Consider the following 72,089-nt stretch of genomic DNA (forward strand, 5'->3'; position numbering starts at 1 on the left):
CCCAGATCCACTGTTGCCTTGGAGGTGAGGCAGGAAAGAGCTGAGGAAGGGGCAGAGAGAGCCGGGAGACTGGAATGTTCCTGACTCTGCAGTCAGTGTGTGGCTTCAGTGTGAAGGCCCAGGCACACAGAGGCCAGAGAACAGAAATATTTTGGGAACAAATACGTGAATAGAAGTGACTGACTCCACCTCACTGAGCCTATGCTTAACCTTCTGAAATGGGGAAAGCAATCATGTCTAGCTCATTGAGTCATTTGAGAATTAAATCAGAGGGTGCTTATAAGGAGCTCAGCCCCTCCTGACAGGAGACAGGTGTCACTCTAATTGAGCCTTAGAGATCCCTGCACCAGGATCCCCTGGTGTGGAGGGATGGCTGCTATAAATGCAGGTGCCCAGGCCCATGCCAGACCTGCTGAAGGAAAGTGCTTGCCTAAGAAAACCTACCCTCCCTGCCACTTGCTGCTTTGTTCACTCTCTATATATATTTTATTTTCAAATATCATGCAGAGTTTGTTTTCTAAAAAAACATTAAATGTCACAGCTCATTTACCAATATGCTATAAAATGCAGTTATAACCATGCAGAGGCAAGAGTTGCAGAAAAAAAATGCAATTGTAAATCATTAACATGAAACAATAATAGAATGAATAAAAATGTAAATTTTGTAATATTTCCTTTCATCCCTCACAGGTTCACAAAATATTCAGTTTCAGCAACTTTTAAAAAATTAATAGGCTTTATTTTTAAAGCAATTTTAAGTTTATGGAAAAATTAAGCACAAACTACAGAGAGTTCTCATACGGCCCACACCAACCCAACTTCCCTATTATCAGCGTCGTGTTTTGGGGTGGTACATTTCTTATAATCGACTAACCAACATTGAGACGTTAGTATTGACTCAAGTCCACCTTTCTCAGTATTTTTCTTCCACTTATCAGAATCTGAGCTCTCTGTATTTGTTTCTTTCGAATTAGTCTCACTGTACTGCAACAAAGGTCCCTAAAGCAGTGGCCTATCCATCTCGTCTACCTGCATCCCCATCCCCTGGGAGGAGCAGGGCACACAAGGAAACATGAATAGGTGCCCAGAGGTGCAAAGGGTCGTTTAGAAAAAGCGCAGATTCATGGAGGTGTGAATGACCAAGAAATACAGATGATGGCCACAAGCCAAGAGACCAAGGAAGATTGCGACCCTTGTCCAGAAAATGAGGTGTCAGGTGTGGGAGAAAGGGCTGGCCTCCCAAACACAGGTGGTAGGAGACTTGCTTGCCTGAACCAGAACAGGCATAGGGACCAGAATGACCAGCGGATTAATTAGAGAAATGTCTTTGAGCCATACTATGTTCCTCGTCCTAGACTAAATTACTTTTAGTCCTAGACTAAATTACTCTGACTCACTTTTCCTCTTAATTATATCAACAACCTTTGAAGTGGGCATAATTAATACCCTGATTTTACAGGTAGGAAAACTGAGGCACAGAGAGGTGAAGTGACTTGCCCAAGAATGCACCGCTGATCACTGGAAGAACCAGAAAATGGGAACCCAACCAGCTCACAGGTGGAGAGGAGGGCCCCCTTGGACTGACCTTTAAAAATATATAGTCATTACATGTTCTGAGAAACAGCCCCAGGCAATGTCCTGGAATCTGATTGCTAAGAGACTCCAAGTGGCCTGGATTGTACCCAACCCAGGGCCTTTGCACCTGCTGTTCCCTTCCCCAGACATTTCACTTCTCATCATTCAGGTCTCAGCTCCAATATCCTTATCTCATTTCCAGAGCATCCTGTCTAAAAGATCACGTTCTTTTATTTTAAATTCTTCACAGAGCAAATTCCTCTCTGAAATCATGTCTTTGTTAATTAATGTATTGTCTCTTTCTTCCCTGAGTTCAGGTGCTTGTTTGTATTTGGTCAGGCTCTGCCTTTATGCCTAACCTTAGACCTGTCTCCCAACCTCGTTCTGCACCCCTGAATGTTTGTGACTTCTTCATCTTCTCACTGTACTGCCCTGCAGAAGAGACAAATAACACTTACTTGTCACATGAAATAATGAAAAGAACAAAAGTGAAATCTGAGAATAGACTTTAAAAAAAAATGACAACCAAAAGATTAGAGTCATGGAGATTCTCTTCTCCTGAGAAAATAAATACTGCTTTTGCTCAAATCCTTACCCTTCTCTGGTTCCTGGAGAAATTGTCTGTACAATATCAGGTTAGTGAGAGAAGGTTTCCTGGAGCCCCTAAAATAAGGCAGTGTGCAACAGCCAGACTCCAAGATGGTCCCCTCTGACCCTAGCCAACAGGTATTCCTTCCTTTGTGGTTCCCTCCCACATTGAAGGGGGCTGTGCAACCAGTAAGATATGGCAGACATGGCTGTGTGACTCCTGAGGCTGGGTTCTATGAGATCTTGTGGCTTCTGCCTTGCTTTCTCTTGGGTCACCTCCTCTAAGGGAAGCCGGCTACCATGATGTGAGGATGTTCAAGCAGTCTTATGGAGAAACCAAGGCCTCCTGCCAACAGCCAGAGCTGATTCATCAGCCTTGTATGTGGGCCATCCTGGTAGTGGATTCTTTAGCCCTAGCCCAGCTTTTAAATGGCTGTAGCCCTGGTCCACATCCTAACCACAATGTTATAAGAGACCCTGAGAGAGAACCACCCAGCTAACTCACTTCCAAATTCCTGATCCACAGAAACTGAGATGATAAATGTCTGTTGTTGTTTTGAGCCACTAAGTTTTGAGGTGGTTTGTTACACAGCAGTGGGTAACTAATACATCAAGCTGTCAGTAACCACCAACATTGTTCTTCCAAGCCCACATAGTTATCAGAGTCAGAAAAAAATCCTCTCAATGGCCTATGACATGACCTCATGAGAGCTGGCTCCTGCTACGTCTCTCCTTTGCTTCATACTTTTTCCCGCAGAGTGGCTGTTGATTTCAGCCACTATGACTCTCCAGCACATTTGCTCAGGCCTGCTCCCTCTGGGGGATTTGGTTTTGTTGTGCTCTCATCCTGGAGTCCTTCCTGCAGTGAGCCTCATTTCCAGTTCTCTCACTCCTTCAGCGCTTCCTGTTCAAATGCTCTCTCCCCAGAGACTTTCCTGACCTCCCTTCCTAAAATAGCTGCCTCCCTCCACCTTCTCTACCATCTCACCCTGCCTTGTTCTTCTTCCTAATACCTGACACAGCATACATTTATTTTTGTTTATTACCTGTCTTCTCTTATTAGATTGTAAGCTCCGAAAGGACTTGGCAATCACCTATTGGGTTTCCTGCTGATGCACAACCACCTGAGCAGTGTGGGGCACCCTCAAAAATGATTGGTTGACACTATGGAAAACAGTATAGAGATTCCCTAAAGAACTAAAAGCAGGACTTCCATTCTGTCCAGCAATCCCACTACTGGGTATCTACACAAAGGAAAAGAAGTCATTACATGAAAAAGACACTTGCACATATATGTTTATAGCAGCACAATTCACAATTGCAAAGACAGGGAACCAACCTAAGTACCCATTGACCAAAGAGTGGATAAGGAAAATGTGGTATAGACACACCATGGAATACTACTCAGCCATAAAAAGAAACAAAATGATGTCTTTTGCAACAACTTGTATGGAGCTGGAAGCCATTATTCTAAATGTAGTAATTGAAGAATGGAAAACTAAATATCGTATGTTCTCACTTGTAAGTGGGAGCTAAGCTATGAGGATTGAAAGGCATAAGAATGATATCATGGACTTTGGGGACGCAGAGAAAGGTCGGGAAGGAGGTGAGGGATAAAAGACTACATGTTGGGTACAGTGCAGTCAATGTGCCACACTGTACATTTTGATGGGTGCACCAAAATCTCAGCAATCACCACCAAAGAACTTATCCATGTAGCCAAAATCCACCTGTACTCCAAAAACTATTGAAATGTAAAAACAAAACAAAAACAAAAACAAAAAAAGCACAATACTTAATGATTGGTTAAGTGTGGCATGGTGGCTCATGCCTGTAATCCCAACTACTCAGGATGTTGAGGCAGGAGGATCACTTGAGCCCAGGAGTGTGAGGCTGCAGTGAGCCATTATCACATCACTGCACTCCACCCTGGGTGACAGAACGAGACCTTTTCTCAAAAAATTAAAAAAATATATTGGTGGCCGGGCGCGATGGGTCAGGCCTGTAATCCCAGCACTTTGGGAGGCCAAGGCAGGCGGATCATGAGGTCAGGAGATCAAGACCATCCTGGCTAACGCGGTGAAACCCCGTCTCTACTAAAAATACAAAAAAAGAGAAAAATTAGCCGGGCGTGGTGGCGGGTGCCTGAAGTCCCAGCTACTCAGGAGGCTGAGGCAGGAGAATGGCATGAACCCGGGAGGCAGAGCTTGCAGTGAGCCGAGATCGCACCACTGCACTCTAGCCTGGGTGACAGAGCAAGACTCCACCTCAAAAAAAAAAAAAAAAAAAAAAAAAAAAAAAAATATATATATATATATATATATATATATATATATATATATATATATGTAATGTTGAAGATTAAAAATGGCCAAAAATCACTTGATGCTCCAGAAGGGTAGAAGGGTGTCTGTCTCCCATGTTTCCTGGCTCTGGCCTGGCTCTGCAACTTTTTTTTTTTGCAACGGAACGTGGTAGAAACGATAGCATGTGCCTGCCGCCGTGAGGCCCATGAAGCCTTGCAGCTTTCCTTTCCACACTCTTGGAATGCTGAGACCACAGTGCTGTGAGGAAGCCTCGCCTCGTTCACTGGCCCAGGAAGAGGGGAGTCCACATGGAGGGGAACCCAGACCCTGGTGGAGAGTCCACACAATTGCTAAATATATAAGGGAAGGCATCTCATGTTCCTCCCACCCCACCCCATCCTCCAGCTGAATGAGGCCACACACGTGGGCCCAGGCAAAGACAGCATGGAACCACCAGACAACCCATGTAAAAAGGAAGCACACTGATTTTCTGTATGCTCTCAACACTCCTGACACCAAATATGTGGGAGATTCTCTCACACCATCCAATGCTCCACTTGTCAGCAGACATGGACTGGGTGTCCCACAAGTTAGCTCAATTATGACACTGAGTGCCCAAAATTAGTGCAGACTCCAGTGATTAAGGGCTCAATTCCACAAGACTGTCCCCACCCAGCTTCAAATACCCATCATAACTCCCCGGTTGTGACCTGTGCTTCTGACAAAGCAGCTGTAAGCTGGGAGTTCCAATAAGAACACATGGACACAGGGAGGGGAACAACGGACACCAGAGCCTATCTGGGGGTAGCAGGCAAGGCGGGGGAGAGCATCAGGACGAATACCTAATGCATGTGGGGCTTAAAACCTAGATGACGGGTTGATAGGTGCAGCAAACCACCATGGCACATGTATCCCTGAACTTAAAGCAAAATAAAACATAAAAAATTACAACTACCTCCACCAAAAAAAAACTGGGGGTTTCCACGGCCCCCTCCTCAGGTTTGATAATTTGCTAGAACGGCTCACAGAACTCAGGGAAACACTTTCCTTACTATTAATGGTCCATAATAAAGGCTGCAACTCAGGAACAGCCCAATGGAAGATGCTGAAGGAAAGGTGTGCAGAGAGGGTGCGGCGTTTCCCTGCCTCATCAGGTGTACCACCCGTGTTCACCTACCTGAAAACTCCCCAGATCCTGTTTAGGTTTTTATGGAGATTCCATTATGTAGGCATGGTTGATTAAATCATTGCCCATTGGTGATCAATTCAACCTCCAGCCCTTTTGCCCTCCCTGGAGGTCAGGAGTTGGGGCTACAAATTCCAATCCTCTAATCAGATGGTTGGTTCCCCTGGCAACCAGCCCCCATCCTTTGGTGTTTTTCAAAAGCTACTTCATTAACATAAACTTAGATATAAGTGAAATAGGATTTGTTATGAATAATAGAAAGACACTCCTCTCACCTCTATCACTCCCAGGAAATTACAAGGGTTTTGAAGAAACGTGGGATGAAGACATTTCTTATCATACCATGATAGCATACCATGGAAGGTGAGAAACAATGAGTTGTTTTATATGTCACTGCATTTTGGGGGCTGCTTGTTACACAGCAATAGATAACTGATACATTCCACGAGTAAGTAGCTGTCTGACAGACCTTCCTTCATCTACCCTCAGCCCCTCCAATCCATCTCCACACTGAAGCCAGGACAATGTTGGAAAATACCCATGCTGGTGTCACTGCCCAGCTCACTGGGAACAATGCAAAGGCACCTATTGCTTTGGGGATAAAGAGCAAGAGCCATAGATGATGAACCCTTTCCTATTCCAGCATCTCCTACTGTGCTGAGCCTCATCATCCTCCCCTCTACCTTCCAGAACTTCTGGGATGTGGCCAGTTCCCTAAGACCTTCGTATGTCCTGCCACTGTGGGGTACTTGAACACGCTATTTGATATGGTTTGGTTCTGTGTCCCTACCCAAGTCTCATCTCAAATTGTAGTCTCCATGTGTCAAGGCCAAAACCAGGTGGTGAGAATCGGAACATAAGGGTGGTTTCCTCCATGCTGTTCTCGTGATAGTGAGTGAGTTTCATGAGATCTGATGGTTTTATAAGCACCTGGCATTTCCCCTGCTTGTACTCACTCCATCCTGCTGCCCTGTGAAGCGGTGCCTGCTTCTTCTTTGCCTGCCACCATGATTGTAAGTTTCCTGAGGCCTCCCCAGCACTGTGGAACTGTGAGTCAATTAAACCTCTTTCCTTTATAAATTACCCAATCTCAGGCAGTTCTTTACAGCAGTGTGAGAACGGACTAATAGAGTATTCCTCTGCCTGGAATGCTCTCTCCCCACTCCCACAGCTAGGCAATGCCAACACAACCTTGAGACACCAGTTTCAGTATCACCTCCACAGGAAAGCACTTCTGTAATGCTGACATCTTATGTAACAATGGTCCACACACAAATATATTTTTAATTTCACGCACATACACATGCACACATGTACACACATAGTGAGACTCCAAAACAAACAAAACTCTCTTCATTCTAACACATCCACGAGTGGAACTTCTCAGTGAGCATTTATTGAGCAACAACCAGCTTCAAGACACCACGAAGAGTCCTTAGGTCCTTATTACTTCTTCTGAAAATAATGTTATAAAGTGATCAGTTCTGAAATGGTAGAGGAAAATCTAGTTAAAAACAGAATGTAGTCGTAGATTTGTCAAACAGATGGTTAGTGTTAAATATTTTTTGGACAGGGTTGCCTCCAACATGTTGTCTGTGCTGTGCTGTATCCAAGAAATCCTTCCCTTCCTCAATTACAGGGATGCGTGTCCTGCTTGGAATCCAGCCTGGCCTTTGGCTCAATAGAAACTCCACAGACAGCAGGAGAGCTGAGGCTCCACTGTGGCCATGCAGCCTTGTGTGAAAATTCTAACGGCTTCTCCTCCCTTGGAAATGTTTCCACCATCTGTTTCCCCATACCCAGGGGCCAGGATGGGTGAGGTGCTCAGATCAGGGCCAAAATCTAAGGAGGCAGGGTGCAAACATCAAGTAATCGAGGTAATTCATATTTTAATGTAATGTTTATTTAACATTTCTGAATTAATGCAAAAAAATAGACAATGCAGAAAATACCAACATTTTAACTAAAGATGGGATCTGATGCAGTTGGCATTAGGAAAAGGGAGGGATGTAAGTCTCGCAAAATACTGCCTTAAAATACTATTTATAGGCCAGGCGTGGTGGCTCACGCCTGTAATCCCAGCACTTTGGGAGGCTGAGGCAGGTGGATCACCTGAGGTCAGGAGTTCGAGACCAGCCTGGCCAACATGGTGAACCCTGTCTTTATTAAAAATACAAAAATTAGCCAGGCATGGTGGCGGGCACCTGTAATCCCAGCTACTCAGGAGGCTGGGGCAGGAGAATTACTTGAACCCAGGAGACTGAGGTTGCAGTGAGCCATGATTCAGACACTGCACTCTAGCCTGGGTGACAGAGAGAGACTCTGTCTCAGAAAGAATATATATATATATATATATATATATACACACACACACACACACACACACATACATATATATACACACATATATATACACATACATATATATACACACATATATACATATATACACACATACATATATATATACACATACATATATATATATATATATATATATATATATATATATATATATATATATATACACACACACTATCTGGAATATTGAGGTTTTCCACTGCCCTTTAAATTTTGCACCTGAGGCCAATGCCTCACTTGCCTGCCCCTGGCCATGCCGACACCATGTGAATTGCTCTTGGGTCTCCTCTCCCTCTCCACGGCCACCACCCTAGTGTTTTCTATTGTATCTGGCTTGAACAACCACAGCCAGCTCCTAACCATCCCCTCCACGCCCCAGTCTTGTCCAACTCATGAAATGTCACTACCACTTAACAAGCCACTCAAGACCAAATTGAGGATTCATTCTTGCTTCACTCCTTTCCTCTGAAGCCTGAGTCCCACCCACCTGCAAGTCCTATCAATTCCACCTTCATCTCCTACTGTCTAGAAATCGCTAGACATCACCCCCTCTTCCCCGTCCCACGCCATCACCTGCGGCTCAGATTATCGCAACTGACTGCATGGATTTTCTCAGCTCCTTTCCGTCCTCTGCCCAGACTGTCCCGGAATATGGACAGATTGCACTGTGGGAATGCCATATCAGATGCTTCGGTGCTAAAGATAACTGAGTCTCACCATGATAATGTTATTCGCTTGCCAAGTCTTTCTAGTTCATTCAAAGAGACGTTCCTCGTAGGTGCTGGTGTGCCTTCAACATTTCCGTCACACTTGCTAATTACTTTTTAAACAAAGGAGAGCTTTGCTCAGATCATTGGCAGGCGATGGCATCTAACCCAGGGTTTCCAGTCTCAGCACTGTGGACATTTTGGGCTGAATAATTGTTTGGTGGGTGGGCAGGAGGGCTGTCTTCTGCACTGTAAGCTGATAAGCAGCACCCCTGGTCTCTACCCCCTGGATGGCAGGAGCAAGGCCCTCTTCCCCACGTGTGACAACTAAAGACATCTCCAGACACTTCCAGATGTCCCCAAGTAGACAAAGCCACCCCTGTTTGAGAACCACTGGTTTAGGCACACTTGTGCATGTTGTTGTTGTTGCTGTTGCTGTTTTTTATCATTGTTCTTTCTTTTACTCTGTCTTCCACTTAAGGGAGGTGACGCTGGCTTTCCATGCATATTCATGATATCAAAACTTTAAAATGATTCTCACTCGGGTGTTTAAAGTTAATGTTATAGGCCAAGTGCAGTGGCTCATGCCTGTAATCCCAGCACTTCGGGAGGCCGAGGCAGGCGGATCATTTGAGGTCAAGACCAGCCTGGCCAACATGGTGAAACCCTGTCTCTACCAAAAATACAAAAATTAGGTGGGCCTGGTGGCACACACTTGTAGTTCCAGCTACTCAGGAGACTGAGGCAGGAGAATCACCTGAACCCGAGAGGCGGAGGTTGCAGTGAGCTGAGATCACACCACTGCACTCCAACCTGGGCAATAGACTAAGACTTTGTCTCAAATAAATAAACAAATAAATAAAAATAAAAGTTTATGTTATAGAACAACGGTAAATAGCACCTCATGGCCTAGTTCTTAACACAGATGGGGCAAAATTTCTGAAAAGTGAACAGACAGGTAACATCTATCCCACTGATCACTTCTCCCATTAAATGTCAAGTAAACTTTCTAAATTGCAAATCTGACCATGTCACTCTGCTATTCTAAACCCTGCTGCCCTCTGGAAAAAGTTTTTTTTTAAGCATACTTAATTCTTATTCTGAAGCACATTTAAAAGAAAGAGAGAATTGAAAATGAAAAATTTTGCTTAATTCTCAGTATACTCAGAGCTGCAAAAATCTACTGGTTTCTTGGGAAGAGCATAAAATATTCATAAAGCCTATAATTATGTCTTTGGTCCCTTTATCTAAGAGCTTCCTTCCGTGGTAAGCAAAGCTTACAGGCATTTTCCCACCTAGAATCGTTTTATTGTAAGCACCCATCTTTGAATTACGAGTGATAAATATGACATCTCAGAAATCACCAGTAATATATTTGAGGTCAACCACCTAAAGGAGCCTTCACCTAGAAATTCCCAAACTAACAGCTCTTTATGACGTATAGAGCCTATCTATAATTTCCCATTCAAGCTTGTGTTCGGATTGGGCCAAATATCTGCACCACTTGTAGCTAGATGTGGCCATGCAACCAAGGTCTGGCCAATAGGATGAAAGCACATGTATGGAGTGTGGACTAAGAGAAGCCTTAAAGGGAATATTGGGGGTGGAATCTTTCTTTGCCTCACCTCTCTTCCTCTTAGCTAGAAGGCAGAAATGCTGCCTGAATTCAGCCAGCTCTCTAGACAGTGAGGTAGAAGCCACCTGGTGAAGAATTCAGAATAACAAGACAGAAGGAGCCTAGGTCCTGTGTTCATTAGCTCCAGCTGCCATAACAAAATCACACAGACTGAGTGGCTTAAACAACAAAAATGTATTTTCTTACAGTTCTGGAGGCTGCAAGTCCAAAATCATGGTGCTGGCAAATTCTGTTCCTGGTGAGGACTCTCTTCCTGGCTTGCAGATGGCCACCTTCTTGCTGTGTCCTCACATGGCAGAGGTGGTGGGGTAGGGGAAGAGACCTGAACTGGTGTCCCTTTTCTTATGAAGATACCGGTTATATTGACTTAAAAGCCCACCCTTATGAAGCTTATATAATCTTAATTACCTCTCTAAAAGCACTGTCTCCAAATACAGTCACATTGGGGGTTAGAGCTTCAATGTAAATTTTGGTCAAGGAGCACCATTGAGGTCATAGCAGCCTCTAACAGCATAGAACCCTGAATTAGACTAAGATTTCTGCTACACAAGAGCAAGGGATGATTAAATCCCATTCAGTAATTAGGATCACCTCTCACCGACTCACATTCACACACACTCTAAGACACACAACTCCCAGCCACATGCCGAGCATGGTAACCCCATTTCCTACTTTAACCTTTGGGGGAGCCTGGGAGGTGGGAATCATTCTTATCCCCTGTCCAAAGTGGAGAAATGGAGGTCCTGAAAGAGCAACTCTCTTGGCAGGGTTGGAGAGTGAGTCTGTGCTGTCAAATGCCTCATGTGTGCATTTCTGACAAGATACAGAGTAATCTGAGGGTGGAGGAGGCGTGAAGGTGAATGGCAACCTAGACAAAGAACTGGGAAGAGATCGACGGAAATCTGTTCCTAAAAGCCCCATGCGTATGTTTATTGCAGCACTATTCACAACAGCAAAGACATGGAATCCATGTAAATGCCCATCAATGGTAGACTAGATAAAGAAAATGTGGTACCTATATAACATGGAATACTACACAGCCACAAAAAAGAAGGAAAACATGTCCTTTGCTGTAACATGAAGGGAGCTGGAGGCCATTATCCTTAGCAAATTAATGTAGGAACAGAAAGTCAAATACTGCAGGTTCTCACTTATTAGGGGGAGCTAAACAACAAGAACCCATAGATCCCAGGAGGGGCAGACCTGAGGGTGGAGGGTGGGAGGAGGGAGAGGATCAGAAAAGATACCTATCAGGTACTAGGCTTACTACCCGGGTGACAAAGTTATCTGTACACCGAACCCCTGAGACACGCACTTTACCTATATAACAAACCTCCGCATGTATCCCTGAACCTAAAATAAATTAAAAAAAAAAAAAAAGAAAGAAAGAAAAGAAAAAGACCCACAAGCCATTCTTGCTGCTGGAGTCTTCTGGAGTTTGGGTTGTTGTTGTTGTTGTTGTTGTCGTATTTTGTTAAAACATTCCTGTTCTTCTGAAAGGATACCTGGAGGCTTTATCTGGATTCCTAGGGTCCTCTATCCACAAAAAGTCAGTAAAGCCACGTCTCTAATTTTGGGAAAATGTGGGTGTGTGTCCTAAGACCCTCATGGTGGGTGGAATAATTTGCTATAGGGCAAGTTGGAGAGTGACCAAGGATGCCTCAAATAATGTCTCCCTTTTCATTACGGGGGAGTGCCTTTCAGAATTACACAGCAAGGGTGAATTATACGTTGACTCGTCATCTGTGACAAATTTCATGCAGCTCAAGGCTATCAACAGCAGCTCCCTTGCCAACAGCTTGCAGCAGCTGCCGCTGATCAAGGCAGTCAGCTCGATCCCCGTAGCCTTCCGTGAAGGACCACGGGCTGGTCAGAAGCAGTCTGACAGGTCACAGAGCCAGCCCAGCTGTTGGGGGGATTAGCTGTAAGGAAAGCTGATCCTATGACACATGCTTTAGGTATGTCCGCCCCTGGGAAACGTGACCTTCAAGGTTTGCGTTATAGAACTTTATTCGCTTCAAAAGATGGAGAACACTTTTGTTTTCTGAGTCCCTGGAGAATCATGATGCAGACAGCTTTGGAGGTACCCAAAGAAATGGAACACAGAATCCCAATTACATATAGGCCGCACACATGATAAACAACTGCTGGTTTGGGAATTGCTGGGCGAAGCTTCCTTTCGGCAGTTTGCTCAGAATATATTGCTGATGATTTCTGAGATGCTCAATTCATCATTCACAATTGCTTTGCAGTAAAATGCTTGCAGAAGGGAAAATAGCTGTGAACGCTGCTCCCCAAGGAGGAAAGCCTATAACTGCTGGAGCCAAAGATGTCATCGCAGGTTTTATCAGTATTTCATTTTCTTCCCATGAAACCGATAAGCATTCGAAGCCCTGAGTGTGGTGAGAATTAAGCAAGATTTGCCTCTTTCTGATTCTTTCCACAAGGTAGTGGGAATTTGAAATGGGAGAATGATGTTGTCCTATCTGTTGTGTGGAAAGATTACCTTGGCTTTGCTTGTGAGAAGGGATGGACGGGGGGGCAGTATCATGGAAAAAGTTTGAGAATATACAAAGGTAGGCAAAATAGCATAAGAAATCCCTTCTACTCATTGTCTGCAGTCATCAGCTCATGGCCCAACCTGTTGTGTCTATACCCCCATCACATCACTGGCATTGTTTGTAAAGCAAATCCCAGACATGATACCATGTCCTCCATAAACATTTCCATATCTGTGTTTTGTAAAGACTCTTGCAGAAAGCTGACTTCTGAACCAAAGCCCCATGCATATGTGCCCTTGGAAGGTCACTACCTGATACTGTCTATTGCTGGAAAAAGAGCAGCTTGCATAAGCATTTTTACCCACAAAACTGAAGCTATAGAATACACTAGGGAAATGCAGCTCATTGCTTGGGAGTTATGCATTAGATATGCTATGATCTGGTTCTACAGGCATTTATTGATTATTGACTCTTTGCTAGGAACTGTTTTGGGCATTAGGACATGGTCCTTGCCCCTGAGATACTCACCATCTAATGGAAGACACAGACCAAAAAACAAGTAATATAGTCAATGTCATGTGTGGTATGTAATAGCAAAATGTATCCCGTACTGAATGCTCCAGACTGGTGGAAAAATCATAATAAAATAAGAAGCAAGAACGGCAGCAGAATAGCTGGGGTTTACTGAGAACTTACTGTTTCGAGCACCCAAGATACAAAGCAACACGTTAGAGAAGATGGTCATTGTTTGGAAATTAGAGAAAAGCTGCTGGAAAAGAGGATTTAGAGATATAGTTTGGAGGACCACAACCAGCTTGCACATGTTTTTATGGTTTAGAAATGGCAACTCCAGAATTTTTTTTTTTTTTTTTGACAGAGTCTAGCTCTGTCGCCCAGGTTGGAGTGCAGTGGCGTGATCTTGGCTCACTGCAACTTCTGCCTCCCAAGTTCGAGCGATTCTCCTACCTCAGTCTCCCGAGTAGCTGGGACTACAGGCACATGCCGCCATACCTGGCTAAATTTCTTTCTATTTTTAGTAGAGATGGGATTTCACCATGTTGGTCAGGCTGGTCTCAAACTCCTGACCTCAGGTGATCCACCCACCTCGGCCTCCCAAAGTGCTGGGATTACAGGCGTGTGTCACCGTATCCAGCCCAGAATTCTGACCGCGTGGTTCTCAGTCCAAAAACATTGTCCCCCTTCCTGAGTCAGATGGCAACACAAAAATGCCTTGGGAACCAGCTGGGCCATTTCATGCAGCAGTAATTCTCTGGATCAGTCTCCTCGTGTGACTGATCCTGGTTTTAAGAAACTTGCTTCTATTTCCTGGTCAGAAAAGTCTCTCCCTCCTGCCTCATCTTTTCTACCCCTGTTTAGACACCACTCCTAGTTCAAAGCACCATTGCCTCCTGCCTGGATGGTTGTAGTGGTCACTCACCTGGTTTCCTTTCTTCTACTATTGCTCTACCATCATCAGCTCTCCTTAGAAATCAGAGGATCAGTGGGGTGTGGTGGCTCATGCCTGTAATCTCAGCACTTTGGGAGGCCAAGACAGGAGGATCGCTTGAGCCCAAGAGTAGTTCAAGACCAGCCTGGGCAACATAGTAAGACCCTATATCTTAACAAAAATATATATTTTGTATGTATATCTTTTTATATATATATTTGTATATATATTTATAGATGCATCTTTATATATATTTATAGATGCATCTTTATATATATTTATAGATGTCTTTATATATATTTATAGATGCATCTTTATATATATTTATAGATGCCTTTATATATATTTATAGATGCGTCTTTATATATATTTATAGATGTCTTTATATATATTTATAGATGTGTCTTTATATATATTTATAGATGTCTTTATATATATTTATAGATGTCTTTATATATTTATAGATGCATCTTTATATATTTATAGATGTCTATATATTTATAGATGCATCTTTATATATTTATAGATGTCTTTATATATTTATAGATGCATCTTTATATATATTTATAGATGTTTTTATATATATTTATAGATGTCTTTATGTATATTTATAGATGTCTTTATATATATTTATAGATGTCTTTATATATATTTATAGATGCATCTTTATATATATTTATAGATGTCTTTATATATATTTATAGATGTCTTTATATATATTTACAGATGTCTTTATATATATTTACAGATGTCTTTATATATATTTATAGATGTCTTTATATATATTTATAGATGTCTTTATATATTTATAGATGCATCTTTATATATTTATAGATGTCTTTATATATTTATAGATGCATCTTTATATATATTTATAGATTTTTTATATATATTTATAGATGTCTTTATGTATATTTATAGATGTCTTTATATATATTTATAGATGTCTTTATATATATTTATAGATGCATCTTTATATATATTTATAGATGTCTTTATATATATTTATAGATGTCTTTATATATATTTACTGATGTCTTTATATATATTTACAGATGTCTTTATATATATTTATAGATGTCTTTATATATATTTATAGATGCATCTTTATATATATTTATAGGTGTGTCTAAAATATATATATGTTTTATACATGTATAAAAGAAACCAGAGGATCCAAAAAAATAGAGCCTGAGGGTGGAAAAAAGAAATCAGAGAAGCCATGAAGAAGAAAATAAGCCAGACAGAATGGCGTGCACCTGTGGTCCCAGCTACCCAGGAGGATCCCTTGAGCCTAGGAGTTTGAGTCCAGCCTGGGCAACATAGCAAGTGTCCGTCTCTAAAACAATTATATAAATAAATAAAATTTAAAAAATAAATTTTAAAAAGAAAATATAATTTCATCCGTCTTTCTTACACACACACAACTTTTAAAAAAACTTTCATGGCTTCAGATCATGCACACAGTAACACTTGGGCTTCTTACCAGAGTCTGCAAGAACTGTGATATTCCAGCCCCAAAAACCCCTCTGCTCCCGCCGCCCAGCCTCCATCCAGGTCCCTGAGGAAGCCAGTATCCCCCATGGCTCCTCACCTCGGCACACGGCATTCCCACCTCTTTCCCTCGTGCCACTGGCCCCACCACCCTCCCCTGCTCCAGTCTGGTTCCTATTCTCCTTCTTTCTGTTGCCACATCAGGTGTCACTACCTTCGTAGAGCCCTCAATTCACCCACAGGACAGCTCCCTCTTACCTGCTTCTCTCACACCCCTCCTGTAGATTTTAACGCTGGGCACACTTTACTTTACCCTCTTTTGTCCACTCTAAGATCCACCTCCTCCTGTCCCCACTCTCTCACATCTCTGAAATCAGGCTGTGTCCTACATGGGTGGCAGTCATGCTTAAGTTGTGGGCATTTTTCTGTTTCCTGTGGGTATATAAAGTAACAGTACATCTTACAATCCATACCACCATCTTGGAGTCTACAGAAAGCACCATGTGTTTGCACAAAGTCTGTTTTCCTTGCACAGAGCTGGAGGATGAGTCCCATGGCTAGTCCCGGGGCCAAGCACAGCTCCTGGTACAAAGTGAGGCTCTGCCCAGAACAGGGCCAGACACACCCTTGATGCATCAGGTCAGATTCAAGAACCAGGTGGTTCCAAACAGCAGAGATCGTTTTGAAGGGTAAAGAGATAATGCATTTGTGTTACAAGTTAATAAATGATATTACAGTCATTCGTGGGCAAAGCAAGGCAAAGGGGCCAGAGGACTTAGTTATCATGGTCCACAGAGACCTTGGAAGAGAAAACATTTGAATTGAAGCCTGAATGGGAGAAGGAAGGAGCCATGCAGAGAGCTCTCTGGCAGAGGAGACGTCTCAATAGAGGGTTTCCAGATGGAGGGATTCTCAGCCTTGGCACTCTTCACATCTGGGGCCATGACAGCTACGTGAGTGCATGCGGTGGTCCCAGCTACCTGTCCCACTGCACTCCAGCCAGGATGAAAGCACACCCTCCCTGACCACCCTCAAGTGATCTGGCACCTGATAAGCTCTGACGTGGCCTCCTGTCCCATCCTTCCTTTCTCTCTCTCTCTCTAATTTTTTTCTTTTTGAGATGGAGTCTTGAAAGAAGGAAGGAAGGAAGGAAAAGGGAAGAGAGAAAGAAAGAAAAAGAAAGAGAGAGTAAGAAAGAAAGAAAGAAAAAAGAGAGAGAAAGAGAGAGACAGAAAAGAAAGAGAAAGAGAGAGAGAGGGAGGGAGGGAAAGAAAGAAAGAGAGAGATGAAAGAAAGAAAGAAAAGAAAAGAAAGAGAGAAAGAAAGAAAAGAAAAGAAAGAAAGAGAGGAGGGAAGGAAGGTTCTTAGGATGCTATAGGTCAAGGTTTCAACCTCGGAACTATTGACATTTGGGGTTGGACCAGTCCTTGTGGGGCCGTCCCATGGCTTGCAGGGTGTTTAGCAACATTCCTGGCCTCCACCCACTAGACGTCAGTAGCACTCCCCTCTCCAGTGGCAGCAACCACAAATGTCTTCAAACATTTCTAAGTGTCCCTTGGGAAAGGCAAAATCACCCTGGTTGAGAACCACTGCTGTGGAAGACTTCAACCATGATGAACATTAAGCCCCATCACTCCGTTCAAACCAAAAAGTGATAAAGTCTAGAGTTTACTAGAGGTCAGTGGTATGCCAGGAACCATGCTTCGCTTGGGATGCACCCTTTAACCATCCAGCAACCCCACCAGGTAGAGCATGGCATCTCCCTGTGTTACACTGGAGAAAACTAGAGACTCTGAGGGTTTAGTCACCTTGCTGTAGGTCATGTGTAGCAGGGGCAGACCTTGCATCCCAACAGGAGGTTCTGCTGGCTCTGGGACCTGGGCTCTGCCCTGTACCGTCTCCCTGCTTACAGACTCAAAAGCAGTATCTCCTAACATCTCAGCCTCTGCACGTGCCATTCTCCAGGCTTACATACAGCTCTGCTAACTCCCCTTCTTTCTTTATTGAGTTCCAGGACACTCTAAAGAGGTCACTTCCTGCTGGGCACAGTGGCTCATGCCTGTAATCCCAGAGTCTTGGAAAGCTGAGACGAGAAGATAACTTGAGTCCATAAATTCAAGATCAGCCTGGGCAACATAGTGAGACAGACCCTGTCTCTACAAAAAATTTTAAATATTAGTTGGGCCATGGTGGCACACACCTGTAATGGCAGCTACTCAGGAGGCTGACGTGGGGGGATCACTTGAGCCCAAAAGTTTAAGGTTGCAGTGAACCCTGATTATGGCACTGCACTCCAGCCTGGGCAACAGAGAGACAGAGTGCCTCTATTTTTTTTAAAGAGGCCACTTGCTATCAGAAGAGTTTCCTGAGCATCCCCCGCAACCTCACCCTACTCCCATTTTTGCTATCTCCATGGGCCCTACTTCTCCTCTCTTAGCTCCAATTATGCTATAATGCAGCACATGCATTTTTGCTGATCTGCTGACTTGCCTCATTGGTGTGAAGCAACAGCTGGGACAGCAACTGCTCCACATTCCCCCGGATCCTCCTTCAACTTCTCCCACTCCTGGGCCAAAGGTGTGCATTTAGCTCCATAGCAAAGTGTCATGGCTTCTGCAGAACACTCTGGTCACCAAGGCGAGAGGCAACACAGGTGGACACGGGTTTCAGTCCATCTTTGTGGGGCTCCTGCTTGTCCTTGCTCTACCTGGCTCTACATCTATCTTCTCTTCTTGACTTCCTGTCCTGTGGACTTCAAGCACCAACATCAGAAACAAATAAATTTCCTTGCAGAATCTTCTTAACCAGCTGCACAACTGCTTAAGATCAAATTCTAGAGTTCCTGCCTCTCTGCTTGAGCACTGACATACTTTGGTATCAGACTATATAGTTATTGCCTGCTTGCTTTCCTGTCTTCTCCCAACCTACTCCTCCAAACCTAGGAATTGCTCCCCCGTTTCCTAGAACCTGCCACTCCCTCTCTGAAATTCTGAGCTCCGAAGGGCAGGAACCCCACCTTATTCAGTTAAAACTGCTTTCATCTGAAAAAAGGTCATCTAAGTTTTCTTCCCACTGATTCATCTTAGTAAGATGGTCAAATGTCTTAGCAGTGGAGTAAAGACTTTGGAATCTGAAGTAAAACAGACCTAGACTTAGTTCTTTGTTTCTTCCCTTTTCAAGCTATCTAACCAAGGGCTGAGCCTTAGTGCCGTCAAGAGTAAACTGGGAGAAGAAGATTACTACATGCAGTGGTGTTGTGGAGAAGAACTGAGAGAAGCCATGCAAACGCTTCAGCACAATATCTGGTATCAGTAGGTGCTAAATCTTGGCTCTCAGCTGTCATGATTTTGAGTTTGGCTGCAGAATTCAGCTCAGAGGGAGGCCCACACGATTTCGATTTGCCCCAGATTCAAATTCCAAATGCACAGAGCTCTACTGATCCAATGAGAAGAAAGTCATTCGGTGCAGTGATTCCCAAATTCTTCCTTGATGTTCAGCTATTCCTTCCTTCAGCACTCGGTGACCATCTTCTGTGTGCCAGAGGTCTGTAATTTTTGTCTTTGTTGTTGTTTTGTTTTGTTTTCAAGATGGAGTCTCGCTCTGTTGCCCAGGCTGGAGTGCAGTGGCGCAATCTCGGCTCACTGCAAGCTCTGCCTCCCAGGTTCAAGCGATTCTCGTGCCTCAGCCTCCCGAGTAGCTGGGATTACAGGCATGCGCCACCACACCTGGCTAATTTTTGTGTTTTTAGTAGAGACGAGGTTTCATCACATTGTCCAGGCTGGTCTTGAACTCCTGACCTCAGGAGATCTGCTGGCATCTGCCTCCCAAAGTGCTAGGATTACAGGCATGAGGAGCCACTGTGCCCAGCCTGAGGTCTATAATTTTGAATCCACACGTCATGTGGCTGCCACGTCTGGAAAATCCCATCTCCAGGGCTCTCCTTGACTCCATACTCAGTCCCATCCTTTCCATTCACCAGCCTGAGCCTGCCCCTGTTCCCCAGGCAAATGGGAGCTCTCCTGGAGGCAGGTCAGTGATTCCGAAATGACTTCAATGGGAGAGATGGAGGACAGTGCAAGGGGTGCAACCACAGGCTTTTGCATATTCATCATGTTGGGTTGCTACAGGAGCATGCACATTTGGCTGTGTAAACCTCGATAGACCTTATTAGAAATTACAATGTTCCTGCAAACCCTAGTGATATAAAAAAACTCTTCCCCCAAGTCAACTTTTTTTTTTTTTTTTTTGAGACGGAGTCTCTCTCTGTCACCCAGGCTGAAGTGCAGTGGCGTGATCTCGGCTCACTGCAAGCTTTGCCTCCCAGGTTCACGCCATTCTCCTGCCTCAGCCTCCCCAGTATCTGGGATTACAGGCGCCTGCCACCATGCCCGGCTAATTGTTTTTTTTGTATGTTTAGTAGAGACGGGGTTTCACTATGGTCTCGATCTCCTGACCTCATGATCCGCCCGCCTCGGCCTCCCAAAGTGCTGGGATTACATGCATGAGCCACTGCGCCTGACTGAGTCAACTTTTATTTTAAAAATACTAACCCACTCTCTCCTCCAGTCACATAAGATGCAAAAAAAAAAAAAAAAAAATGCCAAGGAGAAGAAGGTGGCCCCAGTCCCTGCTGTCATGAAGAAGCAGGAGACCATGAAACTGGTGAATCCTCTGTTTGAGAAAAGGCCTAAGATAAGAATCTTGGCACTGGACAGGACATCCAACCCAAAACGGACCTCACGCGCTTTGTCAAACAGTCTCACGTTGCAGTGGCAAAGAACCATTCTTTCCGTGAGTGGCTGAAAGTGCCTCCTGCAATCAGCCAGTTCACCCAGGCCTCAGACTCTCACGCAGCCACCCAACTGCTTAAGCTGGCCCAGTACACACCAGAGGTAAAGCAGAAGGAGAAGCAGAGACTGTTGTCCTGGGCTAAGAAGAAAGCTGTCAGCAAAGGGAACACCCCTACGAAGAGACCACCCATCCTTCAAGCAGGGTTAACACTGCCACCACCATGTTCACACACAGCAAGAAGGCTCAGCTGATGGTGACTGCGTGTGACATGGATCCCAGCAAGCTGTCTGTCTTCCTGCCTGCCCTGGATTGTAAGATGGGAGTTCCTGACTGCATTAATGAGGGGAAGGCAAGACTGGGGTACTGAGTCCACAGGAAGACCAGCACCACTGTTACCTTCACGCCAGTTAACTTGGGAGACAAAGGAGCTTTGGCTAAGCTGGTGGAAGCTACCAGGACCAATTAAATTAACAGATATGATGAGATCTGTAGTCACTGGGGAGGCAACATCCTGGGTCCAAAATCCCTGGCTTGCATTGCCAAAGCTGGAAAAGGCAAAGACTAAAGAACTTGCCACCAAACTGGGTTAAATCTACACTGCTGAGTTTTCTGTACATAAAAATAATTAAAAATTCTCCTTTAAAAATATCAAGTAGCTGCTTCTTTAGAGCTAGGCACCGGATTACCCACTGGGAATACAATTGCGAGCAATTCTCTTAAAAAAAAAATAGATATGGCCAGGTACAGTGGCTCACGCCTGTAATCCCAACAGTTTGGGAGGCTGAGGCAGGTGGATAACCTGAGGTCAGGAGTTCGAGACCAACCTGGCCAACATGGTGAAACCCCGTCTCTACTAAAAATACAAAAAATTAGCCAGGTGTGGTGGCACATGCCTGTAATCTCAGCTACTTGGGAGGCTGAGGCAGGAGAATCACTTCAACCCAGGAGGTGGAGGTTGCAGTGAGCCAAGATTGCACCATTGCACTCCAGCCTGGGCAACAAGAGTGAAACTCCGTCTCAAAAAAAAAAAAAGAATCAGCTCAAAAGAATCCTGATGTCAAAGAGACACATCTGGGGACAGCATATTCTGGTCCCCTACACAGGAAATGCACAGATCTTGAACACATCGGCAGAAGCAGGCTTCTCTTGTCTCCTGGTAGCATCATTACCCCCAACTGTCTTCACGCTCATTCACCAAAAATTATTTATTTCATCAATTCATCAATTTTTGCTTGTCAAAAATTGGATATGATATTGGCATGCATCTATGGGGTACTGATTAATAATAATAATAGAGTTTTTTTTTTAAAAAAAAGGAAGGCCAGGCAAGGTGGTTCACGCCTGTAATTGCAGCACTTTGGGAGGCCGGGGTAGGCAGATCACCTGAGGTCAGGAGTTCGAGACCAACCTGGCCAACATGGTGAAACCCCGTCTCTACTAAAAATACAAAAATTAGCCAGGTGTGGTGGCGCATGCCTGTAATCCCAGGTACTTGGGAGGCTGAGGCAGGAGAATCACTTCAACCCGGGAGGTGGAGGTTGCAGTGAGCACAGATTGCACCATTGCACACCAGCCTGGGCAACAAGAGCGAAACTCAGTCTCAAATAATAATGATAATAATAAATAAAAGATGGAATACTACACAGCTACAGAAAAGGAACACAGGAGTGCTTAAGTTCCAAAATGGCATGATCTCTAAAATATATTTTTGTGAAAAAACAAGATACAAAACAATGGATTTAATGTGCCAAATTTTATACCACAGGGGAGAAATGTATAAGCACACCTCCTGTGTGTCCACAGACACCTCTGTTTTCTTGCTTGTATCATTGGTTGCCTCCAGGGAAGGAAACCAGGTGCCCACAAAACTGAGAAGAGAGTCTTCACGAAATCTCTTTCTAAACCTTTTAAATGTATCACCTATTCAGAAAATGAATGGAATTGAATTTACAATAAAAATAGCACTAAAATATAAAATAAAGTGGAAGGATCTGTTGTCCAGAGAGATAGAGACAGGGAGAGGGAGTGAGGCCTGTGCCAGGCTGTAGATGCAGTTGTTGTGATTGAGTTTTCTGGCGCCAGGCTCGTGGGCTGAAGCCCCAGCTCCACAAGTTACTAGCTGTGTGCTCTCAGGCAAGTTACTTAACCTCTCTGGGCCCGGGCCACCTCTGTAAATTAAGCATCATAAAATTACCCCCTTCATGTGGTTGTTAGGCAAATTAATGAATATGGTAAAATGCTTGAATACAGGGTCTGGCCCAGAGTAGGTTGTGTAATCATTTCTACAGCTACTTTTCTCCATCCCGGGCTGCTAATGACATCTGTATGATTAGCAGTACTCTGCGCTGAGCCCTGAGGATGCTGGGGAGGTAGTGATGCCCAAGGAGGAACTCTCCACCCCATAGCATAGGAATGGCCATACATCCTAGTAGGGTGAGGACTCCAGGCTGGGCCACTGCAGAGAAAGGCGCCAGCCCCAGTTAGGAAGACGTCTACACGATGTGTTGCCTGAGAAGAGTACACCAGCCTCTCTATGCCGAAGCCTGGTTCTACTCCATCCTGGCTACTGGACCTCAGATAAGAAGTCATTGAACTGCCCTGTGCCTCGGTTTCCCCATCTGGAACAACAGTATATTGATAGTGTCAACCTCGGAGAGCTGTTGTAAAGATCAAGTGAGATGATCCTATGAAACTCTCAGCACAGGCAGCTATTATTATTATTGCTGCTGTTGTTGTTGTTAAGGAGCGAGGCTCTGAGGAGTGGGTAAGGATAAGGTGGGTACAGATAAGCATGGGATGGTGCACGCGAGAAGCAAAGTTTAGTGTTTTTGGAAAGCAGAAAAGGGCTCAGCGAGTCAGTGTATTAATTTTCTAGAGCTGCCATCACAAAGCGCCACACACCAGGTGGCTTCTACAACCGAAATCAAATTTCTCATGGTCCTGGCAGCTGGAAGTCTGAGATCCACGCGTCAGCAGGATTGGCTTCTCCTGAGGCCTCTCCCCTTGGCTTGCAGACGCCATCTTTACCCTGGATACTCACGTGGTCGTCCCTCTGTGCGTGTCTGTATCCTAATCTCTTCCTATAAAGACGTCAATCATATTGCATGAGGCCTACCACCCTAACAACCTCATTTTACCTGAATTACCTCTTCAAGGACCCTATTTCAAAATACAGTCATATTTTGAGGGCCTGGGGGCGAGGACTTCAATATATGCATCTTGGAGGACACAGCCTCGCCTGTAACAGCCCCAAGCCCAGGAGGTGGGCTGGGCAGTGGTAAGAGGAGGCTGGAGGGTTTGGTAAAGGCTGGATCTGGGGGTCTATTTTACACCACAGTCAGCAGCCTGGCTTCCACCCTGAGTGCGGTAGGAGCCCCCATGGGTCACAGGAGGGCAGGGTCACACTCTGTGTCCAGGCAGGACGGCAATGGCTCCCTGTGGGCCCAACTGGATGCTAGAGGAGGCTGTGTGGAAATCCAGGCAAAGGCTGGAGACACGGCTGGGTCAGTGGGGTAGACAGGTCTGGGTGGAAGAGAGTTTGCACCCATGCCATCAACGCATGAGCATCTTGGCTTCCACCTCCCCTACTAGCAACAAAGCTCGTAAATGAGCTCGCACCCCTGCCTCTCCCCTCCGCTCCCCTTCTCCATGGGAGGAAAAGGGACTGGGTCTAATGCCGTTTCTTTCTCAAGCTCTGCCTGTGATTTCTTTCCTGTTGTAGATTTTAGACTAACTCTGTGGCGCCCTCTACTGACCAGGTGCGTCTCGCCCAGAGCGCTGTCCAGCCCCTTGAGGTCCAGTCCCGCGGTCTGAGGCCACCGTGACTACAGACGCTTGAAGAGGAGCTAGGGGAATTGAGGTGGGCTCAAAGGAAAAGCACACGCCGGATCTCAGAGACTTTGTTACCAAAAAGCACTGGAAAATATCTCGTTAACAGTGTTGTGCAATGGCTGCATGTTGATTACATCATCGTATTTTGAATATATTGGGCTAAATAAGATACAGTCTTTTTTTTTTTTTAGTCGGAGTCTTGCTCTGTCCCCCCAGGCTGAACTGCAGTGGTGCGATCTCGGCTCACTGCAGCCTCCTCCTCCCTGGTTCCAGCGATTCTCCTGCCTCAGCCTCCCGAGGAGCTGGGATTACAGGTGCACGCCACCACGCGCAGCTAATTTTTGTATTTTTAGTAGAGACAGGATTTCACCATGTTGGCCAGGCTGGTCTCGAGCTCCTGACCTCAAGTTGATCCACCCGCCTCAGCCTCCCAAAGTGCTGGGATTACAGGCATGAGCCACCACGCCTGGCCAAGATACAGTCTTCAAATTATTTTTACCTGTTCTTTTTTACTTTATTAACATAGGTACCAGAAAACTTTAAATGATATTTGTGACTCATATAATATTTCTTTATTTCCCCCTGCTTTAGACTATTATAAATGTAATGTATACATACCAGGGATTCGCAAATTCGGCACTATTGGCATTTGGGGCTGGATAACTCTTGGTGATGGCTCTGTGCTGTGCATTTGTGGGATGTTGAGCAGCAACCCTGGCTTCTACCTATGAAACGTGAGTGTCCCTGCCTCTCACCCAATTGTGACAACCAAAAATGCCTCCAGGCATTGCCAAATGTCCCCTGGGGCACAAAATCACTCCCAATCTAGAATCATTGAAATATATATGTATATGAAAAAGAGACATTGATGAAATGAAAAACCATGAACTCTAAGGACTTTTGACTCTTACAGAGCACCATCCTGTGTGAGCTCCGTGTTGCATGCCCACCTGTGTTTCCCTCTCAGTCCTCATAATGACCCTACAGGGTGGACATTATCATTATGCCCTTTTTGCAGATGAGGAAACTGAGGCACTGGGTGGTTAAGTGACTGGCCCTGAGGTGCACTGCTAATGGGTGGCCCAGCCCAGACCCAAATCCAGGCCACGTCCCCGGTGTAAGAGAGGCGAGCGTGTGCCTGGCACCTGCAGACCCACGGTGAGAACCCAGATCTCCACTGAGTGCCCCATCCCTGACGTGGAACCTGAGTCCTCCCTTTGGGGAGGAAGGTGAAGAAGTGGGTAGGAGTCACGATTAACTTTACCTCCCTTGGTGGCCAAAAGAAACCAGAAAATAAGCTCCATTCCAACCCCTTCCTGTGGAATTATGATAGAGCAGGAAAGCATAGCAGAGCACGGTGGCTCACACCTGTCATCCCAGCACTTTGGGAGGCTGAGGAGGGTGGATCACTTGAGGTCAGGAGTTCGAGACCTGACCTGGCCAACACAGTGAAACCCCATCTCTACTAAAAATACAAAAATTAGCCAGGCGTGGTGGTGTGCACCTGTAATCCCAGCTACAAGCAGGAGAATACCTTGAACACGGGAGGCAGAGGCTGTAGTGAGCCGAGATTGAGACACTGCACTCCAGCCTGGGAGACAGAGCAAGACTCCATCTCAAAAAAAAAAAAAAAAAGAACAGGAAAGCAGGAATCCATTCATTCATTCATTGCAGTCAGGTCGTGTGTATGGAGGCCCTGCTGTATGCCAAAGTCTATTGAAGGCAGTGAGAGTGCAGCCATGAAGAAAACAACACAGCTCTGCTCAGGAAACTCACCGACACTGAACAAGGATGGGGAATCACAGAAAAAGGAATTTAAAATTAATTAATTAATTAAAAAAAGGATTTCAGGCCTAGACAAGTTATTTGGAGAAAATAAGACAGAGAAATGACTAGCATGAGGACAGACGTGAAAGACTCCAGAAACATTTTTCTAAGGTGTCTCCCGGGAGTCACATGTTTAATCCGCATTGCGGGTGATTCTGCAGTGAGGGAGGGGGCTTAGGGCATCCTTGGCAAACCCTGCCTTGGACCCAGCCTGGGTTAGCCCCCCTAGGCCCATGGGGGGTTCAGGGTGGAGGAGAAGCAGCCTCCACCCAGACCCTCTTCTGTGTACCCAACCCCCAAGTCTTTAGGGAGTCCCCGCGGTGAGGCCAGGCTGGGATCTGAACCCGCAGGCATGCACAGGCTAAGCCCTGAGCCTAGAAAATTCCAGGCCCCGCATCCCTCCAGCATTGGCACAGCCCCTCCTCTTCTCCGCGGTTTCCATGGCAACAGCTGTCGCCAGGTGAGATCTCTCAGGGGACTGAGCCTCCCAGGAGCCAGGTGGGGATGGGGAGGGCTGGGCGCATTCATAGTCCACTCTTGACTTTGATGCAGTTAAACGCATCCTCAGACAGGGGTCTTTGCAGAACAGGGCAGAAAAACAGGCCTGTGCGGGTCTCTGCAGCCTCTGGTAGAAATCCCAGATCGCCAGAAATGACTAGTGACAGAAATGATATCTGTCCGCCCTTTCACTCCTTCATTCATTAAACCACTTAATTTTTGCATAAAGATCAATTCGATCAGTATAGATGATTAATATGAGAGTTTTATGAATCTATTAATGCTGTATCTATTTCGAGCTGCTGGCATTGTTCTAGGGAGACAGTATTGATGAAGAAAATACCTGCAGTGCTTCCTTAACAGGGTTGGCTTAGATGGGGCTGCCGCACAAAACACCGCGGACCCCGATATGTAATATGATGGCAGGCTTTGAAAAGTTCTGTGGAGACGAGTAAAGCAGCCCGTGTTGTTTGGGATTTAATTTCCTTCATTGTGAAGTGGTGATACATTCGCAGAGTCAAAATGACATTTTAAGATGTGATTTTAACTCTGCGACTGGAATAATTTCTGGGGAAACATTGTGTAATGAAAATTAAACCTCATGCCCTCATCCCAAGGCACCCGACACCCCTCCCGGAAGCCACGTCTGTTCCACGTTCCACATTCCTTCTTGAATAATTCTGAGCACACCGTATTGTCAGCTGCCCTCCCCACCATTTTATTTATTTTTATTTTTTAATTTTTTTTTTTTTGAGAGTTTTGCTCTTGTCATCCAGGCTGGAGTGCAATGGTGCAATCTTGGCTCACTGCAACCTCTACCTCCCAGGTTCAAGCGATTCTCCTGCCTCAGCCTCCTGAGTAGCTGGGACTAGAGGCACCTGCCACCATGCCCAGAAAATTTTTGTATTTTTAGTAGAGACGGGGTTTCACTATGTTGGCCAGGCTGGTCTCAAACTCCTGACCTCAGGTGATCCGCCTGCCTGGGCCTCCCAAAATGCCGAGATTACAGGTATGAGCCACCACGCCCGACCAGTCTGTGTATTTGTTTGTTTGTTTGTTTATTGAGACAGAGTTTCACTCTTGTTGCCCAGGCTGGAGTGCAATGGCACGATCTTGGCTCACCGCTGCCTCCCAGGTACAAGCAATTCTCCTGCCTCAGCCTCCCAAGTAGATGGGACTAGAGGCACCTGCCACCACACCCAGAAAATTTTTGTATTTTTAGTAGAGACGGGGTTTCACCATGTTGGCCAGGATGGTCTCGAACTCCTGACCTCACATGATCCGCCTGCCTCGGCCTCCCAAAGTGCTGGGATTACAGGCATAAGCCACCGCGCCCGGCCGGCATACTCACTTTTCATATACAATTAGAGCATCCCATTGTGTCATTGTCCTATAACTCATTTAACCTATCTCCTCCTCATGGATGTTCAGATTGTGTTCAATCTTTCATCATAACAAATGCTAATGCTGCTGCAGTGGATTACCACAGAAGCATGTTCCTTCACACATGCGTAAGTAAATCCGTACAATATATTTCTAGAAGTGGAATTTCTCAGTAAGAAAGTACAGGCATCCACATTTTGCTAAAGTGCCCACCATAAAGGTTGTTCCACGTTGCACGTCCACCAATAACATATGAAAATTCAAGCGCCATTGAAACCCATAAAATATGGATTTTCCCTTGAAAAATTAGAAGAGCTAACAACACTGGGTTTGATTTCAGCTTGGGAACAATTGGGTGGTGTCTGGTGGTACTGCCCACTTCAGCAAAACACACTCTCTCCCTTTTTTCCACACTCCCCACCCCTCCCTATTACTTCCCAATGCCCCCACTCTGTATCAGTGTCTGATTAGGATCATGCTTGAGGTGACCATTGCCATTTCATAGGTGACGTTACTTTACAACCTTGAGAATATTGAGGCCAAAAGAGTCACTTATTTGAAGAAAATGCCAGACCCTTTCCAACCAAAATGGTTGTGCCATTTTATACTCCCACCAACACTGTGTGCTCCTTCCAGCCACCCCACATCCTCACCAACATTTGATGTTGCTAATCTCTTCATTTTTACCGTTCTGGTGAGTGTGTCGTGGCAGAATCACTTATTTTAAGAAAAATAAAGGGCCAGGTGAGGTGGCTCACGCCTGTAATCCCAGCACTTTGGGAGGCCAGGGCAGGTGGATCACTTGACGTCAGGAGTTCAAGACCAGCCTGGCCAACATGATGAAACCCCGTCTCTACTAAAAGTACAAAAATTAGCCGGGGGTGGTGGCAGGTGCCTGTAATCTACTCAGGAGTCTGAGGCAGGAGAATCACTTGAACTAGGGAGGCGGAGCCTGCAGTGAGCTGAGATCGTGCCACCGCACTCCAACCTGGGTGACAGAGCGAGACCCTGTGTCAAAAAAAAAAAAAAAACAACTTGCATTTGGCCCGGGCGCGGTGGCCCACGCCTGTAATCCCAGCACTTTGGGAGGCAGAGGCGGGCGGATCATGAGGTCAGGAGATCGAGACCATCCTGACTCACCCAGTGAAACCTCGTCTCTACTATAAATACAAAAAATTAGCCGGGCTTGGTGGCGAGCGCCTGTAGTCCCAGCTACTGGGGAGGCTGAGGCAGGAGAATTGCTTGAACCCAGGAGGCGGAGGTTGCAGTGAGCTGAGATCGCGCCACTGCACTCCAGCCTGGGCGACAGAACGAGACTTTGTCTCAAAAAAAAAAAAAGAAAGAAAGAAAGAAAAAGAAAAGAAAAAAAAGAAAAATGAGCCAAGGAGGGGAGGCTGTATCTTTATGGAAATGGAGACATTCCACATTGTTGAATACACACAAGCCCCGCCCACTCTCTCCCCCTGCAGGACCTCCCCAGCCTCTGGGGTGGAAGTCTTTGCCTTGGGCTTCAGAAATGTCTGAGAACACGGGAGTGAGCTCTTCATCCAGGTAAGTCATGTCCCCACGGGTTGCTCCTCCCACTTTACTGTTCCCTTCCCTTGATTCTGGGTCTAGACAGAGACATTCTCTTACTACCTGGGGAGGTTGGGGCAGAGGTGGGTCCTTTACCTTCCAGAGTCTGGAGAGTAACCAGGATTTGCTTTTTTTTTTTTTTTTTTTTGTCGGAGTCTTGCTCAGTCACCCAGGCTGGAGTGCCATAATAGCTCACTGCAGCCTTCAACTCCTGTGCTCCAGCAATCTTCCCACCTCAGCATCCCGAGTAGCTGGGACTACAGGCACGTGCCACTACACCCGGCAAATTTTTTTTTTTTTTTTTAGATGGAGTCTCACTCTGTCACCCAGGCTGGAATGCAGTGGCACAATCTCGGCTCACTGCAACCTCTCCCTCCTGGGTTCAAGCGATTCTCCTGCCTCAGTCTCCCAAGTAGCTGGGACTACAGGCATGTACAGCTACGCCCGGCTAATTTTTTTTTCTCTTTCTTTCGTAGAGACAAGGTCTTCATATGTTGCCCAGGCTGGTCTCAAACTCCTGAGCTCAAGTGATCCTCCCATCTCTGCCTCCCAAAGTGCTGGAATGACAGGCATGAGTCACCTCACTCATTTTTGCATTTTCAATCATCCATCTCCCTAATCCTCCCCATTTGATGCAAGTGAAGTTGGGGACACATTGAAAAAAAAATCCTGGCTATGCTGTGGCAGGCATAGTGCCCAGTGATTCACAAGCAGCTTCCCACTGTCATCCTCACCACAACCTACAGATTCAAAAAAAAAAATGTTTACCCAGTTTTAGATGAGAAAACAGGCTCAGAAAAGTGAAGTCACTTTCCCATGATTCCGTACTTTATTTTGTTTTGTTTTGTTTTACTTTATTTTTTGAGACAGAGTCTCACTCTGTTGCCCAGCCTGGAGTGCAGTGGCACAATCTTGGCTCACTGCAACCTCCACCTCCCAGGTTCAAGCAATTCTCCTGCCTCAGCCTCCCAAGTAGCTGGAATTACAGGCACCCTCCACCACACCCCGCTAATTTCTGTATTTTTAGTAGAGACAGGGTTTCACCATGTTGGCCAGGCCGGTCTTGAACTCCCGACCTCAGATGATCCTCCTGCCTCGGCCTCCCAACGTGCTGAGATTACAGGCATGACCCGCCATGCCCAGCTGTATTTTCATTCACGCTCCTAACACACACACACACACACACACACACACACACACAAATCATTATAGGCACTCATTCATATGGCAGCTCAGGATTCTAACCCACACACAGCCTGGAAAGTTCCATCCTCTGAGTGCCTCTCAGCCTCCTCCCCATCTCCTCGATGCAGTTTCCATAGCAACAGGCAGAGCCTGCCTGCATCCCAGACCCCCAGCGAAGGCTGCTAAGGACCAGGGCAGGGCGATGGGGGAGAAGCCGAGCAGGGGGAGGGAGCAGGCCTACTGTACCCCATCGGAGATTCAGGTTGGGCATATTAAAACTTAAAATGTGCACATTTAAAATGATGTCCTTGACGAAGGGCAAAACCCAGCCATGTGTGCTTTGCCAACAGGCGTGGAAATCACAGGTTTCTGTTCCGTGGCAGCCGCCAGCACCGATGATACAAACAGCCTTTGTTGTCTAAAGATTAGTCATTTGATTGACTGATTATACCAACAAATATTTGTTGATTGCCTACTGTTTGCCAGACCTTGTGCGAGGCGGCAGCATCCAACACAGATGTAGTCTTTGTTCTCATTGGAGTTGACAACTTATTGAGACAGATAATAAATAGATATTGAAGTGGATATAGCTATAGAGCTAGGGCTGGAGACTGAGGAAAGAAAAGAACTTCTGTCTGAGGAATGTGAGGGCTTTCAAATGATCGGGGCCGGAGAAGCATTAAAATGACGCAGCAGTCACACCCTACTCCCAGCTTTCAGAATCTCTTGAAACTGCTTGCTATTGCCATAAGTAGCTGCAAATTAAACAGTCCCCAGTGGGACACTAAAACCCATACCCTATAGCTTAACAATTGTCAGCAGTAAAAACCAGATTCTGCCAAATATTTAAAGAGGTTTATTGTGAACCAGGATGAGTGACCGAAGCCTGGGGTTACACAGTCTCCAGAGGTCCTGAGGAGGTGCGCCTGAGGTGGTCATGTTCCGGTTTGGTTGCACACATTTCGAGGAGACAGGAATTGCAGGTAAAATCATAAATCAATACACTGAGGGTATACATGAGCTCGGCCTGAACCCGTGGACATCTTGAAGTCAGGGGCTTACAAGTCATAGTAGGTTTTAAAGATTCTTTTTTCTCACTCCTTCCTGCATACTGAAAACGTTTCTTGAGGTGTGTGTGTGTGTGTGTGTGTGTGTGTGTGTGTGTGTGTGTGTGTTTTGACACAGTTCTCACTCTGTTGTGCAGTGGCATGACCATGGCTCACTGCAGCCTTGACCTCTCAGGCTCAACTGATCCTCCCGGCTCAGCCTCCCAAGTAGCTGGGACCACAGATATGCACCACCACCCCCGCCTAATTTTATTTTACTTTTTGTAGAGACGGGTTCTCGTTGTGTTGCCCAGGCTGGTCTCAAACTTCTGGGCTCAAGCAATCTGCCTGCCTCAGCTTCCCAAAGTGGTGGGATTATAAGTGTGAGCCACTGAGTCCAGCCTTAAGGATTCTTTAGTTGGCAATTTGAAAGAGTTACACTTTGTTTAAAGCAACTCAGTAGAAAGAAATGCTGAAGTTAAGGGGGTCTGGTCTCCATCACACGATGCTATACCAGAGATGGGTTGGAAGTCAGCCACCTGATACTGCGTTAATAAAAGAACCTGCTTAACAAGATTTTATGGTTTGTAGAGTGTGACTACCTGGGCCACCTAGATAGGAATTTAGGTAAGAGAGAAAAAGGTCGCAGAGTCCTCACAATGCACACCTAATCACTAACCAATGTTATTTCTGTAAATTGTAAACAAAAAAATAAAATTCTAAGCCCCCCAACCTACTGATGGACCCTCCCCTCAGCCAGGGGCATTCCAAAGTTAACCTGAGGCTGGGTGCAGTGGCTCATGCCTGTAATCCCAGCACTTTGGGAGGCCAAGGCAGGAGGATCACCTGAGGTCAGGAGTTCAAGACCAACCTGGCCAACATGGTGAAACCCTGTCTCTACTAAAAATACAAAAATTAGCTGGGCATGGTGGCACACACCTGTAATCCCAGCTACTCGGGAGGCTGAGGCAGGAGAATTGCTTGAACCCAGGAGGCAAAGGCTGCAGTGAGCTGAGATCGCGCCATTGCACTCCAGCCTGAGTGACAGAGTGAGACGCCATCTCAAAAAAAAAAATCCACTTGTGGCTGGGTGCGGTGGCTCATACCTGTCATCCCAGCACTTTGGGAGGTCGAGGCGGGTGGATCATTTGAGGTCAGGAGTTCCAGACCAGCCTGACCAATATGGTAAAACCCCATCTCTACTAAAAACACAAAAATTAGCCAGCATGGCAGCATGCACCTGTAGTCCCACCTACTTGGGGGGCTGAGACAGGAGAATTCCTCGAAGCTGGAAGACAGAGGTTACAGTGAGCCGAGGCAACAGGGCAAGACACCATCTCAAAATACATAAATAAATAATAAAAATAAATAAAAATTAAAATTCACTTGTAACTGCTGCTAATCAGAGTGTGAATCAGGGGAAGTCAAATCTGTGCTCTTGGGTTGTAATCCTCAAGCTTGGCCCAAATAAACTCTTAAATTAGTTTTGCCTCAGCTTCTTCCTTTTAGGTTGAAAGGATAGAGACACACACATATATGCATACGTATTTTACCATAATCTATATGTACATAGGTAGCACCATATAGAACAAAATTTTTTGTAGTTTTGTCTTTTGACATTGGAAAGCACAGCTCTAAAAACTACTAAGAAAAAATATATCAGGATAAAAATAAAAAGAGCAGCAGATTGTGACGGTGAATGAATACTTTGCACAAAATATTTTGTTTCAGGACGTCCAGGTCGTAGCCAGGAATTGACATTTCGACAAGCCCCTACCTGAACCAGGTGACCACCTTGGTAGCAGACCCCAGGCAGGCAGGCAGGCAGGGAGTCCTCAGATCCTCCCAACAGCCCTGCTAGCTAAGGATGGTGATCACACCTGCTGCAGAAGAGTGGACCGAGGCTTCAGAGGGGAAAGCAGTGACCAAAGATCAGATTGTGCCTCTCCATCTCTTCCCAAATAATAAATACAGGTATTTATTGTACCCCTGCTCTGTGCCCACACGGGGCTTTTACATCCACGCATTCTGTGCTCAAGGGCATGGAAAATTCCAGCCTGAAAGCCTTGCTTGCCCCATCCTGTCCCCCACACTGCAGTGGTTTCCATAGCAACAGTCTTGGTCGCAAACATCCCTTGAGTCCCCTGAAGGGGAGGAGGAGTGGTTGATGTCAGAATAGCCTGGGCTGAGGGTGGTGGGACAAGGGGAAGGATTGAATTCTGCAATTCCCACCCCACCCCATATTCCTGGTTCACTCAAGCCTTTAGGGTTCATTCAAGGTCTCCTTGAATGGGGTTTTCGTAGAAGAACGAAAAAGGACCTGGGCATGCAAGTGGCTGCTGGCTCAAAAAAACCAAACAAATAGAAATCCCAGGTTCTCCATGGAGCAGCTGCCGCAGGTGCCTGTGACACCCCCAGCATCTATGCCCACCTTTCAGTCGCGCCTCATTCCTCCTCCAACACAAGTTGACAGAGAGCATATTATGTGCCAGGGATAATGTTAGGCACTTGAGCATAATTTCAAAAACCTGCTATGATGAATAAAAACTGGTCTCCAAAAGCCTCAAGTGTCTCCCCAAAAAAACACAAATGCATGAGGTCCTCTTATTCTCATTTCAAAAGATGTGGGGACCCTGTTTTCTGGCACGTGGGAACCCCAAACACCTGGAGGAACTAAGAGGAAATGAATGAAACTCAAGACTCAACCATCACCCAGGACCCAAATTACATTACTTTTGAGCTCAGCAGAGTGGGGAAAGGTGGCCAGTGGAGACCGTTAAGGGAGACACATTCAGAAATTAACTGCTGTTGATTGCAAGATGCTGCGATGATTCAACCCAACTCAAAAATCTCAGGACATGTGCTTCCCAGTTGAACTTTTGATGGTTGGAGAGATTCTCAGTAATTGTGTATGGCAGAAAAAGAAGCATATGGTATATGGAACACACAGCACTGAACATCTGCTTGAGCAAATGTTTGTTTCTTTTTTCTTTTCCATGAAACTGCATAAACTGTCAACGTTTTATTCTAATGATTATGGGCCTTTTCATGGGTTATGTTTTTTTCAAAAGCATGCCCATCCTGGCTCTAAAATATCACGGTCCTCAACAGATGGTGGCAGTTTAGAAGGGAGCGTTTGTGCAAAAGGCCATGGAGAATAAACTTAAGGTGTTTGTCTTCAGAGAGAGAACACAGGCTGAAGAATTAAAAGAGAATGACAAAAACCCACACAGATAGGTGTTCTGAAATATAGGCCAGGTGCAGTGGCTCACACCTGTAATCCATGCACTTTGGGAGGCCCAGGTGGGTGGATCACCTGAGGTCAGGAGTTCGAGACTAGACTAGTCAACATGGTGAAACCCTGTCTCTAACAAAAAATACAAAAAAAAAAAAAAATTAGCCAGGCGTGGTCGTATGTGTCTGTAATCCCAGCTACTCAGGAGGCTGAGGCAGGAGAATCACTTGAACCTGGGAAGTGGAGGTCGCAGTGAGCCGAGATTGCACCACTGCACACCAGCCTGGGCAGCAGAGCAAGAGAAAGATCGTGCCACTGCACTCCAGCCTGAGCGAAAGAAAGAAGGAAGGAAGGAGGGAAGGAAGGAAGGAAGGAAGGAAGGAAGGAAGGAAGGAAGGAAGGAAGGAAGGAAGGAAGGATAAAAGAAATATACAGGGTATAGGGGAGTTAGCACCAGCCTGGGCCACATTATTTATTCCTTCTGGCATCCCTCTGCCTGGTCACAAGCAAACTTAAAACATTGCCAGCTCTGTGTTTTAATAATACCATGTCTTGTAATAGCAAATGACTGGGGAAAAAACCTCAATTTCCCTCCAGAGGGGGCTGGCCAACTAAGTTCTGATAAATGCATTCGATGGAATGTTATGCAACTGTGTAAAATTCTGAAGAAGTTCTTTAGGGGCTGAACAAGCAGAATATACAGTGAAAGGATATATAATAATGAAAAGGGTTGCTATGATTGTGTAAAAGGAGGAAAAGAGAAATAATTACATTGACTTGGTCCAGAAGGAACCTGAACTGTAAATCACAGTTCCATGAGGCAAGGGGGTCAGATTTTGTAGCCCCTAACATCAAACATTGGCTGCCCCCAATTGTGGGGAGAGATGAGGTAACCTCCCGGGTGTCTGTGGATGAGGTGGTTCCAGGGGCAGCTCTTCAGAGGACAAGGTCATTAGCTGCGCCTCACCCACACTGCCTGCCCAAGTGGGGTTGGGGCATCCCTGTGTATGTGCTTTCAGAATTTCAAACTTCCTTCCCCATGAACGGAGTCCTGTATTTCATCCGATGGACGATGCTGTCCACTGTGGAGGCACCATTATTTCCTAGCCAGGAAGAACAATAAAGCATGGTCAATTAATGCAACTGACTGTAAAAGGCAGCCCAATTCCTGAGACTGTGTAATGAGTGGAAAAAAGTGAGCAAAGTGGGGAAGAAAGCAAAAGCATCTTAAAGTGAAAAACATGCATTAGCTGTCGTAAACAAACACACACAATGCCCAGGGCACTCCTCCCACAGTGGAGCACTCACTAAATGAATGAATGACAGGCCCTACCACACCCCAACACACACACACAATCTACCCAGTGTGGGGGGGCTCTTCCCCAGAACTCCTCCCACAGTGGAGCACTCACTAAATGAATGAATGACAGGCCCTACCGCACCCCAACACACACATACAATCTACCCAGTGGGTGGTGCTTACTGCTCAGCTGAGTACTGCTAAAAATTGCCGACAAGACTTACTCTCTGGGTGATTTGATGAAATCCTTGATGCCAGGGGGACCACTGAGTTTAACGGGCGTCTAATCTCCTCACACACCCCCATCCATGTCAAATGGGAGGCCAGGCAGGGCACAGTGGCTCATGCCTATAATCCCAGCACTTTAGGAGGCTGAGGCAGGAGGATCACTTGAGGCCTCAAGTGACCAGGAGTTCGAGACCAGCCTGGGCAACACAGCAAGACCCCACCTCCACAAATAATTTTAAAAATTAGCCAGGCATGGTGGTGCCTGCCTGTGGTTCTAGCTACTTGGGAAGCTGAAGTGGGAGGATCGCTTGAGCCCAGAAGTTGGAGGCTGCAGTGAGCTAGGATGGAGCCACTGCATTCCGGCCAGGGTGACATGGTGAAACCCTGTCTCAAATAATAATAATAAAATATAAAAGGGAGGCCAACAGGCTCTGGCAGAGACCTTCTGGGCAACTCCACCAAGAAATCAAGTCCCCATCTCCAGAAACCCCACTTTGAGGTCCAGCTCATGGCTTAGCTGCAGGCGAGATAGGATAGACAAAGAGACCATGTGAGTCAGGGTCCTCTGGAGACATAGAAGCAACGGGACATTCATTCATTCATTCATTCATTCATTCTCAGGAATTGGCTCTTGCGATTACAGAGGCTGAGAAATCCAGACCCAAGAGGGCCAGTGGTGTAAATTCCAGTATGAATCTTCATCCCAAGGCAGAGGCAGTCTGAGGTCCCAACTCATGCAGTCAGGAAGAGAGGAAGGATCCTTTCTCACTCAGCTTTTTGTTTTATGCAGGCTTTTGACTGATGAGACAAGGCCCACCCACACTGTGTAGGGCCATCTGTTTTAGTCAGGGTATAGATTTGAATGCCAAACTCAACCAGAAACATCCTCACAGACACCCCAGAAATGATGCCTAGCCAATATCTGGGCACCCTGTGGTCCAGTCAAGTTGACACAATAAATTAACCATCACAGATACTTTTTCATACATTTTATTATTGTACTAAATATTCTTTTGATAAATTTGGAATTTAGGGTAGGTTGAAGACTGTGAGGAGGGAGTAGAGTGGGGAAAAGGAGGATTTGAGGTAAGATATGGTTTTGGGGGCAAGATGATATAAACTTTTATTTTGCAAAAATTTCAAATTTATAAAAGCAATTTCAGGAATGATGCAAATAACTCCCATTTAACCTTCACCCACATTCACCAATTGATAACATTTTGCCACATTTTCTATCTCTCTCTCACTCTTTTTTTTTTTTTGAGATGGAGTCTTGCTCTGTCTCCCAGGCTGGAGTGCAGTGGTGAGATCTTGGCTCACTGCAACCTCTGCCTCCCAGGTTCAAGCAATTCTCCTGCCTCAGCCTCCGAGTAACTGGGATAACAGGCGTGCACCACCAAGCCCAGCTAATTTTTGTATTTTTAGTAGAGATAGGGTTTCAACGTGTTGGCCAGGCTGGTCTCGAACCCCTGACCTCATGTGATCCGCCCACCTCTGCCTCCCAAAGTGCTGGGATTATAGGCATGAGCCACCACACCCGACCTCTCTCACTCTTTTTCTATCTCTTTAGTGTAAGTTGCAGATATCATACCCCTCTGCTCCTAAATTTTTCCGTGTATATTTTCTAAGAATAAAGGCATTCTTTTTTCATAGCCACAGTACAATGATTACATTGAGAAAATTTAATATTGGCTGGGTGTGGTGGCTCACGCCTGTAATCCCAGCACTTTGGGAGGCTGAGGAAGGCAGATCACAAGGTCAGGAGATTGGCTAACATGGTGAAAGCCCATCTCTACTAAAAATACAAAAAATTAGCCAGGCATGGTGGCAGGCACCTGTAGTCCCAGCTGCTGGGGAGGCTGAGGCAGGACAATGGCGTGAACACGGGAGGCGGAGCTTGCAGTGAGCCGAGATGGCGCCACTGCACTCCAGCCTGGGCAACAGAGTGAGACTCTGTTATATATTATTATATAATAATAATAATATTGAGGCATTATATTCATTTTATGCATAGCCCATGTTCACACACAAATTATTCCAACAACTTACTTGATAGCATTTTCCCCCAATCCTGGATCAAACCCACCGCTTGTTTAAAGTGGTGTCTGGCACTGTGAAGTTATTTCCCCTCGGGATTAATTGTCTGTGGAAACTGCTTTGAGGCTATGGACGGCTCCTGCGTCTTCTCATGCTTGTGCCCACGAGGCCTAGGATCCTTTGATGGTTCTTAGATGCTTTGATGGTCCTGGATCAGATCCAGGATGATGCATTCTGTTTAGCCATCTTGTCTCTTGAGTCTTTCTAAATCTGGATTTGAAACCTCAGCTGTTCCTCATCTTCCCGACACTGGCGTTTTTGAGGAATACAGAGATTCCGGAGAAGGTCTCCACAATCCAGGTCATTTGTCTGATGCTTCCCTGTTCTTTATTTCAGATTTGCATTTTGGTTCACCAGTGACTTTTTTCTTTCTCGGCACTATGTTCAACTCGTGATGACAGTTGGTTCCAATGGTGGTGATGTCAGCTTTGATCTCTTGTTAAATGTGGCGTCTGCCACTGTGAGGCTCATTTCCCCTTGTAACTAGTCATCTGTGGGGAACTCCCATGAAATGACAATGCCCTGCTTCTGCTCATGCTCATGTCCACGGGGTCTAGGGTCTAGGGCCCTTTAATAATTCTCTCTCTCTCCTTTTTTTTTTTTTTTTCTGGAGACAAAGTTTCTCTCTGTCACCCAGGCTGGGCTGCAATGGTGCGATCTTGGCTCAACCTCCACCTGCCCGGTTCAAGTGATTCTCGTTCCTCAGCTGCCCAAGTAGCTGAGATTACAAGCACCTGCCACCATGCCCAGCTAATTTTGTATTTTTAGTAGAGACGGGGTTTCACCATGTTGGCTGGGCTGATCTCAATCTCTTGACCTTATGATCCGTCCACCTCAGCCTCCCAAAGTGCTGGGATTACAGGCGTGATCTCTCTCTATTTTTTAGGAGACAGGTCTCACTCTGTCACCCAGGCTGGAATGCAGTGAGTTCGTGATCATTGCTCATCGTAACCTCAAACTCCTGGGCTCCAGTGATCCTCCCACCTTCCCTCCCTAGTAGCTGGGACTACAGGTGTGCACCACCACACCCAAGCTATTAAAAAAAATTGTAGAGATGGGGTCTCGCTATGTTGCCCAGGCTGGCCTCAAACTCCTGGGCTCAAGTAATCCTCCCATCTCAGCTTCCCAAAGTTTTCCAATTACAGTCATGAGCCACTGTGCCCTGCCCTTTAATAATTCTTGCTTGAAATAGTTAATACTGTGGTGGTTGCTAGGTGCTAAGTTTCTAACTCAACTCCTCCTTCTGTATTTATTTGTTGGAATTCTTAGCCAGAATTTAGCTTTTGCTGCCCAGGCTGGAGTGCAGTGGTGCAATCTCCACCCACTACAATCTCCACCTCCCGAGTTCAAGCGATTCTCCTGCCATAGCCTCCCAAGTAGCTGGGATTACAGGCGTGAGCCACCATGCCTGACTAATTTTTGTATTTTTAGTAGAGACGGGGTTTCACCATGTTGGCCAGGCTGGTCTCGATCTCCTGACCTCAGGTGATCCGCCCTCCTCAGCCTCCCAAAGTGCTGGGATTACAGGCGTGAGCCACTGCGCCCGGCCTGTTGGAATTCTTCTGTGAGGCTCTGCTTCCTTTTCTCACACATTTATTGATTCAGTGTTGATTTTAGGGATTCTGACTTTAGTTTATGGGTTATAATTTATTACGAGCAGAATTTATTTTCACTGAAACTGTTCTGGTTTTGAAGTGGGAATCCCTTCAAGCTGGCTGCTGTATCTTTTAGACATTTTTTTAAAAGCTCTTCTTACTTTCAGGTACAATAAGACGTTCCAGTCTCCTACTGTCCTTTCCCTGCCCAGCCCAGCAATCAGCCACTTCTCCAAGGAGCCCTGGCTCCCCTGAGTGGAGAATCACATTTAGAAACCAGCATCTGAGCTCTAAGCGTGCTGTCTCATAAGCTATGTTTGGGAAAGTAGGCTTTATCCTGAAGACAGCAAAGTTTTAACTAGAGGAGTGATATAATCATTATCTGCATTTTTAAAAACTTATTTATTTATTTATTTAGAGACGGAGTCGCCCAGGTTGGAGTGCAGTGGCGCGATCTCAGCTCACTGCAACCTCCGCCTCCCAGGTTCAAGCGATTCTCCTGCCTCAGCCTCCTGAGTAGCTGGGATTACAGGCACCCGCCACCATGCCCAGCTAATTTTGTGTATTTTTAGTAGAGGTAGGGTTTCACCATATTGGCCAAGCTGATCTCAAACTCCTGAGCTCAGGTGATCTGCCCGCCTTGGCCTCCCAAAGTGCTGGGATAACAGGCGTGAGCCACCACGCCTGGTCATTACCTGCATTTCTAAAAGATGACTCCAGCAGCTAATGTGGAAAATGGATTGGAGAGCCCAGTGTTTCCAGAAATACAGCCCTTCAAGATCAGTCATTTTTCAACAACATGGATGACCCTGGAGAACATTATGCCAAGTGAGATAAGTCAGTCACAGGACAAATACCACATGATCTCCCTTCTATGTGGAATCCAAAAGGTTGAACCCATAGCAACAGAGAGTGGAACTGTGGTTACCTGAGACTGGGAGATGGGGCGGGTTGAGGAGATGTTGGTTAAAGGGTGCAAAATTTCAGTTAGGAGGAATAAGTTCAAGAAATCTATTATACAACATGGTGCCTATAGTTAAAAACAATGTTTTGCATTCTTGAAAATTACTAAGCGAGTAGATTTTTTTTTGTTCCCTATATCTTAGTGCTCAGAAGAAAGCAGATTTTAAGTGTTCTCACCACACATAAGAAAATGACAAGTACGTGCGGTAATGCATACATTAAATAGCTTGACATGGTCATCCCACAACGTCCACATATATCAAAACATAATGGTTGTACCCCATAAATATGCGCAATTTTTATTTGTCAATTAAAAATAAATAATAAAAGGAAATTAAAATTGTATTTAAATAAAATTTTATTTTATTAAAAATATGAATATATGGCACTTCATGTCCCATCTTGACGAATTTTGCCGTATTGGTGTCTTTACTAGGATATTAGACACAATATTTTTTCCTTTAAAATCAGTCTCTGTGATGAAGGGAATTTAAGAATCACTATCATGAATGGAAACACTGGTTTCACTTACCATAAGTGGAAAATAAAAATAGACACAAGAGAAAAAGCTCACAAAAATGTGTGTGTGTGTATATATACACATTTTTAATATATATATACACATTTTATATATATATACACATTATATTAGATATGTATATATATATTAGACAGGGTATCACTCCAATACCCAGGCAGGAGTGCAGTGGTACCATCATAGCTCACTGCAGCCTCGACTTCCTGGGATCAAGCAATCCTCTCACCTCAGCTTCCCAAGGAGCTGGGACCACAGGTGTGCACCACCACGCTGGGCTGATTCTTTTAAAATTTTTTGTAGAGTTAGGCTCTCGCTATGTTGCCCAGACTGGTTTCAAACTCCTGAGCTCATGCGATCCTCCCACCTCAGCCTCCCAAAGTGCTGGGTTTATAGATATGAACCACCTCACCTAGCCAAAAATATCTTTTAATATTGATTATATACTGCTGCCAGCCAAGGTTCTGAGCCCAAGACCTCTTTTGATTTTGTGGAGTTTTTTTTAAATTTTGTTTCATTTTGTTTTGGTTCACAGAAGATGTTGGCAATACCGTTAAAGACGTTCAAACCACACCAAGACATTATCCTTTATGAAACACAAAGGTTCAAAACATACTGAAAAGGGGCCGGGCGCGGTGGCTCATGACTGTAATCCCAGCATTTTGGAAGGCTGAGGCAGGCGGGTCACCTAAGGTCAGGAGTTGGAGATCAGCCTGGCCAACATGGTGAAACCCCGTCTCTACCAACAATACAAATATTAGCCAGGCGTGGTGGCGGGCACTTGTAGTCCCAGCTATTCGGGAGGCTGAGGCAGGAGAATTGCTTAAACCCGGGAGGCGGAGGTTTCAGTGAGTGGAGATTGTACCACTACACTCCAGCCTGGGTGACAGAGCGAGACTCTGTCTCAAAAAAAGAGAAGAGAGGGGAGAGGGGGAGGGGGGAAGGGAGAGAAGAGGAGAGGAGAGGAGAGGAGAGGAGAGGAGAGGAGGGGAGGGGAGGGGAGGAGAGGAGAGGAGAGGAGAAGAGAAGAGAAGAGAAGAGAAGAGAAGAGAAGAGAAGAGAAGAGAAGAGAAGAGAAGAGAAGAGAAGAGAGGAAGAAACTGGAAAGGGTTTCTTTGTTCTTTTGTGATTTGAGCATGACTTTTTTTTTTTTTTGAGATGGAGTTTTGTTCTTGTTGCTCAGGCTAGAGTGCAATGGTGCGACCTCTGCTCACCACAACCTCCACCTCCTAGGTTCAAGCAATTCTTCTGCCTCAGCCTCCCGAGTAGCTGGGATTACAGGCATGCACCACTAGGCTCAGCTCATTTTGTATTTTTAGTAGAGACAGTGTTTCTCCGTGTTGGTCAGGCTGGTCTCAAATTCCCGACCTCAGGTGATCCACCCGCCTCAGCCCCCGAAAGTATTGGGATTACAGGCATGAGCCACCACACCCGGCGATTCAAGCATGACTTAACGCCATCTGTCTGGCATCTTAATTTAATCACTTGAGAGCAGCCATGGGGATAGGTCACATCCTGGAAAGAGGTGCAAAGGCAAGTTAATAATTCAGTGAGTCATTCAGTCCCGAATGTGAGCAGAGAGAGGGGGCAACGTGGAGGGAGCTGCAGGCAGCTCTTGGGAAGGTGAAGTCCACAGGACCTGGGATGGGATTGGACGCTTAGGCGAGCAGGTGAGCAGGAGGGACTTGGACCTGAGTAACTTGGTAGGTGAGGGTGGCCTTTGGAGGCAGGCAGGGCAGGGAATCTGGGTGGGATCCTGGGAGGTGTCCATGGTCATCCTCGGGGTGCAATGGTGGGCTGGACCCGGGAGAAGGCAAATGGTTTGGAGAACAGGCTGAACAGGTTTTTTAGTGGAGGAAGACAATACGACTTGGGTAGAGCTTGATAAAGACAGAAGGGTTAGAAGCTCATTTCTTCGTGAGCATGCGTGCAGGGAAAACAAGCCATGAGGAGTTGACACAAGTTTCAGTGGCTGCTCAGAACCTCTGCCCTCCAGACCCCACGGAATTTCCAGAGTGGGGCAGTGCGTACATCCCTGTAATCGAGGAAGGCCGCAGGACAGTGGAGGCGCCATCTCCACACCTAAAACACCTAAGTAATATTGGCCAGTTTCACACATTATCAACCCTAGTTTTTCTTCTTAACTTGCTTCTCCCTAAACTGAAAACAGTGGGGGCAGTGATTTGCGGGGTTTTTTGTTTGTTTTGAGACAGAGTCTCACTCTGTCGCCCAGGCTGGAGTGCCGTGGCGCAATCTCGGCTCACTGCAACCTCCATCTCCCAGGTTCAAGCGATTCTCCTGCCTCAGCCTCCTGAGTAACTGAGACCACAGGCACCTGCCACCACAGCCGGCTAATTTTTGTGTTTTTAGTAGAGACAGGGTTTCACCATGTTGGCCAAGCTGGTCTCTAACTCCTGACCTCAGGTGATCTGCCTGCCTCCGCCTCCCAATGTGCTGGGATTACAGGTGTGAGCCACGGTGCCCAGCAGTTTTTTGTATATTACCTTTTCTTCTTCAGTTCTTATCATGGTGTCAAGCACACAGAAAGTGTCCAAAGATTTAGCCAGGCACAGTGGCACATGCCTGTAGTCCCAGCTACTTGGGAGGCTGAGGTGGGAGGATCACTTGAGCTCGGGAAGCGGAGGCTGCAGTGATCTGTGATAGCACCACTGCACTCCAGCCTAGGTGACAGAGTGAGACTCCATCTCAATTAAAAAAAAAAAAAAAAGGAAGTGTCCAAAGAAGTCGGTTTGCCAGAGTGATTTGCCTAACACATTCAGGCAAAGTAGTGAGCATTTTGCTTTCTGTTTTTGTCTCACTCTGTTATGGGCTGAATTCTTTCTCCTCCCACCCCATCAATCCATAGGTTGGCATCCTAACCCCCAGTACCTCAGGATGTATTTGGAGATGGGGTCTCTACAGAGGTGATGAAGGTAAAATGAGGCCACTAGCGTGGGCCCTAATGCAAGCTGTCTGGTGTCCTTATAAGAAGAGGAGATGAGGACACAGACACACACAGAGGGGAGACCTTGGAGGACACGGAGGGAAGACGGCCGTCTGCCAGCCAAGGGGAGAGGCCTTGGGGGAAGCCAGCCCCAGATCTTGGACTTCCAGCCTCCAAAACTGTGGGAAAATATATTTCTTTTGTTTAAGCCACATGGATCGTGGGGCTTTGTTAAGGCAGCTGGGCAAACCAATATCCACTCTGTGTTTATATCAATGTGTATTTTCATACAATTATGTACAGCTACAAATAGGAATGCACTCACGCATGTTTATTGGGGCATCAGTAAAGCAAGGAGGTTGGAGTCTATGTCTTCAGGAACTAACGGGAACCTTACGGCTCTACTGTAGGGAGGGCCCCTGGCTGGGGTAGGTGGGTGGAGAGTCACAGCTCCTGTCTCCACAGCTTTCCCTACTCACATGGGCAGCTTTTCACCTTCTCTCCCCAGATATGATTTCCATGGCTACAGGGCGATGCTCAAATGAGTCCTCTTGAAGAAGCAAGGACAAACAGCTTAACAAATCTCACCACTGTACTCCAGCCTGGGCAACAGAGCGAGACTCTGTCTCAAAACAAAAAGCAAAGGAGCCAGCCCGGGGATGGGGAGGACGGGGGCAGGGCGGCCTCCTATCCCCCGCTTCCATTAATAGACTCCCTCTTACCTTTTCTTTCTTCAGTAGAGACAGGGACTCACTGTGTTGCCCAGCCTTGTCTCAAACTCCTGGGCTCAAGTGATCCTCCTGCCTCCACCTCCCAAAGTGCTGGGATGACAGGTGCGAGCCATGGCACCTGGCCCTTTGTGTCTTGTATCCAACTAAAATGCATCCTCAGATAGGGTCTTTGCAGAAGAGTGAAGGTTGTCTGGGTAGGGCCTCTAGAAATCACCCACATCTGGCAAGGGCATGACCTGTTCTCTCCCTGCGGATGCACTCATTCCCTGAATCCCGGGTCCAAGATTCCCTCCAAAGAATTCCAGGCTCTGGGATTAAATCTATGAACCATCTCTTACCCTCCAACGAAATGGGGTCAGCACACCACACATTCATCAGTCAAATAATTATGAGTGTCTGTATTTCCCTAGCAAGAATTATTGTTTTTGTATCTTTCGTTTTTTGTTTGTTTGTTTGTTTCGAGATGGAGTCTCGCTCTGTCACCCAGGCTGGAGTGCAGTGGCACGATCTCAGCTCACTGCAACCTCCGCCTCCCGGGTTCAAGCGATTCTCATTCCTCAGCCTCCCAAGTAGCTGGGATTACCCGCATGCGCCAACACGCCCAGCTAATTTTTGTATTTTTAATGGAGACGGGGTTTCACCATGTTGGCCAGACTGGTCTTGAGCTCCTGACCTCAGGTGATCCACCTGCCTTGGCCTCCCAAAGTGCTGGGATTATAGGCATGAGCCACCATGCCGGCCAAGAATTCTTTACTGGGCACTAAATATATGCCAGAGACTTGGTGGATAAATTCTTATGGAGGTAAGGGTCTGGTGAGGGAGAGAGATGATAAAAAAGTAAGTGACAAGGAAAGAAGTTATCTTTCTGAATAAGTCAGATAAAAGCAGTGTTTAAGTCAATCAAAACGGAGGCCAGGCCTGGAGAATCCCTGTGCAGACCACACCAGCCTCTTGAGTCACCTCAACCCTGCTCGATTTGCATACATAAGTGAAACTTAACTTGAGCTATTTCTTGCAAAGGCGTACGTTAAAGAAAAACAGTTTGAGCTCACTGGAGGTTTAAACTCTTGGACTCAGGTGATCCTCCTGCCTCGGTCTCCCAAAACACTGGGATTACAAGTGTGTGCCACCATACCCAGCCTCCAGTGACCATTTACAAATTTACAACTCGGTGGCATTGAGTACATTCACAGTGCTGTGCAGCCGTCACCACCATTTAGTTCCAAAGCATTTTCAGCACCTCATGTTAGTCTATTCAGGCTGTTACAAGAAAATTCCAGGCTGGGAGCGGTGGTTTAAGCCTATAATCCCAGCACTTTGGGAGGCCAAGGTCAGAGGATCCTTTGAGCCCAGGAGACCAGCCTAGGCAACACGGGGAGACCCTATCTTTAAAAAATTTTTTAAAAAATTATCTGGCCATGGTGGCACACACCTGTAGTCCCAGCTACCCAGGAGGCTGAGGCAGGAGGAACGCTTGGGCCCAGGAAGTTGAGGCTGCATGGAGCCATTATTGCATTACCGCACTCCAGCCCGGGCAACAGCAACACCCAGAGCAAGCAAGCAAGCAAGCAAAGAAGGAAGGAAAGAAGGAGGGAAGGAAGGAAGGAAAAATATACCATAGACTGGGTGGTTTATAAACAACAGACATTGGCCGGGCGCGGTAGAGCACGCCTGTAATCCCAGCACTCTGGGAGGCCAAGGCAGGTAGATCAACTAAGGTCAGGAGTTTGAGACCAGCCTGACTAACACGGTGAAACCCCATCTTAACTAAAAAAAACAAAAATTCGCTGGGCATGGTGGCAGGCACCTGTAATGCCAGCTACTCGGGAGGCTGAGGCAGGAGAATCGCTTGAACCTGGGAGGCAGAGATTGCAGTGAGCTGAGATTGTGCCACTGCACTCCAGCCTGGGCAACAGAGCGAGACTCCGTCTCATAAATAAATAAATAAATAAATAAATAAATAAATAAATAAATAAATAAAATTGTTAGGGAAACAGGAGCACAGGAGAGCCAGACTGACACCATTTTTAAATCAACCCCACCTTAAAACTAGCAGGGGACCTTCCTTGCCAGTCATGAGCCGTGGTCCTCAGATGTTTACAGCTAAGGGAGCAGCTAGCGGCTTAATAATGCCTGCAAGGACAAACGTCTACCACAACAAAATGTCCAGATGTCCTGATATCACATAACAGTATTTGCTTTAAAATGATTAAATGCTGAGACCTGGGCTTTAAAAAAAAAAGATGATTATAGTTATGTTTTGATGTGCTTTCACACTAAAATGCCAAGGATATCTTCCTTTAAATCAAGAAAGTATTTAATAATACATTTTGTCCGGCTGTCAGCCCACCTGCCTGCAGACATAGCTTAGCTTTTAGACAAGGCTGCTACATCAGAAGAGTTTAAAACAAAGACAGCGAGTTCCTTCTCCTGTTTTCTGAGGACGCCCTGCCGTGTAACTGAGCAGCTTTCAATAAACAATCTCTGCTCACTGCACTCTGAGATTCACCTTGAACTTTCCCACCACAGATCCACGAACACTTTCTTGGGGTCTGGATCAAGACCCCTTTCTCTGGCAACAAAATCACACAGTGTGTACTCCGTTGAGCCCAGGCGCCTTGAGCTCACAATCATGTTTGTGAAATCGATGCATGTGGCCGGGCGCGGCGGCTCACGCCTGTCATCCCAGCAGTTTGGGAGGCCGAGGCGGGCGGATCACCTGAGGTCGGGAGTTCGAGACCAGCCTGACCAATATGGAGAAACCCCGTCTCTATTAAAAATACAAAATTAGCCAGGCATGGTGGCGGGCGCCTGTAATCCCAGCTACTCCGGAGACTGAGACGGGAGAATCGATTGAACCTGGGAGGCGGAGGTTGTGGTGAGCCTAGATTGTGCCATTGCACTCCAGCCTGGGCAATAAGAGCAAAACTCCATCTCAAAAAAAAAGAAAAGAAAAGAAAAAGAAATTGACGCATGCGATTGTGTGTGACTGTGGGGTTGTTCCACGTCGTTGGGACCGTTTGATTCATTGTGTATCTTTCCCCGGCATGAATGTATTTTCCATGTATTTATCTGCTCTACGTCACAGATACTCTTTTGAGGACTAGTGATCTCAAATCCACAGTGTTGATTCTTTACATTTTATACACCTGTGTCACGACCAGCGGATAAGGATACAGAACATCCCAGCACCCCACCAATTTCCACCCACCTCTCCCCGTGCTGTAGCCCTTTGCTCCCTCAGCACCAGATGCAACGTCTTTCTGATTTCTGTCGTCACTGATTGCTTTGCCTGTTCTAGGACTTCCTCTAAGTGGAAACATACGCTATACATACACTATACGTACTTTTGTGTCTGGCTTCATCTGCTCCACGTGGGGTCTGTGAGGTTCAGCCCTGTGGTTGGCTGCAGCCATGCATCCTTCCTTCGCAACGCCCTGTAGAATCTCATGGGATGGACACGCTACGCATTTGCATATCCATCCTACTGTGCCTAGTCCTGTGAGTACTTTCCAAATCTGCTGAGTGCTCCTTTTCCAACAAATATTTTGTTCGGACCCTTTTGACCTTCCTGAAGTGAAATTCATAGATATGAAAATGTTCTGAAATTTTGGCCGGGCGCAGTGGCTCACGCCTGTCATCCCAGCACTTTGGGAAGCCAAGGCGGGTGGATCACGAGGTCAGGAATTCGAGACCAGCCTGGACACATGGCAAATCCCTGTCTCTACTAAAAATACGAAAATTAGCTGGGTGTGGTGGTACACACCTGTAATCCCAGCTACTTGGGAGATTGAGGCAGGAGAATCGCTTGAGCCCAGGGAGCAGAGGTCACAGTGAGCCGAGATCATGCCACTCCGTCTTAAAAAACAAAAATGGCCAGGTACAGTGGCTCACGCCTGTAATCCCAGCACTTTGGGAGGCCAAGGTGGATGGACCTGAGGTCAGGACTTCAAGACCAGCCTGTCCAACATGGTGAAACCCTGTCTCTACTAATAATACAAAAATTAGCCAGGCATGGTGACACATGCCTATAATCCGCCTACTCGGGAGGATGAGGCAGGAGAATTGCTGGAACCTGAGAGGCGGAGGTTACAGTGAGCTGAGATGGCGCCACTGCACTCCAACCTGGGCAACACAGCGAAACTCTGTCTCAAAAAAAAAAAAAAAAAGATGTTCTGTAAACATAATGTAAAAACTTACCTGTAATTTAAATCAGAAATAAGGGAGACATACTCTATTATAAAACAATATGTAATTTAGTCAATAAATGCTCAGTTATGATCACTGTAGAAGATATGATGAAGCCAGGCACAGTGGCTCACACCAATTATCCCAGGACTTTAGGAGGCTGAGGCGGAAGGATTGCTTGAGACCAGGAGTTAAGACCAGCCTGAGCAACAGAGCAAGACCCCATCTATACACTAAATATTTTTAAAATATTAGCCAGGTGTGGTGATGCACACCTGTAGTCCCAGCTACTCTGGAAGCTGAAACAGGAGGATCACTTGAGCCCAGGAGGATGAGGCTGCAGTGAGCCATGATCGCACCACTACACTCCAGCCTGGATGGCAGAGCAAGATCTTGTCTCAAAAAAAATAAAAATAAAAAAGATACAATGAAGCAATTAGATGATGCTTCCATCAGTGGTAATGAATTGTTGGCTATTATTTGCATGTGTGTAAATCTCTGTATATATGTGAGAATAAATCCATATATATTTATGTGTGATACATATGTATGCATTCTTGTGAGTGTATAAGAATATATTTGCACAGTCCAGGAGCAGTGGCTCATGCCTGTAATCCCAGCACTTTGGGAGACTGAGGCAGGAGGATCCCTTGAGCCCAGGAGTTTGAAAGACCTTGTCTCTATCCTAAAAGATAAAAAAGAAGATATTCAGCCGGGCACGGTGGCTCTCACCTGTAATCCCAGCACTTTGGGAGGCCGAGGCGGGTGGATCATCTGAGGTCAGGAGTTTGAGACCAGCCTGGGTAACATGGGGAAACCCCATCTCTACTAAAAATACAAAATTGGCCAGGTGGTGGGCATCTGTAATCCCAGCTACTCAGGAGGCTGAGGCAGGAGAATCGCTTGAACCCAGGAGGCGGAGGTTGCAGTGAGCCGAGATTGCACCACTTCACTCCAGCCTGGGCAACAGAGCAAGACTCCATCTAAAATAAATAAATCGCGTCCTTTTAGGGAATACCAGGGGGATGTATCCCAAGGGTGGAAGCCCTGCTGAGGTTTTCCAGGGTGGTAGGAGGTGGGTCGGAGTCTCTGCAGTGCCCCAGGCTGTGAAGCTTGACTTCAGGTGTCCACCAGAGTGTCCTGTTCTTTTGTCAAACACCAGCCTCGGTGTCACTGGGAAGGTATTTTTCAGATGAGATTCACATTTACGATCACTTCAATCAAGTAAATCAAGTAAGAGAGTGTGCCCTCCACAATGTGGTGGGCCTCATTCCGTCAGCTGAAGGTTGAAAGAGCAAAAACTGTGGTTTCCTGGAAAGAAAGAAATTCTGCCTGAAGGCTGTAGTCACATAGAAATCCTGATTGAACTTCTAGCCTGCCAGCCTGCTCTACAGATGTTGGACTTACCAGCCCCACAATCACAGGAGCCAATTTCTTAAAATACATGTTGATAGATGGATAGATGGATAATTATCTTTCTATAGATATAGAGATATAGAGACATGTACATTTCCTTCTCCAAGGGAGACCAACATCCTTGGAGAGGCTCTCTCTCTCTCTCTCTCTCTCTGTCTCTCTGTCTCTCCAGGTCACCATTAATATAGACAGAAAACCTATTCAGAAAGAGAGATAAGTATGTAGACCATATTTTTTGAGCCCTGTCTCTCTGAGAGAGAGAGAGAGAACCTATTGGTTCTGTTTCTCTGGAGAACCCTGACTGATTACAGAGGCCTAAGTTAACAGTGATCTGGTCTAGGGCAGATAAATACAAATATGTGCACGATATTTTTGAGAAATATGTAGGCAACAGGGGAAGATAAAGTTGACTCCACGGGACTTGCAGAGAGGGGAGTACGTGAGGAGTTACTCGTAGGTTTTTGTCTTCAGAACTAGACGGACCTTGACAGCATTTGCTGAGACAGGCAAGCCTTAAAGGCAAGAGAGAGAAATGGAGGTGGTTCCTGTAAAACCATCTGCAGGGTATGTGATGGGGGCACTGGGAAAGGAGAAGGAACAGGAGAGGAATTGGTAAGAGGCGACGTGAAAAGAATAAAAGTACAGAGAACTTGTGCTCAAGGAGAAAGAGCAGCTGGGATGTTTACCATCTCTCCAGCGGCCAGATGAAACCTCAGCTCTCAAGTCCGCAACGGAATTTTCCACCAAGCTAAAGGCCAGGAGGAATTCCAAGAATTATATACATCACCGTGTAATTAAGGATGGGAAGATTTTTCTCTTAGACACTAAACAATGTGGACAGTGTTGCAGAGACGTCTGTTTAAAATCACATTTCTCTAAATAGCCATCTGTTTCACAGATTATTCCTGGATTCAGTCCTCCACAATTTTCATTCAAATTTTGAGAGCTGACAACATTTAATTTTATAATCTGCAGGTTTTGTGTCTTTACAAGTTTTTAGCGTAGTGTCTGGCACACAATAAGGGCTCAGTGGAATTATTGTGAAATCATATTTCCTGACATAGTCAATAAAGGAACAAAACATTCCACATTACCTAATTCGTACTCTCTTCTTTAAAAATTTAGAGATGTATTATAATTATATAAATTAAATTTATAAATGTATAATTTATAATTTATTTATATATTATACATTTATAAATTATATATTATGTAACATATATTAAACATAAAAAAATTAAATACATTATATATAAAGATGTACTGGGCTTGGTGGCTCATGCCTGTAATCCCAGCACTTTGGGAGGCTCAGGAGGTTGGATCGCTTCAGCCCAGGAGTTTGAGACCAGCCTGGGAAACATAGCAAGATCCCATCTCTACAAAAAATACAAAAATTAGCCAGGCGTGGTGGCACACACCTGTAGTCTCATCTTATCTACTCAGGGGGCTGAGGTGAGAGGATCGCTTGAGCCTGCGAGGTGGAGGTTGCAGTGAGCCGTGATCGCACCACTGCACTCCAGCCTGGATGACAGAGTGAGACGCTGTCTCAAAAAAAAAAAAAGCCATATTGATAAAATTATACCAAGATATATTTAAATACAGAATTAACTGTGTATCTATACTTTATATACATGTATGAATATATTTGAACATTAAATTATAATTATGAACATAAATTTGCATCATATATTCTACTTATGTCTCCCTGGGCACATGTCTGTATGTGTATCTGTGGACACACGTCCATGAAGAAATTGGATGGGATGAACTCGGGAGTAAGTTAACTCTGTCTGCGTCCTGTGCACCTGATGCAGCAATAAATACTCCATCAAAGGCATTGCATTTCCCAAAAGCCCGTGAGGCAGGCGTGATTCTAGTGTCCATTTTACAGAGAAGAGTACTGAGGTGTGGAGAGACTAAGTCGGCCAGCAGTGAACACCCTCAGCCACTGCTCGGACAGCTCTCGCTCACCTCCCTGCATCTCCGGCTCCAGACGCCATGGTCTCCATCACTCTCCCTCACTCGGGATCTCATGCCGGCTCCCGGCTTGGATCACAGACGCTGATGGCTCAAAAACGTGTGTCTGGGTTAGAGAATCCACCTGTCTCCCTTAGCTCTGCACTGGGGTTGCCCAATTTAATAAATAAAAATACAAATTGCCTGGTTAAATATGGATTTCAGATAAACAATAAAAAAGAATCAACTTTTATTTTAGAATCGACTTAGATTTGGCGAAAAGTTGCAAAGAGAATAGAAAGTTTTCCTTGTTCCTGCACCCAGCTTCCCCTGTTAGTAGCGTCTTACACGAGTATGATTTATCTCAATATTAGTGAACTGGCCAGGCACGGTGGCTAACACCTGTAATACCAGCACTTTTGGAGGCTGAGGCAGGTGGATCACTTGAGGTCAGGAGTTCGAGACCAGCCTGGCCAACATGGTGAAACCCCATCTCTACTAAAAAATACAAAAATTAGCCAGGCGTGGTGGTGAGCACCTGTAGTCACAGCTACTCAGGAGACTGAGGCATGATAATTGCTTGAACCCAAGAGGCAGAGGTTGCAGTGAGCCAAGATTTTGCCACTGCACTCCAGACTCGGCAACGAGTGAGACCCTGACTCTAAAAAACCGTAAAAATAAAAATAAATAAATAATTGCCAAGTGTGGTGGCTCATGCCTATCTATAATCCCAGCATTTTGGGAGGCAGAGGTGAGCAGATCACTTGAGCCCAGGAGTTCAAGACCAGCCTGGGCATCATGGCAAAAACCCTTCTCTACAAAAAATACAAAAATTAGCTGGGTGTGGTGGTGCAGGCCTGTAGTCCCAGCTACTCGGGAGGCTGAGGCAGGAGGATTGCTCAAGCTGGGGAGGCTGCAGTGAGCCAAGACAGCGCCACTGTACTCCAGCCTGAGCCACAGAGTGAGACCCTGTCTCAATAGAAAAACAAATACATAATAAATACATAAAACGCCCATGGCAGGGACACACACGCTGGTTTGGGTTGGAGCCAGCCCGTAAACCCAAATTTGGGGGCCCGGGCTCTCGGCTGCTGCAGCACTGACTACCGTTAAGGTACAATAAAACTGACACATGGGCAGTGAGGGGAATTTGCTCTCCTGCCTCCCTCCCTAAGTTCATCTGCTGAGAAAAATGCTTTGAGATAAACCTGGAGCCACAGCTCTCTGCACAGTCAGATCGCAGGAACGCGGCCTAGCTGCTTCAGCCACGTTCTCGCGGCGCCACCTGGTGGCCATGGACCGCCATCGCCGCTGGACGTCAGGGCCGCCAGGCCCAGCGAGATGTCACCTCCTCTGAGGAGCCTTCCAGGATCGCACCCGGCACGCGCTCCACGCCTCGTTGTCTGTTCTTCGGAGCACCGACCATGATCACAAATCAGCTCGCTCGCTGTGTTTCCTGCCGGGTCGCTACCGCCATGATCCGCACGTAGTGGTCAAGGCTGAGGTTGTATGAATGTGGACGTTATAACCCTGGCTCCCTCTCCCTCCCTATGCTGGGCTCCCCTCGATCCCCAGGCGGTGGGGTGCCCCTGGTTTTTCCTTTTTAAAATTATAAGTCTGGCCGGACGCGGTGGCTCAGGACCGTAATCCCAGCACTTTGGGAAGTCGAGGGAGGGTGTATCACTTGAGGCCAGGAGTTCAAGACCAGCCTGGCCAACATGGTGAAACACCATCTCTACTAAAAATACAAAAATTTGCCGGGCATGGTGGTGTGCGCCTGTAACCCCAGCTACTTGGGAGGCTGAGGCAGGAGAATCGCTTGAACCTGGGAAGCAGAGGTTGCAGTGAGCCGAGATCTCCAGCCTGGGTGGCAGAGTGAGCCTTCGTCTCAAAAAATAAAAAATAAAAAAAAGGTTAAATCAATTTAAATGTCAATGTCCACAGGAGCTACAGATGGTACCAATAGCTCCCAGCTGGGGCTCGTGTATCATTGGTCAGGGCTTCATCAGGATTGGCTACTGCCCCACCCTTGTTAAACATTTTTAATATCTTCCTTGTCTACCAGGGTCAGGCACCTCAGGTAGATGAATGAAGGATGGGGGGGATGGGGGAGGGAGATGGAAGAGGGAAGGGAAGCAGAGGGAGGAGGAGTGAGTGGGCAGCCCTGATCGGAGGTCCCTCCCCATCCCATCTAAAGGGGCTCCCTGGCCGGGCGCAGTGGCTCACACCTGCCATCCCAGCACTTTGGGAGGCTGAGGCGGGTGGATCACCTGAGGTCAGGAGTTCAAGACCATCCTGGCCAACATGGTGAAACCCCGTCTCTACTAAAAATACAAAAAGTAGCCGGGTGTAGTGGTTCATGCCTGTAATCCCAGCTACTCTGGAGGCTGAGGCTGGAGAGTCGCTTGAACCTGGGAGGCGGAGGTTGCGGTGAGCCAAGATCGCCCCACTGCACTCCAGCCTGGGCGACAGAGCGAGATTCCGTCTCAAAAAAATAAAAAATTAATAAAATAAAAATAAATAAATAAATAAATAAAGGGGCTCCCTGCTCTTCTGCTCCAACCTGTGGCTGCCGCATAGGAACATGGGTCACAAAACCCAGAAATCTGGATTCCTTTAAGTGAAATCTTCCAAATTTTATGTTTAAGAAGGTCATGTATTTATTCCTTCCTAAAGACCATGCTGACCAAATCAAATGAGTCTGTGGATAAGTGTGTCCAGGCTTCAGACTACTCCCTTTTGGAGCCTGTGGTGTAAAGGGAACAGCTTAAAGTCCCTCGCCCCAGTCAACAGGGGAATTTAATGTCTTGGGTTCCCTGGCAGAACTTTTCTGTTTTTTTTTTTTTTCTCTTTATCTAACACTTCCATGTGTCTTACTGAAAGCCAGCTGCAGAGTTAGAGCAGCGTTTGGCAGAATCAAATATGGACTAGCGCTTGCTTCTGTACGGCCCTCAGGTTAAGCATGGATTTTATATGTTCAAATTGTTGAAAATAAATCAGGCCAGGCACAGTGGCTCACACCTGTAATCCTAACTCTTTGGGAGGTCGAGGCAGGAGAATCGTTTGAGCCCAGGAGTTCAAGACCAGCCTAGGCAACATAGTGAGACCCCCCACATCTCTACAAAAAGTTAAAAAATTGGCCGGGTGCGGTGGCTTAGGCGTGTAATCCCAGCACTTTGGGAGGCCGGGGTGGGCGGATCACCTGAGGTCAGGAGTTCAAGACCAGCCTGGCCAACATGATGAAACCCCGTCTCTACTAAAAATACAAAAGTTAGCTGGGCGTGGTGGTGAATGCCTATAATCCCAGCTACTTTCGGGAGGCTGAGGCAGGAGAATAGCTTGAACTCGGGAGGCAGAGTTTGCAGTGAGCCAAGATGGCGCCATTGCACTCCAGCCCGGGCAACAAGAGCAAAACTATGTCTTAAAAAAAAAAAAAGTTAAAAAATTAACTGGGTGTGTTGGCACTTACCTATGGTCCCAGCTACTCAGGAAGCTGAGGTGAGAGGGTCATTTAAGCCCAGGAGATCAAGGCTTCAGTGAGCTATGGTTGCACCACTGCATTCCAGCCTGGGTGACAGAACAAGACCCTTTCTTTATTCAAAAAAGAGAGAAAAGAAAAAAGAGAGAGAAAGAGAACAGAAAAAAGAAGAGAAACAAAGAAAAGAAAATGATATTTCATAATATGTGCAAATTATATGAAATTCAAATCTTGGCTTCCATAAACAAAGCTGTGTTGGCCCATGGTCACGCCTTCATTGACATCACCTGGTGGCAGCTTTGTGTTACATCAGCAGAGTTAAGTAGACTGTGTGGCCTGCAAAGCCTCAAATACTTGCTGTTCTGGGCCAGGCGCGGTGGCTCACACCTGTAATCCCAGCACTTTGGGAGGCCAAGGTGGGCGGATCACCCGAGGTCAGGGGTTCGAGACCAGCCCAGCCAACATGCTGAAACCCTGTCTCTACTAAAAATACAAAAAAAAAAATTAGCTGGGTATGCTGGCAGGTGCCTATAATCCCAGCTACTCAGGAGGCTGAGGCAAGAGAATCACTTGAACCTGGGAGGTGGAGGTTGCAGTGAGCCGAGATCACACCACTGCACTCCAGTCTGGGCAACAGAGCGAGACTCCATCTAAAAAAGAACAAAAAAAATTGCTATTCTGGCCCTTTCCTGGGGGCATTTAGAGAAAATATTTACCCACCCTTCTAGGTACTTTGCGTGCATTAACTTATTTCATCCTCACAGAGCATCTATGATGAAGGCGCTGCTATTATCCCATTTCAAAGGTGAGAAAAGTGAGTACGAAAGGTGAAGTCCATGGAGACACAGCTGTGTGAGGCAGAGCCAGGATTTAGGCTCAGGAAGCCTGAACCTAGATTCTAGGGTGTTAACTGCTACATGAGGCTGCCTCTCTTTCTAAGCATTTTCACTTGTGTTTCTCTCCACATGCTATGTTCTACCATAAATTGGCTTCCTTGAATGGGAGGGCCACACTGAATCCCACTGTCTCTACAACTGTGACATCATGTAATGCTGACTCCTTTAGCTTTATTAAACTCAGGTTCTAACCTTAGCCACAGGCTCTCCTTCTGCCAAGCTGTCAGCTAAATCAAACCATGCTCTCTTATCCCCAGCCTGCTCCTGCCTTCATCTCCCTCGTTTTCTTTTTAAAGATTAATTATTTTTAGGCTGGGCACAGTGGCTTACGCCTGCAATCCCAACACTTTGGGAGGCCAAGGCAGGCAGATCACCTGAGGTCAGGAGTTCGAGACCAGCTTGGCCAATGTGGTGAAACCGCATCTCTACTAAAAATACAAAAATTAGCCGGGCATGCGGACAGGTGCCTGTAATCCCAGCTACTCGGGAGGCTGAGGCAAGAGAATCGCTTGAACTGAGGAGGTGGAGGTTGCGGTGAGCCGAATTCATGCCATTGCACTCCAGCGCCTGGGTGACAAGAATGAGACTCCATCTCAAAAAAAAAAAACCTGTCATATTGGATTAGGGTCTACCCTAATGACCTTGTCTTGCCTTAATTACTCGTCTAAAGACCCTATTACCAAATACAGTCACATTTCTAGGTGCTGGGAGTTAAGACTTCAACATGCATTTGGGGGGACAAAATTGAGCCTATAACAAGCTAATTACTTAATGTTTTCTGGGAGATGCCTCAACCTGTCCCAAACGAAGCTTATGACATCTTCCCCTCACCTGCTCACCTTCCAGAGTTGCCCATCTCCACCAATGGCACCATTATCCACCTGGTTACACTGACCAGAAGCCAATGGCGCCCTTCTCATTACCCCTCTCATCGGTCACCACGTCCTGCCGTTTGACGCTGATCAACCTGCTCATTTCCCCCCATCTCCTCTGCCGCCACTGAAAACCAACCCACCACCGTCATCTCCTGCACTGCGGAAAGTTCTAAATATCCCCATCCCGGACCCAAACTGCCTCTCCTCACCCAGGAATCATTTGATGTGGTCAGAGCGAGATTCAAACTCCTCCCAACTCCTGAAACTGTCAAAGCTGGACTTGAATACGGAGCAGAGCCGGCGTCCTGTTGGAGTGCTTGTGAGCTCACCAGTGCTCCCTCCCTCCACCGTCACTCTAAATCAGGACTACCCAGCCTGGCACCCTCAGCATTTGGGGTTGGAGGATTCTTTGCTGTTGGGGGTGGGGGAAGGGGTTCTGTCCTGTGCATTGTAGGATCTTAAGCGGCATCTCTGGTCTCACCAACTAGAGGCCAGGAGCAGCCCCTCACCCAGCTGTGACCATCAAAAATGCCTCCAGACACTGCCAAAGGTCCACCGGTTCGGGGAAGAACCACCTCTGATTGAGACCCCTTCCACCATCCCGCTCTAAATAATAATGATTTCTCCCATTATGCAGAGAAATACTAAAGTCATCCACATAGGGAGGTGAGTTTAAAAGCCCATCAGGACATGTGCATTTTACTAAGCCATTAATGTCCCTGCGATTTATGAGAGAACAGTAACTGCATTCCGGAAGACACAAATGGCTCCTTCCACGATTTCATTATCTGCCTTGCATGAGTGAGCCTGAGTTTCTGTAGCAGTTGCCACGTGCTGCCACTAGGTGGTGGTGGAAGCCAAGTCATAAAGTAGTTTGGGGCCCTTTTCTGTTGCTTTGGTTTTGGGGGGTTTGGTTTTGTTTTGTTTTGTTTTGTTTTGTTTTTCGTTTTGAGTTTTGCTGTAGCCAGGCTGGAGAGCAGTGGCACGATCTCGGCTCACTGCAACCTCCACCTCCCAGGTTCAAGCGATTTTCCTGCCTCAGCCTCCCGAGTAGCTGGGATTACAGGCGACTTCACCATGCCCAGCTAATTTTTGTATTTTTAGTAGAGACGGAGTTTCACCATGTTCGAGGCCAGGCTGGTCTCGAGCTCCTGATCTCAGGTGATCCGCCCAGCTGGGCCTCCCAAAGTGCTGGGATTATGGGCATGAACCACTGTGCCCGGCCTTTTTCGGTTTTTAGATCTTTATTTTAAAATTGACAAGCAAAAATTGTATATATTTATAGCATGCAACATGATGTTTCCATATTCTTATACATTGTGGAATGGCTAAATGTAGCTACGTAATTTTCTTTTTTTCTTTTTTTTTTTTTAAGACGGAGTCTCGCTCTGTCGCCCAGGCTGGAGTGCAGTGGCGCGATCTCGGCTCACTGCAAGCTCTGCCTCCCGGGTTCACGCCATTCTCCTGCCGCAGCCTCCCGAGTAGCTGGGGCTACAGATGCCTGCCACCACGCCCGGCTAATTTTTTGTATTTTTAGTAAAGACGGGTTTTCACCGTGTTAGCCAGGCTGGTCTCGAACTCCTGACCTCGTGATCCGCCCGCCTCGGCCTCCCAAAGTGCTGGGATTATAGGCGTGAGCCACCGCGCCCGGCCCTGATTTTCTACATAGCTTTTTTTTTTTTTCTTTTGTGGTGAGAACATAAAATCTACTCTGAGCAATTTTCAAAGACACTTTATTTTTTATTTTATCTTTTCTCTCAAATTCGTCGCTAGTATTACTTGAGTAGTTTCTAATACAGTCATGTGCCTCATAGCCACGTTTTGGTCAACAACGAGCCACATACGTGATGGTGGGCCCGTCAGATCATAATGGAGCTGGAAAAGCCCTACCGCCCAGTGATGCGGTAGCCAAAGTAACATCGTAGCACAAGTACTGTACTTTTAAAATATAACTTCAGTGTAGCCTAAGCTTAGAGTGTTATAAAGTCTACAGCAATGTCCCAGGCTTTCACATTCACTCACTCACACCACCCAGAGCAACTTCCCATCCTGCAAGCTGCATTCATGGTAAGTGCACTATGCAGGTGGACCATTTTTTTAATCCTTCATACCACATGGTTACTGTACTTTTTTTTTTCTTTTCTTTTTTTTGAGACAGGATCTCACTCTGTCCCCCAGGCTGGAGTGCAGTGACACGATCACAGCTTACTGAAGCCTCGACCTCTCGGGCTCAATCGATCCTCCCACCTCAGCCTCCTGAGTAAGTAGCTGGGACTACAGGCATGCACCACCATGCCAGGCTAATGTTGGCGGGGGGCGGGGGATGCTGGGGGGGTGGGGTGTGTGTGCAGAGATGGGGTTTCTCCACGCCCCCAGGCTGGTCTGCAGCTCCTGGGCTCAAGGAATCTCTTCACCTCAGCTTCCCAAAGTGCTAGGATTACAGGTGTGAGCCATGGCGCCCCGCATTACTACACCTTTCTCAGGTTTAGGTCCACAAATACTTTCCTTTGTGTTACAACCGCCTGCAGTACTCAGTACAGTAGCCTCCTGCACAGGTGCGAGGCTAGGAGCAGCAGGCTATTCATGTAGCTCAGGTGTGCAGCAGGCTGCCCCATCTGGGTTGCTGTGAGTCACTCTAGAACATTCTCACAATGAGGAGATCGCCTAAGGATGCGTTTCTCATACTGTGTCCCCTTCGTCCATCGAGGCGTGACTGTACCTGGGGCCTCAGAGCACCTGCAGTCCCCCCAAGGGCCACCTTCCTGAGACCACAGTCTGGGCAGCCGGCCTCCCTGCATCCCGGAGCGCACTGGGGATGAGGACTCACCCAGGAGAGCCCGAGACACCTGAGCGGCCGGCACAAAGGCCCTAGGGAAGTGTGGGGGTACCCTTGGTCTCAAAGCGCTGATCCGCCTGTGCCCCCTGACCTGCCAGGGCCGGCCCCCGCTTGGGTCTTGGAGGGCGCTGCGCAAGCCTGCGCCCCGCACTCGCCCGGGAAGGGAAGGGCAGGGAAGGGGCGCGCACAGCCTGGCACCTGCTGTGCACCAGGGGAGACGCGCGGCGCTCCAGGTGGAGTCGGCGGCGGCCGAGCTGCGCGGGGCTGTGCGGGGCTGGATTCTAGCCTGCAGGACGCGAAAACGGCCTGGGTCCGGCTTCCTCCTCCCCTGAAGCAGCGAAGGGGCGTCACTGGCGCGCTGTTAAACGTCTTCGCCATCGGTTCCCTGCATCCTCCCTCCTGCCTGGGTAGCCAGCTCCTGGGCGCGCCCAGGCGCACACGCTTCCCTCGCTCCTCCTGCAGCCACAACGCCCCCACCCCCCCCGCCCGCCCGCCTTGTGCGGCAGCGGTGACCGCCTTCTCCTGCTGCCACCCCCTCCACCCCCTGTTCAAGGTCTGTCACCGTAGGGGGCGGGGGGGCGCGTGGAGCCGCTGGGGGTTCGGCCCACCCCGCGAACCGAGCTCCCGGCCCTGTGCGCCCTCAGCTCTGCCGCGGGCGTTGGCCTGGGCGGGCGCAGGACTGCCTGGTCGCCCTGGAGCTCAGGGTCGGGGCCCCGCGTTTAACCACCAGGCGGAGGCGCAGGCGGAGCCCGGAGAGGACGCGACCCCTCTGGGCGGCCTTGGGCCCCTGGACGTGCCAGACTCTGGACCCCTGCGGGGGCTGCCGTGGAGAGCAGAGGCACCGCGTCCTGCCCAGAGCTCCGATAGGCGGGCCGCGTTGGGGGATTGTGGGGGCCGGCGCGCAGGGGAACCGTCCACTCCCAGGGTGGCACCAGGATGTGACTATTTCCATACCCAAATGAGGGTTGGATTTCCATCTCCTAATATTTCCACAGTTTGGGGGTTTCCTCACCAACTTGTCTGACATTTCTCGGCCTTCCTTAGTGATGACAACACTACCGTTGGTTAATTTTCTTCAAAATGTGTGCAAACCACTTCATGTATCTGTAGTTAAAATATGGAAAGGAGACATTTAATTTCTTCTCTTTTTATTTATTTATTTTGATTTTTTAATTATTTATTTATTTATTTATTTATTGAGACGGAGTCTCGCTCTATCGCCCAGGCTGGAGTGCAGTGGCGCGATCTTGGCTCACTGCAAGCTCCACCTCCCAAGTTCATGCCATTCTCCTGCCTCAGCCTCCCAAGTAGCTGGGACTACAGGCGCCCGCCACCACGCCCGGCTAATTTTTTTGCATTTTTAGTAGAGATGGGGTTTCACCTTGTTAGCCAGGATGGTCTCGATCTCCTGACCTCGTGATCCACCCACCTCGGCCTCCCAATGTGCTGGGATTACAGCCGTGAACCATTGTGCCCGGCCAAGACATTTAATTTCTATAGCATTTTATGAAGACCAGTTGCTGCTGAAATAGTCTGCCTCCCCACACGCCCCTCATCATGTTTATAATGTTTTCACAAGGCTCTTTTCTCCAGATCATTTTCAACTTATTTCTAACATATTATGTGAACTCGACACAATATTTATTTTGTTTCCTCCAATAATGTAGAGACCATACTTTTTGGTTATACTCATTCCTAAGCACTTTACATTTTATTAAACTATTTGCATGGAATAATTTCCCATTTCATTCTAATTGTAGTTATTCTGGAATATTATTTATTTAAGTGTTATTGATTAAAATATATTCCTGTGTGCTTGGTCATATTACTAAATTTATGACTTTTCAATTATTATTTCTTGTTTCTTTTTGGTTTTCTAAGCAGTCATTTCTTCTGTAAATATTATGACATATCTTTCTTCCTGTCCACTAGGTATACTGGACTTTCTAGTGATATGAACCAATAAACTTTCTATTGTGGCTTATATCAGTTTGTGTGTTCTGTCATTTCCAACACAAAGAATCTTAACCGATACAGATTTAGAAGAGAAAAAGTTTCAGGCCTGTAATCCCAGCACTTTGGGAGGCTAAGGTGGGAAGATCACTTGAGCCCAGGAATCCAAGACCAGCCTGGACAACACAGTGAGACCCTGTCTCTATAAAATAAAATAAAATAAAAATTAGCCAGGTGTGGGTGTGCGCCTGTAGTACCAGCTGCTTGGGAGACTGTAGTGAGAGGCTCGCTTGAGCCCAGGAGTTCAGGGCTGCAGTGAGCATGATTGCACTACTGCCCACCAGCCTGGGTGACAGAGTGAGACCCTGTCTCAAAAAAAAAAGCAAGTTTTAGAAGCATTCTTGCTAAAGAAATTGTCCCTAGAAAAGTATTTATTCACTAAAATGAACGACTTTTACTTACTTTTACAATTTTTTATAAGTCAGAGTAAAATTTAAACACATCGATATAGTTCATGAAATGATTCCCCTGAACCTGACATATACTAGCTTTCTTCTTAGAGCCTCAGTGCCTAGGCAGAAACTTGGCAGTTCCTGAGATGACACTGTAGATATAGGGAGGGAAAAAGAAGAGGAAAGCAAAGCAGATGAGACAGAAAAGATAACTTAGTAAGGAAGTTCTGTGACCATAAAATAGTGTTCATTGTTCTGAACATCATTCAAAAAAAACAATACTCACTTTGGGAGGCTGAGGCGGGTGGTCAGGAGTTCAAGACTAGCCTGATCAACAAGATGAAACTCCGTCTCTACTAAGAATACAAAAATTAGCCAGGCTTGGTGGTGTAATCCCAGCCAGCCTGTAATCCCAGCTACTTGGGAGGCCGAGACAGGAGAATCGCTTCAACTCAAGAGGCGGAGGTTGCAGTGAGCCGAGATCACACCACTGCACTCCAGCCTGAGCAACAGAGGGACACTCCGTCTCAATAAATAAATAAATAAATAAATAAATAAATAAATAAATAAAATGTAAAAGGAAGATTAAAAATTCCTCTTGTGCTGGAATAAAATGATATAGATACAGAAGATGACAACTCTGAAGGATAAGACCTGTGACCCATAAAATAACTTTTATTTTATGGTCATTTCAACTTATGACCCCAAACATCATTTAAAATAAATATTTAGAACATGAAAACAATTAACTTTTTAATGAATGAAATGTTCTTGAGAAAACTGATCAGAGCCAGTGTAGTATGCATCGGTGCTTCATCGTGATCTATGCTTATGAAGATTCAGTTCTGCTTTTACATAATATCAAGCGACATTGTAGTAAGAAAACAATTAACATTTTAGTTTGTATTGGATTAGGCATTTTTAAAATGAGATACTCACACAACTGCTAACAGGAATGCAAAACATCTCCATTTCTCCACTGAATCACCTTTACATGTAATGTTCTAAATAAATAATAATAAAAATATACACATTTCCTTCTGATTTCTTAAAAATCAACGTAAGTATTCATTGGCCAGGTGTGGTGGCTCATGCCTGTAACCCCAGCACTTTGGAAGGCCAAGGCAGGAGGATGGCTTGAGCCCAGGAGCTTGAAACCAGCCTGAGCAACATAGAGAGACCCTGTCTTTAAAAAAAAATTTTTAATAAAAATAAAGGTAGATACTCATCTAACTGCTAGAAAAAACTAAAAAGATGTCATAATTGACCTTATATAAGTTGTATACAATATGAGATACACTATTTAACTGCATATATTATTTTGGCGGGTTTTTTTTTGTTTTTTCTTACTTTTTTATGTTTAAACTTTTATATTATACAAAACACAGCCCTAACATAAGTTTTTTCTCATCTTTTTTTTTTTTGAGACAGTCTTGCTGTGCCACCCAGGCTGGAGTGCAGTGCTATGATCATGGCTCACTGCAACCTCCACCTCCCAGGCTCACGTGAGCCTCCCACCTCAGCCTCCCAAGTAGCTGGGACCACAGGCACATGCCACCATGCCTGGCTAATTTTTTTGTATTTTTTGTGGAGATGGGATTTTGCTATGTTGTCCAGGCTGGTCTTGAATTCCTGGGATCAAGTGATTGGCCCACCACAGCCTCCCAAAGTGCAGGGATTACAGGTGTGAGCCACTGCACCCAGCCAGTTTTTTCCATAAACCTTTAATAATAGGCTTTTAGGTCTAGAAAGTAATTTCTAATATAACAGAGTTTGAAAATGTATAAGTTCCATTAAATTAAATTTAATTTAATTTAATTAATTAAATTTAATTTAAATTTAATTAATTAAATTAATTTAAATTTAATTAATTAAATTAATTTAAATTTAATTAATTAAATTAATTTAAATTTAATTAATTTATTTAATTTAAATTAATTAATTAAATTAATTTATTTAATTTAATTAATTAATTAATTTAATTTAATTTAATTCCAATTAATTAAATTAATTAATTAAATTAATTTAAATTTAATTAATTAAATTAATTTGAATTTAATTAATTAAATTAATTAAATTCAAATTAATTTAATTAATTTAATTTAATTAATTTAATTCCAATTAATTAAATTAATTTAAATTTAATTTAATTCCAATTAATTAAATTAATTTAAATTTAATTTAATTCCATTAAATTACTAACATATAGGCTGGGTGTGGTGGCTCACATCTGTAATCCCAGCACTTTGGGAGGCCAAGGCAGGAGGATCACCTGAGATCAGGTGTTCAAGACCAGCCTGGACAACACGGCAAAACGCTGTCTCTACTAAAAATACAAAAATTAGGTGGACATGGTGGCAGGCACCTGTAATCTAGCCACCTGGGAGGCTGAGGCAGGAGAATTGCTTGAACCGGGGAGGCATAGGTTGCGTCGCAGTGAGTTGATATCGTGCCATTGCACTCCAGCCTGGGCGACAAGAGAGAGACTCCATCTCAAAAAAAAAATTACTAACATATAATATGAACTCTTTAGTTTCTAATAAATATTGAGCTAATTTTGAAGGCTTGACTCACAAAATTTTTTGCCTATATGAGTTCTTGCACGTTCACTAAGGGATGAAATGTGAGCAAAGGCTTTTCCACGCTTATTAAATATATAGGGCTTCTCTTCAGTATGAGTTCTCTCAAATAGAGTAATGGCTAAACTATTTTGGAAGGCTTCCTCACATGCATTAGAGACATAACCATTTCTCTCCACTATGGATTTCCTGGTGTTGAATAATGTCAGTCATGCAACAGAATGCTTTTCCACATGTATTATGTTTGTGGGGATGTCTCTTCAGTGTGAGCTCTAGTATGTTGCCTTAAGGAGGAAAACTCACTAAAAGCCTTCCTACATTCAGTACTTTCATAGGATTTTCCCCTAGTGTCAGTTTTTTGATGTAGGATGAGCTGGGAGGTCTTGTTTCTTGTTGCTTTATCACATTTTTTACAATCACAGGTTTTCTTTCCTACATCAGTTCTGCCATGCTGCAAGGAAGCTGAGCTGCATTTGACGGCTTCTCCCCATTGCTTGCCTTCACAGGGCTTCTCTCCTGGGTGAGTTCTCATATGTCGAAAAAGAGATGAACTATCAATAAAGCCTTTCCTACATTGACTATAATCATAAAGTTTCTCTCCAATGTGAATTTTCCAGTGTATAATAAGGTGTGCTTTTCTGCTACAGGCTTTCAGGCAGAGAGTGCATTCTTAGGATTCCTCACCTGTATAGAATCTTATGTGTCTAGCATAGGATGGGCAATCAGTAAAGCGTTCCTCACACTCATTGCATCCACAGCATTTGTCTTTAGTGCATATTCTTTGATGTCCAATTAGGTATAAATTCTGCCTGAATACCTCCTCACATTCACTACATTCTGACTTGTATGAATTTTCTCATGCTTTATTTAAGATGAATTATAACTGAATGATTTTTCATCTCCATTAAATCCATAAAGGTTATTTCTTCTATAATTAAGTAAATCAAAATTATGCTTCAAGCCCCCTCCACTTAACACATGCTCATGGAGTTTTTGTCTTGAGGGGATACTGTTTACAAAAGCCTCACGTTCACAGACTTTCTGCTCAGTACATGTTTTCTCATAGATGAAATTAATTTGATTTGGAAGTCTCTCCTTGACCAGGCATGGTGGCTCACGCCTGTGATCCCAACCCTTTGGGAGGCCAAGGCAGGTGGATCACTTGAGGTCAGGAATTTGAGACTAGCCTGGCCAACATGGTGAAACTCCATCTCTACTGAAAATACAAAATTAGCCAGGCATGGTGGTGCATGCCTGTAATCCCAGCTACTTGGGAGGCTGAGGCAGGAGAATCGCTTGAACCCAGGAGGCAGAGGTTGCAGTGAGCCGAGATCACACCATTGCACTCCAGCTTGGGCAACAAGAGAAAAACCCCTTCTCAAAAAAAAAAAGAAAGAAAAAGAAAAGTCGCTCTTCATTTTCTTGGTGCATCTCTATTTGGTTACCAGCTTCCTAGTCATTTCCTAAAAGGGAAGAGAGAATTTATCACTTGTGAATCTTCCCATTATCACACTGTGGAATTAAACTTCTTTACACATACCCCTTGGTGGGTATATACTCTTATTTTGTCCCATACATCATATTTTTTTTACTTATTGGTTTTTACATCTGACTTTCATTAACTGCGGGCACTTTAGAGACCAGGATCTTAGCTCTAGACTTCAGGGTTTTTTTTCTTACTTCTGTTTTCCTTTGCTGACAACCACGTACAATAACTTCGCTCTTCAGCACAAACCTACAATTTCTCTAGCCCACAAAAGCACAGCAAATATGAAAGATGAAGTAAATGCCAGCTTGGCACCCAATCTCATGTCACTTGGATCCACACCATGCACTTAATAATACACTTTTTTTTTTGAGACAAGGTCTGGCTGTATCACTCAGGCTGATTGCAGTGGCACAATCGTGGCTCACTACAACCTCTGCCTCCTGGGCTTAAGTAACCATCCTCCCACCTCAGCTTCCCAAGTAGCTGAGATGACAGGCACGTGTCACCATGCTTGGCCAAGGTATTTCCAACAAATAACCTTCTGCTCCATTCAAACCAGGGTGCCAGGCTCCTCAGCTTGCAGACGGCCTATAGTGGAAACTCACCTTGTATGCGTGTGAGTCAATGCCCCTTAATAAACTCCCTTTTATATATACATCTACCATATTAGTTATGTCCCTCTAGAGAACCCTAATACACAGGCAAATGATGGAGCTCTTGGTCTTGTTCAGATTCAGTTCCATAAACAATATTTCAGACTCTATGAGTGAAACATGCACAGTGCCAACCCCTCACTGATCATCAGGGATGTGTGACCTTCTTGTGCCCTGTTTGCCAGATGCTCAGGGGCTCACCTGGACTACCCTGATATGGGGTTCCTGTCCCCAACATCCATGGTTCTTCTCCCCACTCTAAATGAAAGATCACATATGTGCCAGGTACAGTGGCTCACGCTTGTAATCCCTACACTTTGGGAGGCCAAGGCGGGCAGATCACCTGAGGTCGGGAGTTCAAGACCAGCCTGACCAACATGGAGAAACCCCATCTCTACTAAAAATACAAAGTTAGCCAGGCGTGGTGGTGCATGCCTGTGATCCCAGCTACTTGGGAGGCTGAGGCAGAAGAAAGAAGAAGTGCTTGAACCCGGGAGGCGGAGGTTGTGGTGAGCCGAGGTCATGCCATTGCACTCCAGCCTGGGCAACAAGAGCAAAACTCCATCTCAAAAAAAAAAAAAAAAAAAAAAAAAAAAGATCACACCTGACATGGGAACAGGACACCATTTTTATGGGAAATGCTGGGGTCTGGGGGTTACAAACTGGAGACAAAGACCAAATTTCTATTAACAGTAGTCCTCCTGCTGTACATTAGATCTCTAGATTTATTCATCCTACGTAACTGCACTTCTGTACCATTTGACCACATCTCCCCGCTTCCTCCTCCTCCCCACCCAGGTAACCACCATTCTGTATTTGATGTTGTTGTTTTTTAATTTCACATATATTCAGACAAATTTGAGTTTAAAAAATTTTTTTAATTTTCACATGTAAGTGAAATCATGCAATATTTTTATTTCTGTATCTGGCTTATGTCACTTATCATCCCTTAGTATAATTTGAGTTTCATAGGCTCTCACCTCATTAAAATGGCACTACAGAATCTTGTCAAATAAATATATCTTTCAGGCACTGGAAAAGTCTCAGAAAGAAAAGATATCCTCTCTCCTCTTTAGCTATAGTTCAATAATACGATTTAAATAATCCGATCTGATAAGGTATCCAATGAAGAACATTTATGGGACCATAAACTTGTTCTTCTCTCCAAAATTCAGTGAATATTTGTAATTGTTAGCAATCTGTTATGCTCTCCACTAATATAAACCAACTCTTAAAAGTTATTGGAACAAAAGAACCCTGAAAAGCACTCAGTCTCCAGAAATTGTTGCATTAATCATTCTCATTAGGTGCCTTACTCAACAATTTGTTGCCTGAGTTATAATCACATCCTTGAATTTCCAACATATTAACACTTTAAATATTTCTTTATCTCATCACAAGATCAGCACTTTCCTCTCCTCTGAGAAGTATGAGGTAGCAATGTCACTGATTTTTATTAAATGTTTTGGAGTCTTGACTCACTTAAATGCATATTATGTGCCAAAATGTGACAGGAAATTAAATGAGATGCCAGGCATTTCAGAGGAAATAAAGAAAAGAAAATCAAGTTTAACAAAAGGAAGAAGGGTGTCCAATAGTCATCCTTAAAGAAAGCACATTTACTTATGTATATCTAAAGGTGTAAGGGCATGGGGCTGAGAGCCAGGTTGACAAAGGCTAGAGGACAGAGAATCAGAGAAATCATCCAAAAAAGACGAGCAAGATGATCCAAAGGACAGCGGGCTGGCCACCACATCTTCTAAAGCCCAAGGCAAGAATGACCGTGGACTCCATTTTTAAGTCCACTGGTCTATCTCTAGTGGACAATCCAGCAGTACCTATCAAAGCTTCAGCAAGTCTACCTCTAAGATCCACCTCTACTGTCTACCTCTAAGCAATCCTCTAAGTCTACCTCTACTGATCCAGCAAGTCTACCTCTAAGAATGTATCCCAGGATATACTTGTGAAGATGGAAAAGGACTGAGTATTATGATTAATTACTGAAGAATGGTTTCTAATGGTAAAAGATTGGAAACAACCTAAATATTCACCAAGAAACATCTGGCTAAATCTACGGTCTATACACACAGGGACATTGTGCAGTTATCATACCACACTTTGTATGTATACTATGATGTCAAAGTCACTCACGGTTAATGTTCTTTTTCAAAAGAACATTAGAGGTAGATTTTCTGGACCAGTGTGGATCTGAAACTTTAACAGATACTCCCAGATTTCCCACTAGAGATAAATTGGCAGTCTTAAAAATGGGTTCACGGTCTTTCGTGCCTTTGGCTTTAGAAGACACGGTGGCCAGCCTACTGTTCTTTGGATCATCCCACTCATTTCTGTTGGGTAATTTCTCTAATTTTTCCTCCTCTGGCTTTCTTTTAGCCCCTTTATTTATCTAAGTTAAAATTTCAAATATTTTTCCAAATTACCAAAAATAATTCCATTAAGAATTTGATTGAGACTGGGCGCAGTGGCTCACACCTGTAATCCCAGCACTTTGGGAGACTGACGCAGGTGAATCACCTGAGGTCAGGAGTTTGAGACCAGCCTGGCCAACATCGTGAAACCCCATCTCTACTAAAAATACAAAAGTTAGATGGGTGTGGTGGTGCACACCTGTAATCCCAACTACTTGGGAGGCTGAGGCAGGAGAATTGCCTGAACCAGGGAGGCGGGGTTGCAGTGAGCCCAGATCCCACCAATGTACTCCAGCCTGGGTGACAGAGTGAGACTCTGTCTCACGAAAAAAAAAAAAAAAGAATTTGATTGAGTGAAAATACCTGGGCAGGAGAGACACTCCATTCTTTGTGCCTTTGATGCTCTATTGTACCTTTTTCTTTTCTTTTCAAGACATGGGGTCTCACTATGTTTCTCAGGCCGGACTTGAACTTCTGGGCTCAAGCCATCCTCCCACCTCAGACTTCTAAGTATCTGGGACTGCAGGTGCAAGCCACTGCACCCAACTCTTAATGTACCTTTTACACACATTTGTGTCACAACACCTGTGCCACACCCTTAACAGTTTTGCAGATGCACATCCCAACGTTTTTCAGTTTTGAGAAAAATCACTTTTATTTGGTAAAAATCACACATGCTTATGAAAATAATTACACATTGCACCAAAGTGACAAAGATGAAAGTAATCACTCCAGATCCTAGTTCCGAGAGGTTACTATCTTTAACAGTAGGCAAATAATAAAATCCCAGGTTTTTTGTTTTTTCTTTTGAGACGGAGTCTCGCTCTGTCACCCAGACTGGAGTGCAGTGGCACGATCTCGGCTCACTGCAAGCTCCGCCTCCCGGGTTCAGGCGATTCTCCTGCCTCAGCCTCCCCAGTAGCTGGGACTACAGGCGCCCGCCACCATGCCTGGGTAATTTTTTGTATTTTTAATAGAGACGGGGTTTCACCGTGTTAGCCAGGATGGTCTCAACCTCCTGACCTCATGATCCGCCCACCTCAGCCTCCAAAGTGCTGGGATTACAGGCGTGAGACACGGCGCCTGGCCAATCCCAGGTATTTTTTCTATGCAAATATACAGAAGGCTGGATGGATAAACAGATAATACATGTAAATACTTAAATTAGAATGTGGCCCAGGAGAACATGAACTCCATGAGGTCAGGGATTTTTGTTGGCTAGGTTCACTTCCACATCTCCTGTACCTAGAGTAAGGTTTCTCAGCCTGGGCACTACTGACATTTGGGCTGGATAACTCTTTTTGTAGGAGATTGGGGTGGGTGG

At 45.6% G+C, this 72,089-nt stretch overlaps 1 long non-coding RNA gene and 2 pseudogenes across 1 annotated transcript, besides 1 other annotated feature; 2 read left to right on the top strand and 1 right to left on the bottom strand.

Moving 5' to 3' along the window:
• RPL7AP69 (ribosomal protein L7a pseudogene 69) lies at positions 20,389 to 21,182 on the top strand (annotated as a pseudogene).
• On the top strand, positions 29,601 to 33,923 carry LOC105372475 (uncharacterized). Its single transcript, XR_936111.2, has 3 exons — positions 29,601 to 29,682; positions 31,762 to 31,874; positions 33,669 to 33,923. It is a non-coding gene; the product is annotated as an uncharacterized LOC105372475 (long non-coding RNA).
• Positions 31,244 to 31,538: an enhancer, noted in NCBI's record as "tiled region #3098; HepG2 Activating DNase matched - State 8:EnhW". NCBI's record gives its function as "activates a minimal TATA promoter and a strong SV40 promoter by Sharpr-MPRA in HepG2 cells {active_cell/tissue: HepG2}" and the evidence as "EXISTENCE:reporter gene assay evidence [ECO:0000049][PMID:27701403]".
• LOC100419839 (zinc finger protein 300 pseudogene) lies at positions 66,163 to 67,070 on the bottom strand (annotated as a pseudogene).

Source organism: Homo sapiens, chromosome 19, assembly GCF_000001405.40.
Source record: "Homo sapiens chromosome 19, GRCh38.p14 Primary Assembly".
Taxonomy (NCBI): Eukaryota; Metazoa; Chordata; class Mammalia; order Primates; family Hominidae; genus Homo; species Homo sapiens.